This window comes from Telopea speciosissima, chromosome 7 (assembly GCF_018873765.1).
Source record: "Telopea speciosissima isolate NSW1024214 ecotype Mountain lineage chromosome 7, Tspe_v1, whole genome shotgun sequence".
NCBI lineage: Eukaryota > Viridiplantae > Streptophyta > Magnoliopsida > Proteales > Proteaceae > Telopea > Telopea speciosissima.
Genome location: NC_057922.1, coordinates 57,087,299 through 57,159,387, shown reverse-complemented (window position 1 = coordinate 57,159,387; position 72,089 = coordinate 57,087,299). Strand labels below are relative to the sequence as shown.

Genomic DNA, 72,089 nt, shown 5'->3' with positions numbered 1-72,089 from the left:
TGGTTTTATCGGGGGTACCAATACTGGTGTGTTATCCAAGTATTTTTTTAATTTTCTCAAATGCTATCTGGCATTGTTCACCATTCTTTTGACTCATTCTTATTGAATAATTTGAAAATTGGTGCGCACACCACAGTTAACTGAGCAATAAACTGGCTGATTTACTAATTCTTTCCAAGAAACTCCTGATTTCTTTTTCGATTTTAGGTGGTGGCATGTCCATGATTACCTTGATTTTAGTAAGGTCTACCTCAATGCCTCTATGGCTGACTATACACCCTAAGAATTTTCTTGCAGTAGTTCCAAATACACACTTTTAAGGGTTGAGCCTCAGCTTATATGCTTTAATTCTTTCAAGAATTTTCTTAGGGCTTCTATATGTCCCTTTCGTTCATTCGATTTGACAATCATATCGTCGACATAGACCTCGATCTCTTTGTGCATTAGGTCATGTAAAATGGTGGTTGTTGCCTTTTGGTAGGTCATCCCAACATTTTTGAGTCCGAATGGCATTACTTTGTAACAGTAAGTTCTCCATTGATTAATAAAGGATGTCATTTGCGTGTCTTCATGCGCTATTTTGATCTGATTATACCCTGAGGATCCATCAATAAAAGATAGAAGGACGTGTTTGATCTTATTATTTACGAGTATATCAATGTGAGGTAAAAGGAAGCCATCTTTTGGACTAGTTTTGTTTGGGTCCCTAAAGTCTACGCTCATTCGTACTCGCCTATCCTTCTTAAGTACTAATACAATGTTGCTAGCCATTCAGGGTATTTTGTCACTTCTAAGAATCTTACTTCAAGTTGTTTGGAAACTTTCTCCTTGATTTTTAGGATTCATTCCGGTCTCATACGTCTTAATTTTTGTTTTACTGGTTTCATCATAGGGTATAAAGGTAAACGATGAGTGACTATGTTGGTGTCAATACCAGGCATGTCATCGTATGACCATGCGATACTGCTATGAATTCCCTCAAGAATTCAATCAGAGGTTGGGCCTCTTGTTTGTTCAATGATGAACCTATTTTTATTTATCTTGGCAATTCTAGTGATCCTAAATTGATGATTTGAAGCTCTTAGAACAGTTTGAGCTCTTTTTTCTTCATATTTTTGTATTATTTTTAAGAGATCGGGTGGAGAGAATCATTGAGCATTTCATTCTCATTGATGTAAGAAAGAATGACAAAATGAGATGTCTACAACAAGAAACCCCCCACTCAATTTGGACTTAAAATGAGTGAGATATGCTCACCTGAAGTTGGAGGGGCATTTCTATAATTTTGCAAAGGTTTTTGTGACATTTCGTTGTGTCACTAGTTGACAGCGGAGACCAAATTTGTTTGATCGACGGTCTTCAAATAGCGAGAGCATTCAAGGTCAATTAAAAGCATCTTCAAGTGTCGCGTACCGTAGCATGCTACACCATATCACGGAGATTATCTAACCCGTTGAAGTGTACCGATGTATGAACGATTAACTCACCAAAATACAACCGTAAGAATCTCAAGGGTCAACAACACTGACATTGCCCGCCCGATCTGAATCCTTGTGATGTGGCGCAATTAAAGTAGTTGATCTGGAATCTAGAACACCCAAATACCAAGTCACACTACGTGAGTCGTGGTGCATTATGGACTATGCGCTCGTCCAATCATGAATTAAGCGACATCTTCTACACCTTTGCGCCATTGACGACCACGCTCAATTCTGAGCTGTCTATCCCGCATCAAGGCCATTTGATTTCTATCTAACGGTGATAAAGACTCTAGAAGTACGATTTTTTTTTTGCATTTTTCTCCACTGCTTATAGAGACCATTAAACTTTTAGCCTCTCTGGGATGATTCATCAAGCACAAGGCTAACATTCCCATAGTTTAGCCATTTTATGGCTTGAACACTCCTACGCCTTGGTGCGGAAATGGCCATGCCATGCTTGTGGGTAGGGCCTTCTCCTCGTGCAACTGTCGTACCAACATGCCTATGGGATTGGTCTAGTGAGGGCTGGCATGCTAGTCCTTGCTAGGATGGCCTGGTGAGTTGCCTTGCCAACTTGGGTTGGGCTAGCCTAAGATAGTCCAAATTGTTTTTTTATTTTGTATTTGTTTCGCTTTTTTATTTTATAGAACCATCCAACCTCTGCCACTTGCCATGTACTGTGCCACTTTACCTACACATGGCCACACCATTTTTGTACCATTACTCACATCCGTCTTAATTTTTGTAACAATCTCCTCCTTTAGAATTGTTATCAACACACACAATGAGCAACAACATTTCATTTAAGACATTATATTGCTCATACATTTCTCTCTCCTCATCGACAATAATTGCAAAGGGCTGAAGAAAACTACCCTTCACCTTCAGAAGAGACTCTATTCCCTTTGACAAACTATACTGAGAGCTCACATTGGACTCCCCCTTAGTCCAAAATCTCCTCCTTGCACATGAGTACACTACTTGGTTTTGTTGCATATGACATTCTCTTGAAAATCGATCTTCCCCTCATTTGGGAAATCTCTGTGCTTAATAGGTCTCTCCTCCACATATAAGAACACCCTCTTTAGCTTCGTTACCAAAGAACTCTGCAAGTGACTCCTCATGTCTCCACAGACTTCATCTATCCATGACTTCTCTTTTCAGAGCAATCTTTTCTATTTTAAGATATAAACACGGAGTACCCATAAGCATCTTCCCAATCCTATACTTTGTGAGTTCTTGAACCATATAATTCATTATAAGCAATATCGTCATCTTAACCTTATCTTCACTTTGAGGTTTTAAATCCCATAGAATGTCATTTGGCACTACTCACTATAGTTATCATCATCTGACTCCCTTACTTCTTGGTCATCCCATGTAGTGGCTATGAAGGCAATTTTCTTCTTCTTAAATCTTTCATTTTTCTCTTCTTTTTTGCCCTTTTCTTGCAGGACAATCCCCAACCATATGTCCAAAATTTTCACATCTAAAGCATTAGACATTTTTCTTAATTTGAGGACCTTGGTCAAAATCATTATTTTTTATTCTTTCTTGAAATTCTTATTGATTTTTCTGACCAATAAAGATTTTTGTAAATACGCACATGGCTATATTCATCAAGTCCAAGAGCATAACATAAAATGTTCATTGCCTTGGAATTGTTATGTACAACCTTCTATTCTACTGTCCTTCTCAATGGAAACTTTTTCTCTTTGTTAATTGGTTGTTGAAGGGATCACCAAACTACTCTACAATATCTCACACCTTGGGGTCGGTAGCTTTTAAATAAATTTTCATCCTTTGTTTCTAGATCTATACAGTTGGCCATTGAATAGAAGAGGACGAGATATTGAAACTCATTCCAATAGACACAATCTAGTTGCCATTACTCTTTGGATTTTTTAAGTCCCTTTGAAGCCCGTGTAGGCAACCCAAGAGGGGGTGAATAAGGTTAATGCGGAATCTTAGCCCAATTAAAATCTTATGCACTTTCTTTGTGAAAGTTTTATCTAAACTTCAATCAAATGTAAGTAACTAAAACACAATAAAAGAGATTGAAGTGAATAGAGAAAGAGAGAGTACACAGATGTATTTGTAGTGGTTCGACACGGCTTCAATATCATCCTATGTTAACTCCTAAAGCCCACACTGGCTTGAAATTCCACTAAACCAATCTTATTGCAGAGTAGGAGAAACACCAGCATAATGATCTACCCAAGATCAACTACACTGTCCTTGTAGGGTAGGAGAACACCCAACCATACTTTCCTTGCACGTTGGAGAAACACCTCACAATAGTTTCTATGGATTATCAACCCTCTCACTGATCACTCCATGGTTTTGAGTGATCAAAACGACTATAAAATCATTCATAATGGATCAAAGGCCAATACACAAATAACCACTTTTACTCGCAGATTTGCAAATTTTAGTACAAATGTTGATCCCCTTTGCTCAATGACTGACTTGATTTTCAAGTAGTATAGCTCACAGCCTCTTTATTCAATAACTCGTTATACTTGCAAGTAATAGCTCACAACCTCTTTAATCAACAATAGTTCATTAGATTTGCACGTTGAAGCATATAGGCGGTAGAATTTTTCACGTTTTAGCCCGGTAAAGTTTCCACTTATCCGATGTCCTTTTTTAAAACTCAGGTTTATTCCACTATTTATAGACCTAATTCCAACAATAAAAAAATTAGTAGTTATGTGCTAATGGATCTATTTTTTGAACTCTGATCACCCATTGTACATACCGGTCAACTGCCACCATGTAGACTACGAAGAACCCCTCTCAGACACCCTACGGTTGATAAACCGATCGACAGACTAATCATTCGCTTGATTGAGGATGCTCTCAGTAACCAGCAAATCATGTACCGGTAGACCGCTAATGTGCTCACTGGTTGACCACTCAACACAAAACCAGTCGACCGCCAGTGTTGTGAATGGCATTTTCTCACTTTTAAGCCATATCATTTGGATATATTTTTCAATTGATTCTCATACCATGCCAAATGAACCAATGTAAAGTCCATTTAGTTTGCCAAATGGGCTAAGTCAAGGTTCATAAAAACATCAACCATTTAGATGCAATTTGACTTAATTAGTCCACAGTATAAACCATCTATCTGAGGTTTTTCATTTGAAATCCATAGATGATTAGCTGAGTTTGAACACATGGGGGTCATTAAATTCTAGGATCATCTAAATAAATATAAAATGAAAATCATAGCCTAGGATTACATTAAAGCAAACAAAAATAATTCTTCCAATCTTTACTATGGACACTTGAATTCTCATGGACGACTTGACTTAATCTTTGAGCTCCATCAATCCAAGACAAAGTCTCGTAGGCAGCTTGGTATCTTCCAGTTTGATGTTTGGACTCAAGAACACATTTCTTTTCTTTTTTCTTCTTTTTTGGTAAAAGACACGTCTCAATGCTTAGAATCTGTATACTCATTAAACACTAGAGAAAAGCAAGATATCACACACAAATAGAATGTTATCACCAAAACATAAAAACTATTAATCATAAAGATTGTATATATGACAGTCTTTGCCTTGACAGATACGTACCTAATCTCGTGTAGGTGTTTGGATCGACCTTGGCCGTGTTCCTGGCCTCTTCCACCATGTCATATGATGAAATAGGAGAGGATTAGAGAAAGAAGATAGGAAAGAGATAAGAGTTGGGAGATGATTTGGCTTAACTAAGGAAGTCGGGCCTCATCTCAACAGAGAAGTTGGAGTTATCAAATATATTCTTAATGGCTTCTCATTTGTTGTTTGACCTTTAAATAAGAAATTACAATAGGAATTACATAAACTACCTCCGTAACCATCTCACATTATTCTCATATTTCCCACTAGAGTAACTTACCACCTATATAACTTCTCACCATAATAAACTACTTCATAACCATTCTCATTATAATTAGTACAAAATAATTACCCATTACACATCTTCTCATGGAACCACTTTCCTACTTTCCTACTTTCCCTACACGTGACATTTTCCTTTAGAAAAATGGTTTTTTTCTAACAGAAAACTAGTCCCAGCTTTGAACCTAGTTCTATTATTATCTACTGTAAATATCTTCTCTTCATGTGTTCACGTGATCGAGTAAAAGGAACACGGATTGGGCAGAAGGCCTGTTCTGTTCTGCACAGAGAGTCGAGAGAAGAATAGACCTGAGAGATATGGAGGTAGTTCGGGGAAAGGGAGACGCCCAGTTTCCACAGGCCATGCATTGACTAGCCATACATAATACCCTGCATGGGTAAATTAGTAGTACTTTAACCTAGAACCAAATAAAAATGATTGTTCCAACTATTCCCAATATAAAAAGCAAGGGAAAAGGCTGGGTATGCTAACAATATACCATAAGCTAGCACCCTATGTCTCTCTCTCTCTCTCTCTTTCTCCTTTTGAGGGTTAAGAGAGTCATTTCAATGGGGGGAAAGAAAGAGCTAGACACATAAGGTGCTAGTTTACATTATACCGCTAGCATACCCATTCCTCTCCCAAAATGTAAATACAAAGCAAGAGGATTCCATTCATGAAAAACAAAAAAGTGGGCTATTAATGTTTCTCTTAATAACATAGAAGAAGCCAATATAGACAAATAAGAAAGCGAGATGGGTGAAGAAATGGAGATGAGTGAAGGATCCCTGTCTTACAATAACAACTCAACCTTATCCCACCTGAATGGGGTTGGCTACATGGATTATTACCCACCAATCAACTCTATTCGAGGTTATATGACCTAAAATGAAGGATCGTGGGATCAACAAGACCCTCTTATTATTCTTTATTTTGTGTTCTGTGCATCATAGGTGACAAAATTGCCAGTTACTGGGCATGTTTAAAACGATAATGGTTTATTCATTTTCATTGATTCTTTTATAAATTCAACAATACTTGAATGAGCAACTAAAGTTCCTCTATTCATTTACGGAAGCAAATTACTGGTATTTCTCTTTTCAGTAATACTATTATGCATTGATCACCCTTATTTAGGGGTGTAAATGAATAGCCAAAATCCATTTCTGTATCCGTTTAATATTATCCAAATCCGTCTGAAAGCTATTTGAAATGCTGAAATGGATTGGCTATAGTTATCCGAAATGCTATATTTACATGTAAACTGATAAAATATCCGATCTGCATCCGTTTAGCACTATCCGAATCCGTCCGAAAGCTAATCAAATGCGAATACGGATATAGCACTATCCGAGCCAAATCCGATCCGTTTACATCCCTACCCTTATTAGAAGCAATCTAAATTTCATAGGGAGGTTGAAATTATGAACATATTTTGAATCCGCAGAAGGTAAATCCATACAAATAATCAGTTTTTTTTATTTATTTATTTTTTTTGGGGGGGGGGGGGTTGGGGAGATAAAGTACGGCACTGTCTTGCATAATATAAAGGTCTCTACTAAATTACACGTAGATTATGTATCAGAGTACGTACAATTCAACTCAGCTTGCTATTTTATTAGAAGTAGATTTTATGTACCAGACTACCCAGTAACATAAAAAACTTCTATGATTCACCCAAAAAAACAAACTTTTATGCACTTGCCCTCAAAATGATAGTCCAATGATGCATCAAACGTTAGAAAGAAGAGGGGGAAGGGGTTCCCAAACAAATTGAGCAGATCCATCCTCCTAATACCAGCCAGCATTTTTCATACAACTCTGTGGTTCCATCTGGTGCAGGGGCCTCATCATAATCCAGACTACATTGTCTACCAGAATTTCCCACCAGAGAATGGCCTTTCTAATCCTTCAGCAGATGTTTCAGAGATTCTACCTAACCATAACCCATCCAGCAAAAGCCTGAAACAGAGAAGATAATTTAAAACTCTTGATAGAGGGCGACAACTCTTCATCTAAAATCCCATCTCTCCTGAATTTGAACCCCATTCAGTTTGAGCTTCAAAATCCGACTGCCTTTATTTCTTTCCATTGCCACTTGGAAATTTTTTCTAATTAGAGCTGCCATCTTGCAACCACTTCACTTTAATGTTTCTGTTCACTTGCCTTTCCAGACCTCAGCTTAGCCTGACACACTCTTTCTTCAAACTAAAAGCCCCCTTCCAATTTTACATGATCTCTACACAAAATTGGCTGACTCTAGCCCCTAATTTTAAGAGCAAACTGGATGTGGAGATCTCAAGCCAACCATCATGGACAACAGCAAACAAAAATAGTCAGAAACAGGTCTGGCTAGGGCCTGCACTTTTTGCATCATGGAAGAAGTCTTGACAATAAGTACACAAAGGGCTGGTCCAAGTTACTGAGGACAGGATCAGCTTGAAAATTAGACCATGTGGAAGTGAGTCTGTGCCACAAAAATTCTGATCAACAGATTAGGGTTAAGGAAAGAATTAAAATACCTTCAAAGTTTTTGGAATCCCTCAACATACAGCATGGTAAATTCATGGCCAAGCTCCACCAAAACTCATCTTTTCCAACCCATTGGGGGGGCAATATACATAATCATAGTCATGATGGTAAGGCAAACCTAGGCGGTGGCCAGGCGCCTTGTCGCCTAGGTGGGTACATTGTCGACACCGAGCTGGACGCCTATCAAGGAGTTTTAGATGTAAAATATGATATTTCTTAACCATCAAAAAAAAAATTATGATATTTCTTTTCTCAAGCTTTTGGTGGAGAAAGAGATGTGATATCAAATCGTTACAAAAGTGGAAATTTTTTTGAAGTCGATAGTTGTAAGGACAGATAGGTCATTGTGCTTTTCCTTTGTTTTATTTCTGTTTTTCTAGAGTTTCATTGATGTAAGGGCAGTTTTATCCTAAACTTATTTCAATATAAATAATACATTAAGTGACCTGCGATAGAACATTCTGTTCTACCGCAGGTCCTCTTTCTCTTGGGATTTGCACTCTCTTCTTCTTCTCCTCCTCTTTGTCCTTCTTTCTTCTCTTCTCTTCTCTCCAATCTGGTTGTTCAGAATCTGGTATTATAACATGGTATCAGAGCTTATCTAATCAGATTGAAGCACCATCTCACGATCTTCTTCTGGTTCTCTTTACTCAACTTTTGCTTGTTGTGTGCAGCCACCTATAGCTGCTCCTTCTATGATGTAATTCCACTCCTCTGAAGAATTAATGGAGTGATTTCTACTGCTACCTACCTTATTTGATGCATGATTGGAGTTCTCCCTCAACTATTTTTTGAAGGCTGCTGAAATCGATGTCGGATAAAACCGTGACAATAATAGATTTTCTCTGGGATGATTTGGTTTGATGTCCTATGGTTCAGGATTGCTTCTACATGATGCTTAGTGCTTCTGGGGATTATTGTAACCTATTTCGAGTGACCCAATAACCCTGACATCGATTCTGCTTTGTTCCCTACCTTGGCTGCTTCTATCGAGTGTGGTGTTGCTGCCTATTACTTCTTTTCCTACTGCATTATCTGCCTTTTATTATCAGCTGCTGTTATTGGTTGCTGCTGCTCTACTTCTATTACTTCAGAATCGATTACCCTGTGTGGTTGTTCTATCGATTTTTTTTTAATTTTATCTACTATGGCTGATTCGAAGACCCCCCAGGACAATGTCAATGTTCAGATTACATCCATAAAATTGAAGGGGAATTCCAACTACTTATTGTGGGCACAAGCTGTCCGGGTTTACATTATAGCTAAGGACAAGCTTAGCTACATTACTTCCCCTCCTCCAGAACCTGATTCTAAGGACTACAACACTTGGAATAAAGAGAATGCAATTATTTTAATTTGGTTATGGAACAGCATGGAGCCGGATATCTCTGTGAATGTTATGTTTCACACCATAGCAAAGGGAGTCTGGGATGACCTCAAGCAGACATTCTCAAGAGAAGAGTATGATACGGATGTTTGAACTGTATGAGAAATTGTTTCAATTTCAGCAGGGAGACAAGCCTCTCCAAGATTATTACAGTGCCTTTAAGGGCATGGTTGAAGAGTTGAATGTTTTCAAGCCTCTTACTACTGACATTGAAAAGTTGAAGGCTCAAAGGAATGAGTTTTTTGTCTCTAAGTTTCTGGCTGGTTTAAGTCCTAGTCTTAAGGCTGTTACAGAACATCTATTGACAGGTGAATCTGTCCCTACCTTGAATGATACTTTTTCTCGGCTGCAGCGTATTGTTTCTCCTAGCTCCAAGCCTGAAACTAACCCCAAGGAAAATTTGGCTTTCACTACTACAAAGGCCGTGGTAGAGGCCGTAGTTCAGGGGGAGGATGTGGCTTTGGTGGTCGTACTTCTAGTGGGCAGCATATTGATAAAGTAGCCCGATTGTGTTCTTATTGTGGGAAGATAAATCACATTGTTGATACTTGTTGGTCCAAGCATGGGAAACCCAAATGGGCTCAAGCCAATCATTCAGCTTCTGAAGGTGGTACTGATTTTGTTACACCCAATGATACTAAGGCTGGTTCGACTGTGGGAGATTCTTCTACCAACATCCGTGATGAGATGCAACAACTCATGCGTCGCATCAAGAATCTGTAGTCATCCACTTCCACTTCCACTTCTGAGGCATCCACCACTGCTGCCACTCTAGCTCATGCAGGTACACCTGCTGCTCTCTTTTCCACTACTTCCACACCTTAGATCATTGATTCGGGAGGCTTCCGCTCACATGACTGGTAAGTTGTTTGTTTTTAGCTCTATTTCTCCTAGCTCGCTCTCATACCCCTCCTGTTATTGTGGCTAATGGTTCCTCTACTCTTGTTACCGAACATGGTACCGTTTCTCTTAATTCTAATATTTCTCTTTCTTCTGTCTTACATGTTCCCCAACTCCCTTTAAGTCTTCTTTCTATTAGTCAACTTACTAAAAGTTTGAATTGTTCCATAACCTTCTTTCCTTCTTACTGTGTTTTTTAGGATCTTCACACGAGGAAGACGATTGGTGGGGTGTGTGAGAAAAATGGACTGTATTATTTGCATGGTGCTGCCCCATCTGCTTTAGCTGTAGCTACTACTATTGGTGGAGAGTCTCCATTTCGATGGCATTGTAGGCTAGGACATTTGTCTTTGTCTAGGTTAAAAGTTGTTTTTCCCCAGTTTAAGTCTTTAAATAAATTAGAGTGTGAGGGCTACAAGTTAGGTAAGCATCATCGTGCTACTTTTCCCTCTCGTTCTATGTCCCGTAGTGCTTCTTTATTTTCCTTAGTGCATTCCGATTGTGGGGTCCTTGTCGTGCAAGCAATAGACATTGTTTTCGTTATTTTGTCACTTTTGTGGATGATTATTCTAGGACTACTTGGCTGTACCTTTTAAAGAATAGATCAAAATTTTAATCTGTGTTTCAAAATTTTTGCAATGAAATAAAGACCCAATTTAATGCTTCTGTTAAAATTTTTCGGTCTGATAATGCTTTGGAGTTTGTTCAAACTGAGATCTCATCTTTTTGTGTTGCTAACGGGATGATTCATCAAACTAGTTGTTCCTATACTCCTCAACAGAATGGGGAAGCGGAACGGAAAAATAGGCACATACTTGAAGTTGCCAGGACCCTCATGTTGCATATGTAGGTGCCGAAACATTTTTGGTGTGATGCAGTTCTTACTGCATGTTTTTTGATTAACCGTATGCCTTCTAAAGTGTTTGGGTGTGTTTGCTTTGTTCATAATCTCCATCTCCATGGAGATAAATTGGACTCTAGGTCAACCAAATGTGACTTCTTGAGTTACTCTAGAACCCAGAAGGGATACAGGTGTTATGATCCTCTTACTAGAAGGCAGTTTGTGAGTACGGATGTCACCTTTTTTGAAGGTACACCCTATTTTTCTGATCAGCCCACTGTGTCTAGTGATCCATTAGCTGTGTATGATCCTCCTATTCCTGCCATTGTTCCCTTGCCTACCTCTCCACTACAGGTGTATTGGAGCATGAGGCACTTTGGGCAGCTCCATACAGATCAGACTTTCTACATCGCTTCCTGTACCTTCTTCAACCTCTAGTGGAGATCCAGTCTTACCTGTTCCTCCTGACTTACCAGCTGCTCCGGATCCTGATGACTTACTCATTGCTACTCGGAAAGGTAAACGTTCGTGTACTCACAAGTCTTTAGTTACCTATCCTATTGAGCAGTTTGTTTCTTTATCCCATCTTCCGTCTTGTCCTCGTAGTCTTGCGACCTCTTTGTCTTCCTATACTATTCCCCGCACTCATACTGAGGCTCTTAGTAACCGTGCCTGGAAAAAGGCCATGGATGTTGAAATGGATGCTACACTGACTCGAAATACATGGGAGTTGGTAGATTTACCTCCTGATAAAGACCTAGTCAAGTGTCGGTGGTGTACACTATTAAGTATCATTCTGATGGGTCTGTTGAGCAGCTTAAAGCCCGCCTGGTAGCTAAAGGGTACACCCAGACTTACGGTGTTGACTATTTTGAAACCTTTTCTCCTGTGGCTAGGCTGAACTCTGTTCGCCTAATTATTTCTCTAGCTGTGAATTTTAATTGGCCTTTGTACCAATTAGACATCAAGAATGCCTTTCTTTATGGTGATCTACTTGAAGAGATTTATATGGAGCAACCTCCAGGCTATGTTGCTCAAGGGAGAATAATGGTCGTGTATGTAGGCTGCACAAGGCCATTTATGGGCTGAAACAATCTCTACATGCATGGTTCGAGAAGTTTAGTTCTGTTGTGACTCACTTTGGTTTTACACAATGCTTCTCTGACCATTCTGTGTTTGTTCGTCACCACGGAGAGAAATTGGTTGTACTTTTGGTTTATGTTGATGACATTATTGTGTCAGGGAATGATGAGAGTGGAATCAAAGAAGTAGAAATTATTTACAGCAGAACTTTCAAACTAAAGATTTGGGTCAGCTTCACTACATCCTTGGGATTGAGGTTATTCGTAGTAAAAAAGGGAATCAACCTATCCCAAAGGAAAAATGTGTTAGATCTCTTGACCGAAACTGGTATGCTTGCTGCAAAACCAGTAGATATTCCTATGGATCCTAATCACAAGTTTGGCTCTGATGATGGTGAGGGTCTGAAGGATGTTCACACTTACAGAAGCTTGATTGGGAAGTTGTTGTATTTGACTGTCACTAGGCCAGATATTTCTTATGTTGTTGGTGTTCTCAGTCAATTTATGCAGTCTCCTTGTAAATCTCATTAGGATGCAGCCATTCGGGTTCTTCGGTATTTGAAGGGGGGCCCTGGAAAGGGGCTGATTTATCGACCCAATAATCATATGGAGCTTGTTGCCTACTCTGATGTAGATTGGGCAGGTTCATCTAGTGATCGTCGATCTACTATTGGGTATTGCACATTTGTTGGAGGAAATCTGGTTACGTGGCGAAGCAAGAAACAGACCACGATTGTCAGGTCCAGTGCTGAAGCGGAGCATAGAGTCATGGCCCATACCACTGCAGAGTTGATGTAGGTTAGGTCTCTCCTACTTGAGATGGGTTTTTCAGTTCCAACCCCTATGAAGATGTTTTGTGACAACCAGGCAGCCATCTATATTGCTAGTAATCCCGTCTTTCATGAAAGAACTAAGCATATAGAGGTGGATTGTCACTTTGTTCGCAACGCCGTTTTGAAGAAGCTGGTTGAGACACCGTTTGTCTCTTCTTTTGATCAGATTGTGAATGTGTTCACAAAGTCCTTATTTGCTCCTAGTTTTCGATCTTGTTGTAACAAGCTGAGCATGGATGATATATATGCTCCAGGTTGAGGGGGAGTGTTGAAGTCGATAGTTGTAAGGGCAGATAGGTCATTGTGCTTTTCCTTTGTTTTATTTCTATTTTTCTAGTGTTTCATTGATGTAAGGGCAGTTTTCTCCTAAACTTATTTCAATATAAATAATACAGTAAGTGACCTGCAATAGATCATTTTGTCCTACCGCAGGTCCCCTTTCTCTTGGGATTTGCACTCTCTTCATCTTCTCCTCCTCTTTCTCCTTCTTTCTTCTCTGCTCCTCTCTTCAATCTGGTTGTTCAGTAGCTGGTATTATAACATAAATCATTACAACAACAACAACAAGAAGCTCAGCCTTGTCCCAACTTAATGGGGTCAGCTACATGAATCCAAACAAAGAAAGTAGGTAAAACTGAGGATTATACAAAATAAGATAATGACGAGATAGAAAAAGAGGGGAATGGAAATGAGATAAGAAGTGAAAAATTTGGAATGCCAGATGAATGATGAAAAAACCAAAGAAAAATGAGAGATAAAAGTAGGAGGAAAAAGGCACAGCCCAGCAAGTTGGGAGAATCTCAGCTAAATAGGGTCTGCTATATGGATCCTTACCCTCCAATAGGCTCTATCTGAGGTCATACCTGGTACAAGACCTAGACTATACGTGTCCTTCACAACTTCTCCGATGGTCAATTTAGACCTGCCCCTCGCTCTTTTTGAAATCATTACAAAAGTGGAAAATTTTTAAATCATTACTTCACATGATGGTATAACTAATTCCAAAACATACTAATTTGGTTATTAAAATTCATGTTCCCTTGCAATCAAATTCCTTCAAAAGTAATATAAATTTACATCCAAAAATATATTTACCAGATATGGTAGCATTCTAGATAGGTTATTAATAAATATTCAATCACCAAAGGATTAGGAATTAGAACCATGTAGGTAGGAAACAATAGAACAAATTGCAAAAAAAAAAGAAAAAAGGAACAAACTTGATCAAATCAGGTTCAAACCTTGGTCGAGTGGCCTAGTAGACACAAAAAATAACTCAGCAAACATGGATTAGAATAAGAAACTAATATGGACAGAAATAACAAGTTAGTTCAGAAATTAGAAACTTGCAGAAATAGTTACCAAGAGGAGTAGTGTTGTAACAGAACTCAGAAGTAGGTGGACAGAATTGACTACTAAACTAGCACTGGAAATCTGATGAGAAAACTGAGAAGAAACTCAACAGTAGCATCTTAGAAGAACAAAACAGAACTGGAAAATTGATATACACAGGCATAAAAACAGAAATGTGACCTAATCGAATGGAGGAAAGGAAAAGAGGCTGTGACCTTGGAATAACCGCGAAATAACCTGTTGAATCACTACAACAGGGCTGGAACTGAATCACCACAAAGCCATCTTCATTCACTCATAATTTGTTCTTGGCTATGAGACCCTTACATGTTTATATAATGCTGTTGTAAATTAAAGCAAAACAGAAAATAGGGAGTACTAGAAATTAAAAACTAGACCCCAATCTGTACCTAGATGTTACCCAGAATACAACAACTCAGCCTTTTCCTAATTAAATGGGGTCGGCTACACGGATCCTTTCAAAACGAAGTGGGGAAAATAGAGATCCACACAAAGCAAAAGGAAAGTAGAAGGAACGAAAAATAAAAATGAAGAAATGAGATGAGAAAAGTGAAAAATGAAAAAGGAAAGATGAAAGTAAGAGAAAAGAGGATAGCCCAGGAAAATAGGAAAATCTTTGCTACATGGTGTCGACAATGTGGATCCTTGCCCACCAATAGGCTCTATCTGAGGTCATACTTGGCACAAGACCCAAACTATGCATGTCATTCTTCACAACCTCACCTATGGTCATTTTAGGCCTACCTCTAGCTCTTTTAGCTCCTTCAATCGAAATTAGATCACTCCTCCTTACTGGGGCATCCTCAGGCCTCCATTGCACATGCCCAAACCACCTCAGACGACATTCTCGGAGCTTGTTGCTGATCAAGACGACTCCCACATCAGCTCTAATACCTTCGTTCCTCACTTTATCCTTCCTAGTTTTAGCGCACATAAATCTTAACATCCTCACCTCTGCAACATAAAGTTCCGTTATATGGCACTTCTTAACTGCCCAACATTCCGCCCCGTACATCATAGCAAGTCAGACAACGGTCCAACAGAAATTTCCTTTAAGCTTTAAGCCCTTATATTACAATATATAACCCAAAAGTAAAGTGCTCAAAGCCCTTATAATCCGTTGGGGCATTGACATTAAGCCCATTTAAGCTCAAAAGAGCTGGGTGAGCCAGATATGAACCAAAACTTGAGCCCATGTTCAATTAAACCAGAAAGTGGTTCAAACCATGAACCATAGGACTAGAATAGGCCCTGGTCTTCATGCCAGTAATCTGAATCAACTCTCCCCAGCTTGAAGAAATTCGACCTGGAATTTTGTAAAGTCAAGGAATCAACTTCACATGATGTACATATCCAGCTTCAGCTCATATCAAAACTCTAACAGCTCACTGATGTTAGGAATGTAATCTTCAAGTCGTGGAGCTCTCTTCGAAGAACCGAGGTGGTTCACAAACTTGATGTGCTCAACTTTTTGATCAGCATCAAATATGAATGATATTTCTATCAAGTTCCCTACAATTGAATCTTCAACTTCTTCATCTGTGGTCTTTACCTCAATTGTAGTACCAAGCTCTTTGGTTTCTTCATCAGTCCTCGTCGGTTTCAACCAATGGAATCAAGTATATAACATTAATCCTCAGGTTTTTCTCCATCTCATGGAGCATAATCATCACCATCAAGTAGAAGAGGGTCGCAAAACTCCGTTGCGGAATTTAATTCTATTGCAGCGACTATAGGGTTACCTTCTGATGTCCTAGGACAGAATTTAGCAATAATACCCAAACTTGTTGCAATGGAAGCACTTTGTGTTGTTACCACTAGCCATAGTTGCTTTACCCTTTTTATCCGCAGCTGCAGAAGTACCAGAAGGTCAACCAGTGGGGTTATCCATAACAACACCAACTGGGGGTGCTCTATTGTACTCCCTGTCTTGAAAGCTAACTTGCCTAACAGGGGGCTTTAGTCATTCTCCTACTTATAACGCATTTTGGAAAGAGTCCTGCAAATCATAAACATCAAATACATAAATCTCCTTTCTAATCTCGTATCATAACTCCAGTTTAAATCAAGAAAGAACCAGGACATCATTCTCTTTGATTCCCGTCCGTGAAATAAGATATTCAAACTGCTCCATATTCTCTGCTATAAAGTTATCCTATGTATGCAATTCTAACAAATAAGAGAGTTAAATAAACAAATATACTACTTCCCACCTTTAGTGGACCAAAAACCCGGGTTGGACTGGTTATGTCTGGGTTTGGGTCTCCAAAGCCTATCATGTTGGTCCAACCAGTCAAGTGATACTACATCAATTCTCCTTCTCTGAAAGAACTCGACTCTGTCGAGTTTGGAAACGGACCAAGGAGGTTATTTGAGGTAACATGTTGGAGGATAAATGATCCCACTAGTTTCATGAGTTTAATGTCAAGAAGATCCTTAGGGGAAGAAACTTCATGATTTTGTTGTCGTGCTTGAAAGAGTAGGTATTCGCATACCTACAATGTTGTGCCTTCTTATCAAACAACCTTGGTCGACCAAGAAGAATCTAAGACTTTCAAAGGGAGAACGTCACACTGTACTGTATTCATGAATCCACCAATAGAGTAGGTGAGTAAACATTTATCTTTAACCTTGATATTAGTGTTGTTTATCCATGCAACTTTGTAGGTAGTTGGATGTAACTCTGTCTGCAATACCAGCTTACGAACAACATCTTTAGAGATGACATTAGTGCAACAACCTCCATCGATCACCAGACTACATAATTGGTCATTGCACTTTACATGGGTCTGAAACATATTGCTACGGTGCCAATATTCATCCTCAGTGACCTTGTGAGTGGTCAATACAGGATGAAGAACATGACAATATCATTCCACATCACTGTCATTGCCGTTGACTTCACTTGATTCACGCTCTGCTAGGGCTACAATAGGGTCGGGTTGGGCGGGGCTTTATATAACCCTAGCCTAATCCTAAGTCCCCTTAGCTGGGCCTAGGCATGACCCGACCCGACCCTAACTCAGCGTCTAAAAAATCCAACCCTGACCCGCCCTCAGGGCCGGGCTGACCCTGATTGGCCCTGATCATGGGGAGGGGGAAGGAAATGTATGGGCTGGAATGGGCCGGGGAGAAAATTATCAATTTTACGTAAAATAACATTATAATAAAATGTATTATATCACTTATTATCTTCAAATATAGTATATTAAATAACAAAATGGGGGTGACGTTTAAAGTTTATAATATACATATTATATCAATTAATATTTTATAGTATAACTTAATAAGGTCGGGTAGGATCGGGCCAGGCTTAGCCTGAGGCCTCAACCTTGGCCAGACCCGACCCTGACTCAAGGCCAGAAATTTCCAGCCCTGACCCGGCCTCAGGGCCAAATATCTCAGCCTAAACCCTGTTCGAGGTCAGGACGGGCTAGGGTGAGTTCAGGCCGATGTGGTCAAACTTGCACCCCTACACTCTACCACTATATCAACTGTCTCAAAACTGAGGTATTCTTCAACAACAAAAGGTATAAAAGAGAATTTATCAGAACATATGCTACCAAGTGATTGGGACACTGAGCACTTAAATGTCCATATCCTTTGCATGTATAACACTGATAGGCAGCCTTTGGCATCACAAGAGGTCTATCGGAACCACGTCTAGGTGGAGAATATGGTCGGCTAGGGCATGAAGATACCATGTCAAAATCATGACAAGGTGGAGAATATGACCGGTTAGACCATGAAGATGCCATAGATGAACCAGTAACCTGTGGTTGTTGAATGACTTTTCCTTCGGGGAAGACTGTTGCTGACTGTAACTATTACCCCTACGAAAAGTGTCTGGAAAATTCCTTTAATTGTTAGGTCGCTTCAAACTTTCTTCTATTTGATATGCAACCTATACAACATCTTCCATTGTAGGCAGTCGACTGGATGCGAGTGTAGCACTAACCGAAGGGTATAAACCATTACGGAACTGTGCCACCAATACTTCTTCATCCCACTCAAAATCAGATTGAGTAGCTTAATAATAGAATCTAACAACAAATTCCTCAACTGTTAGGTTTTCCTATTCCAACTGTGCAAATCTGAGGTGCATGCGCTGCTTTATAGTCGGTACTCTGTAGGCAAGAATTTCCAGTTCATGGCTTCACCCATCTTAGCCTAAGTAGTGACTAACCCAATGTCTCGGGTTCGATTCTATTATTGTTGCTTGATCCACCAGACACAAGTTATGCCTTTTAGTTTAGCCTTTGCAAATAAGATTTTCATCTCCAAACTATGAATTGAATCAAGGTACTATACTAGATTATTATCCCCATAAAAATCGTGGAGTCCAGCTTTGCTCCTCTTTTAGCTCCATAATCATCATATTGACCAACTCTATAAGGTGGTGTTGGTGGTAGCAATGGTGGTCTATGATGTGGTGGTGGAGTATCATGAGACAGGTCTCGTGGGACGAAGTTGGTTAGAATCCCAAGATAGCATGGGACTCTTTCCTTTATCTAAAGCCACCAGTAAGTCAATAGAAGCTTGCATAGATTCCATCATTGTCTAAATGGAACTAACAGCAGCTGCAAGAGTATCAATTTTTGCATCGGTTTCACCCTTATAGGAATTGAGCTGTTGGAAAATTTCACTATTGGTTACCATGATTAAGATAAACAAGAGAACATGCAAACGATAATGGCAAAACAGTAAATAGGTAGAACTTCCTAATAGGAAACACAATAGAGATGTACCGTATGGATGTAGGGTAAACTTACAAGTAAAGTGTGAAAAAGAATAAACAAGAATAAAAGTAAAATAGAGGGGTAATTCTAAAAAAGACTAGATAGAATAACAAATTAAGTTGGGGGTTTTGGGTTTCTGGTTTGGAGAGAGATTTGGGTTGGGGTAATTGTCAGACCCACCCATAGTTGTCATGACGTCATGGCGATCCAAGCCGGTGGAAGGGTGTCATGTCGATATATCGACATGTCGCCCGCCATGGCAGCATGTCGACCATGTTTAATTTTTTATTTTCTTTATTTTTAATGTCATTTAGTATGCTATAATATATGTCCTATAACATCAAAAATCAACATGAAAGTGTACTACACTACTACTAATATACTATGCCACTATGGTTTAATTCATGAAAGTGTAACTAATATCCATTAGTGTATATGAAAGTATGAAAATTTGAAAATATAGATTAACCTATCAAATAATTGAAAGCAATAGTAAAAATCAAATGATAGGCTAACCTGTTTACTAAAGCTTGATAGCAATAGTCTTTCTTTAGTGTGTGTGATTTGGAGCAAAGCATCTAAGCTATTAAATGGTTAAAAATAAAAAATTTTAATCTAACTTTTATATGTACAAATATCGACCGATATGCCAACATATCGTGGTATGGCGTCCATGGCGACGCCATGGAAGCCATATCGAACGATATATTTACATCCACCATGGCGTAGCTCGATATGCCACCTCTCCCAACGCCAGGACGCCATGGCGACGCCATGACAACTATGGACCCACCAGGGGGTTATAGGTATCGGTATGAATTGGCCGACACCGAAACCGATCTAGCAACGGCCACCAATACCGATACCTGGCCAATACTGGATCGGTGGTAAGCTATGGACGGAGGGTAAAATTGTTAAAATACAGAAAATATCGGTATCTTTGATGGCAAAACCATTCGATATGGACAGTACGAACCGATACTGAATTTCAATGGCATCATTTGTTCCCTCTGCAAATTTTTTGTTTCTTAAAATATTAAGTTAACTACAGGAGAAAACACTTTATAGGATGAAGCTTCTACCTGAGCTTTGTTCCGCTACCTGATTTCCGGCCATCTAGGCTGATTTGAAGCTCTATCCTCTATTCTTCTCCTTCCTCCGCCTTTACTGGTGGGATGTCTACCACTCCTCGTGCTTCTGCCTCTTCTCTAGCTGACTCTCCCTTGTTCAGTCATCCTTCATCTCTAGTTGAAACTCCTCTGTGGAGCTCCATGCTTGGCTCTAACTCCATTCCTTCTATTGAAGGTCTTCCTCTTCACTTTTTTTTTTTTTTTTTTTTGGGTGAATAAAAATTTCATTGCTAAAAGGGAAAAGCCCTCAAATAGGAGGGAATAGAACAAGAACTAGGAGCAGGGGCTCAAACAAGGGAGCCTACTGGGACAAGGGAGATAGAAGATAGACCCTAGGATACAACAATTCGTCTGTTCCTTGGGGTGTCAATACAGGGAGATGGAGCAACCAAACTAAGCTTAGAACTGATTTCAAAAGAAATGGACTCCCAAATCTGGTAAGCTGATCTAGATTTGGTGGTCCATTTCTGAAGATTGCGTTCCATCCAAATGTGGTTGATGGTAGCCGAGAAAGCCATCTTCCCTATCGCATCACAAAGAGTAGAGCCCCCAAAGGTCATGTCAACCCAAATCCATTCGCGATCAAAAGGAAGAATCCTCCTGTTTCTTGGGCAACATTTGGAGAGAATCCCTTTCCAGATGGAGCCAGAGAAGGGGCAATCAAAAAAGAGATGATTTATGTCTTCAGTCCCATTCCAACATAGACCACAATTGGGAGAGATCAACATGTGCTGGTGTCTGAGGAAGGCTTGGGTAGGGAGGCAGTTGGAGAAGACTCGCCAGACTGTGAAGCTGTGTCTAGGAATGTAATGCTTGAACCAAACTAGTTTCCTCCAAGGAACAAGCGGGAAGCGAGTTCTAACGAGATCCCAAGCTGATTTGGTGTTGAACTTCCCCAAAGAGCTAGGCAGCCAAGAGACACAATCCTCCCTTGTGTAGGGTCTTCTAGAAATAGTAGGCAGCAGGTTCCAGATAGGGGATAAAGCTGGAGAAGGGGGATCGGGCAGGTCCCAACCATCAGCATTAAGGATATCAGCCACCAAAGTAAGTCTAGGAAGCCCAGAACCGTATATAAGTCTAGGGCTGAGCTGGTGGGCCAGGACTCCCAAAGGATGCCAGTGATCTAACCAGAACAAAGTGGAGTTTCCATTGCCAATGTGAGATTGAATAGAGTGAAGAACCAAGGAACGGGTATCCATAATTTTGCGCCAGGTCCAAGAAGCATCCGGAGGTAAACAGGCAGTCCAAATAGAGTCCGAACGAAGAGGGCCCGAATATATCCAGTCCACCCAAATACTTTTAGCCTTAGACACAACCTTCCACAACAGTTTGATAATACCAGCTGAGTTCACATCCTTTGTCCTTCTGATACCCAAACCTCCTTCCGCAAAAGGACGACACACGGAGTCCCAACTAAGGGGCCGAAGGAATCTAGTAGCATCGGAGCCTTTCTAAAGGAAAGAAGACATGAGAGATTCCATAGACTTGATGATTGTACTAGGCAGCCCGTAGATACCTGACCAGTAAATGTAGGAGGCTAGGAGCACAGACTTGACAAGCACCAGACGACCTGCATAATAGAGAAGTTTGTCTTTCCAAAGTTGAAGCCATTTCCTGATAAGATCTAGCATAGGAGTGCAGTGGTGAGCTGATAATCTTGCTGGGATCAAAGGAAGGCCGAGATATCTCACAGGAAGCTGACCAATATTGAAGCCACAAAAATTCTTCAAAGTACCTTTTAACTCATCAGGCACACCGGCAAGGAAGAGGAGAGATTTAAGGGGGTTAATTTGGAGCCCCGATAAGGCTTGAAAGTGCTGCAGACAGTACATGATAGACTCAAAAGAGTTTATGGAAGCCTTGGAGAAGATCATGAGATCATCAGCAAACGCCAGGTGTGTAAGCCTAAGAGCTTTGCACTTGGGGATAGGGGAGATAAGCTGCTGATCAGTGCATAATTGGATTTCCCTGGATAGAACTTCCAAAGCTAAAGTGAAGAGGTAAGGAGATAGGGGGCAGCCTTGACGCACACCAACAGTAGAGGCAAAGTAGCCAGCTGGGCTACCATTAACTAGCACAGAGAACCTCGGGGTTGAAATGCAGCAGTGGATCCAATGTATGAAGACTATAGGGAACCTCATCTTGATAAAGACTTTTGCAATAAAATCCCATCTCAGGGAATCAAAAGCTTTATGAATGTCAATTTTCATAAGAGCAGCAGGAGAGTGATTTTTCCTTTCAAAGCCTCGGACAATCTCATTACAAAGGAGAATATTGTCAGAAATACTTCGGCCCGGTATGAAAGCGGACTGATTCTGACTGACAAGGAGATCTACCACAGTCTTGAGCCTGAAAGCTAGTATCTTAGCTATGAATTTGTATATTAGATTGCAAAGGGCTATGGGCCTGAAATCTGTCATCACGTAGGCTCCCTCCTTCTTCGGAATGAGGCAGAGAAAAGTGTGATTCACCTCAGAGATCTGGCTGGGGTTGAAGAAGAAGCTTCTAATCGCTTTGATGAGGTCATCATTTATGATATCCCAAGCTGCGAGGAAGAACCCCATGCTGAAACCATCCGGCCCAGGTGCCCGATTCAGCTTTATGGAATGAATAGCAGCCATGATTTCGTCCTCATTGGGGATCACACGAAAAGACTGAATGAGGTCATCAGGAATAAACTTGTTGAGCACATTTTCAGGGATTTGGTCAGCCTCATCCAAAGGACTTGAAAATAAGTTCATGAAGTAGTTCACTGCCATATCTTTGATGTCTTTCACATTTGTAACTAGAGAGCCATCAGGAGCATCCAACTGAAGAATGGAGTTGTAGTTGGTTCTGGCCTTCAAGGAGCGATGAAAGTAGGCTGAGTTAGAGTCTCCCAAGTCAAGCCACTTTATCCTGGACTTTTGTTTCAGGAAATTTTCTTCTTGATTGAGGAGGTTTGCTAGATCAAGGGCAACAGCTTTTTCCTCGGCAGCCAGCAGGGTATTGAGATTGTCTCTTTGAAGTTGCAGCTGGATGTTAGCAAGCTTGTCCTTACAGTCCTGCACATTGTGGGAGGCATTTCCAAAGGTGCTGTTATTCCAAATTTTGAGGGCTGATTTCACATTCCTGAGCTTCCTAGCCAAAGCTAGGAGGGGGGAGGAAAAAGCTTGGACAGGCTTGTCCCAAGCATCCTTCACAGTGGACAGCAAAGAGGGGTGGGAGGCCCACATGTCAAAATATTTAAAAGGTTTAGGACCAAAGGAGTTATAGGGTTGAATGGATAAGGTTATGGGGCTGTGGTCAGAAATATCAGGAGTTTCAAAGTTGGCAAAGGAGGAAGGGAAAGAGGACAGCCAGGTTTCATTCACTAACACTCGATCCAATTTACAGTCAATTCTAGAAGATCCAGCCCTTTTGTTATTCCAGGAGAAGGGTAGACCTGTCCACCTGAGATCATTAAGGCCCCGGTCTTCAATGCAATCGTTGAAATCAGACATAAGTTGAGTATCCAAAAGGTTTACTCCCTCCATCGTTGAATCTGAAAAAGTGGCCCTTCGCCCTGCTGGTTTTTTGGAATCTGAAGCTACTAAATTTTGGGAGAATTGCTTGGTTGGGCATTTCCTTGGTTCTCGCCTCCCCCCCCTTTCCTATCGTCAAGCTTTCCCTCTCTAAGCAATGGAGAGTTAGAGGGAATTTTGAAAATTTTCCTCTAGACAATGGTTTCTTCATTTTAAAGTTCTCTGAGGACCTAGACAAGAATCGTGTCCTTGAAGGAGGTCCATGGCAAGTTGGGAAGAAACCCATTTTTCTCTGGCAATGGCATCGTCAGCTCTAGCTCAGGAAAGTCGATCCAACCTCGATCCCGTTGTGGATTTCGCTACCGGGCCTTCCTCTCCATTATCGGTGTACAGATGGTTTGAGCTCTGTGGGATCTGTTGTGGGTAAGCCACTTTTCTCAGATGTTAGAACGATAAAGAAAAATCGTCTGGCTTTCGCTCATATATGCGTCGAGGGTCTCAGCAACTGATCCTCTGCTTGCTTTCATCACCGTTAAAGAAGGCCAAGATTACTCCTTCGAGCAGGTCCATTACGATTGGAAACCTACCTACTGCCTTGTGTGCAAGACGTTTGGCCATGAGTCCAGCCTTTGCCGCCCTATAGCTGCTACTGATACTAGTCCCAACTTGGCAAACCCCGCCGTTGATTCCGCCATTCAAGGAACAAATGCTTCTATTCTAGCTGCTCTCAACTCCTCTGCAGCCTCTTCTGATGTTCTCCAGATCGTGGTAGGTCGAGACTCAGGCGCAGGCGCAATCAGGGAAACCACCATCGGAGAGATGTCGGAGTTCTAGCTACCTCAACGAAACACTCCTTGGACCCTCCGTCTTTACCCGTTGGCCGGAACAAGTTCTCAGCCCTGGCTTCTGACAAAGTGACAGACCCTGTTGTTGGTACCAAGGTTCTACCTGCTCCTACTCCAAGACGCTATCGCTCCAAAATGGCTTCTCCCTCTAGTTCCCTTGACACAAGACCTGTTGAGCTTCGATCGTCAGCGAATATCATAGGAGATTGTCTGGCCTCCTCCGAGGTTGCCTGTCGTTTCATCCGTCTAGTATTCCCTCCTGCGAACTGGTTCCCCTCTCCAAAATCTTTCACGCTTTAACTCTTCTCTCTCCGTGGGCCCTACCCCAGTGGACCCCCCTTTTCCCAATCTGGCTCCCTCTCTTCCTTCCACCTATGCCCTTGTGGCCCCCACTCTCTCTTCAACTCTCTCTCCTTCTACCCCTTCACGTGAGCTAATTCTAGACCCTGGATCGATCACTTTAGGATCTCGGGTCTATTCCCCTTACCCGATACCCCTTGCTTATTCGGGTCCTGTTTCTTCTTCTTAACCCAACCGCCAATCCTCGGCTGGCCCTCTGGTTTCAAAACATCCAAAACTCCCTCCAAGGTGCTCCTCCCCCTCTCTCTCTTATCTCTGAAGGCACCGTAGCTCTTCCCAATCTCATGCTTTCACCACCAGGCTCCATGGGTCTTTGCTGCCACCTCCCTCCCTTTGTCTAAATGAATCTTGGTGTCCTTTAGAACACTCGGGGTCTCAATTCCCCTTCAATGCACGCTGCAGTTCGATCCCAGATTCGACTTCTTCGTTCCAATTTTTGTTGCCTCTTAGAGACTCGTATCAAAGAGTCTAATGCCTCTAGAATTTTGAATTCTATTGCCCTTGGTTGGTCTCTTTTGGCTAACTACTCCCATCATCCTAACGGCAGAATTTGGGTCCTTTGGGATCCCTCCAAAATCAATATTTCTCTCCTCAGCTCCTCTGCCCAATTCATGCGTCTCTGTTTTGCTGATTGCCCTGGCCAATTTTGTTTCTACTTCACTGTTATTTATGGATCCAATGTCCCTACCGAGAGGCTCTCTCTATGGACTGACTTGAGCTCTATTGCTGATCAGTGTGGCTCGCTCCCTTGGGGTTTGGGAGGTGACTTTAATATTATCAGATTTGGCCATGAAAAGCAGGTGGTGATCATCTGGATATGGATTCTGTCAACTCCTTTAATGATTGTCTTGAGGATATTGGAGTGAATGATCTTCGTTGGACTGGCCCAGCTTTCTCTTGTAACAACAAAAGGTCAGGTAGTGCTCGCATTGCTTGCAAGCTTGATCGTGTTATTGTTAATGAAGCTGGCTCTCTTCATTCCCAGCCTCTCATGCAGTTTTTGATCCCCCAGGTATCTCTGACCACTGCCCCATATCCTTATACATTCAGCCTCTAACATCGTTTGGCCCCAAACCCTTCAAATATTTTGATATGTGGGCATCTCATCCTTCTTTCCTAACTACAGTCATGGAAGCTTGGAATTTGCTTATGTAAGCCTTCTCTTCCCCCCTTATTGCTTTTGCCAGGAAGCTCCGTAATGTGAAGGCTGCTCTCAAAGTGTGGAATTATAACATCTTTGGGAATATTTCTCAGAATGTATTAGATTGCAAGGAGAAGCTTGCCTCTATTCAGTTGCAGCTCCAGTCTGATAACCTCAATGAGTCTCTTGCCGAAGATTAGAAAGTGGTTTCTTTAGAGCTGTCTTTTTTGCTTTGTCAAGAGGAGAGTTTTCTTAAGCAGAAATCGAGGATCAAGTGGCTGGAATTGGGTGATTCCAACACTACCTTTTTTCATCGTTCTTTAAAATTGAGGTCAAATATTAATTCCATTTTGCAGCTCATGGCCCCTGATGGTTCTCCTGTCACCAAAGTTAAGGATATTAAAGATATAGCTGTGAACTATTTCAAATATCTTTTCAATGGTCCTATGGCTGATTCGGGTCCCATCCCAAACGACTTGCTCAATAAAGTTATCCCCAGTAAGCTCATTTCTTCTCTCCAGTCTAACCCAAATGAAGATGAAATTGTTGCTGCTATTCGGTCTCTCAAGGTGAATGGGGCTCCTGGTCCTGATGGTTTCAGTATGGGCTTCTTCTTAGCTTCCTAGGATATTTTCAAGGAGGATCCTATAAAAGTTATCAGGAGTTTCTTCCTTAATCCCAGTCAGATTAAAGGGATCAACCATACTTTTATTTGTCTCATTCCAAAGAAGGAAGGTATTTCAGTGATGGCGGATTTTAGGCCTATTGCGCTCTGCAATCTTTTATACAAATTCATTACCAAGATCCTTGCCTTCAGACTCAAGGTTATTGTGGACATTCTTGTTAGTGAGAACCAATCTGCTTTCATTCTGGGTAGAAATATTTCGGACAATATTCTCCTTTGCAGTGAGATTGTTTAAGGCTTTGAAAGGAAAAATCACTCCCCTGCTGCTCTCATGAAGATTGATATTCACAAGGCTTTTGATTCTCTGAGATGGGACTTTATAGTCAAGGTGATGACTAAGATGGGTTTCCTTCCTGTCTTCATTCATTGGATTCACCAGTGCATTTCCTCTCCCAGGTTCTCTATTCTAGTCAATGGTAGCCCAGCTGGTTATTTTGCCTCGTCAGTGGGTATTCGGCAAGGGTGTCCGCTCTCTCCCTACATTTTCACTTTGGCTATGGAGATTTTATCTAGGCTCATCCAAATAGGTACTGACCAGCAGCTCATCTCTCCTATTCCCAAGTGCAAAGCTCTCAAGCTCTCTCCCATCTGGTGTTCGCTAATGATCTCATGATATTCTCCAAGGCCTCAATTAGCTCCTTTAAATCTATTATGTTCTGTCTGCAGCTCTTTCAAGATCTTTCGGGGCTTCATATCAACCCAACAAAGCCTCTTCTTTTTCTTGCTAGGGTATATGAAGCGGAAAAAGGGGCTTTGATTCATATTTTTGGGTTCTCTATCGGCCATCTTCCTATCAAGTACCTGGGCTTGCCTCTGATTCCGGCTAGGCTTTCAGCTCATCACTGCACTCCTATGCTAGATCTTATCAGAAAACGGCTTCAACTCTTGAAGCCAAGCTCCTCTCCTATGCAGGGCGACTGACTCTCATCAAATCTGTCTTACAGTCATCTTATATATATTGGTCTGGCATTTATGGTCTCCCTCGTTCTACAATCAAGTCCATGGAGGCCCTCATGTCCTCTTTTCTTTGGACAGGCTCTGACTCTTCCAGATTTCTTCTCCCAATCAGTTAGGCTTCAATCTATCTTCCTTTGAAAGAAGGAGGCCTGGGGATTAGGAGAATCAAAGAGGTGAACTTGGCTGGAATTATTAAGCTAATCTGGAAGATTGCCTCCAAAAACAGAAGTATCTGGGTTGATTGGATTTACTCGGGGTTGCTTCGCTCGGATTCTATTTGGTCTGTTCCTATCTCTTCTGATGCCTCCTGGGTTTGGCGCAATATTATTGCTACTCGCCCTTATGTCATTAGAGCTATTTGTTCTTGTATTGGTGATGGTTCGTCTACTCCTCTATGGCTGGACAATTGGCATCTTATGGGAATCCTTGCTTAGCTTGTTAGCTCTAGAACTATTTATAGCTCTGGGCTTCCAAGGCAAGCTTTGGTGTCTGACATTTTAGATCCTGCAGGTTGGTCTCCTCCAACCTCCCTCACTCCTACGCTCACCAACATTTGGAGTGTTTTGCCTTCTATCGCTAGAAGACCCTTGGGGAGAGAAGATTCCGTTATCTAGGCTCCAAGCTTTTCTAGTTCATTTTCATCTAAGGCTGCTTGGGATTTTATCCGCTCTAGAGGCCCTTTAGCTCCTTGGAGGAACTTGCTTTGGTTCAAGCATCACATCCCTAGGCACTGCTTCACTGCCTGGAGAGCTCTCTCTAACCGCCTTCCAACGCAGTCCTTTCTCCGTCATCTCTAAATTGCTTTCTCCCCTTTGTGTGGTCTTTGCTGGAATGCCATGGAAGATATTGACCATCTCTTTTTTGTTTGCCCTCTCTCTGCTTCCATCTGGAAAATCATCCTCTCAAAATGCTGGCCTAGAAGTAGGAGAATTCTCTCTTTCAACAGAGAATGGATTTGGGTTCATATGACCTTTGCCGGTTCTACTCTTTGCGACTCAGTTGGCAAGTTGGCTTTTTGTGCGGCTATCAATCATATTTGAATGGAGCGTAATATCAAGAAATGGACTTCCAACTCCAGGACTTTGGCCCAGATTTGTGATTCCATTTCTTTTGAAATTAAAGCCAAGCTCTCTTTGGCTGCCCCATCTATTTGTACCGATACCCCAAGGAATAGGATCATTGTTGCTTACTGGGGTATCTCTTCTATCTCTCTTCGAGCCTTTGCCTCCTCTGTTTGAAGCTGGGGTTTTTTGTTGTCTTTTATTCTTTTTTCTTCCCCTTTTTCTAGGGCTATTGTTTTCTTCTTCTCTTTGGTAATGAATTTTGCAATTCACCCAAAAAAATGAACCGATACTGATACTGGCCAATACCAATATCAATCTCGGTCCAATCCCAATACCTAAAAAACTGTGACCCACCTATTAAGTTATAAGTCCGGTTTTATATCTAAATTTCCCAACAGATTAATAAACAGAGCGGGTCTTTTAGAACTAAAAGACCAGTTTCAAACCGGCTAGGATCGGAACCACCATGATCCGTTTAAAACTGGCCTATAATCATATATAATGTATTACTTTTAGTTGGGTTATGAGGAGGAACCGGGGAAGGGAAGACCGCATCACGAGTTAGGGTTTGTCACAACAAAAAGGAGAAACTGGGATGTTGATTCGGTGTTAGTCATTTGGATTTCGGGATTTCCTTTTAAGTATCTTGGTTCATATTTTTATTGTATGCTTGTTGATGGATATTGGTTATTTGTATGCTTAAAAATGAATATTTAATTATTTGTATACTAGGAATGGATATTTGGTCATTGTATACTTAAGTAAAATTTTTTGAAATGCTTGAACCGATTATGAACCATAACCATCCCACCCTTGATAAATGATTGTAGATCTCAAGTTTGAAACCAAAAATTAAATGGGTCGTTTTGGTCTTAAACCCTCAGGACTGGAACCATTTAGGAACCGAACCAATTAACACCCTTACCTTACCATGGAAAATCTAGCTGGTCATGCAATCGTGCTTGGAAAGTCTAAGAGAGGTACTTGTTCTTCAACTCTTCTTGCATCTCGTTTGAAGTGGCAAGTGTTGTACATGTACTTGTAACCTCCATCTTGAGTATTCCACCACTCCTTTGCTGGTTAGATCAACTTGGCTTGAGCTAGCTTCAACTTCCTCAGCTCAGTCAAGTCATTCCAATCAAATTAATCATCCAACGAGGTTAACCAATCGGCAAAACAATTGTGGGTCGAAATTTCCACTGTATTCTTTCAAATCTAGCTTCACCTTGAGTGTCTTCAAAACACTGATTAAGTACACCACTACTATTTTCAAAATAAGCTCGTAGGTGGTCCATAAAAAAAGGCTACGGGGTTGTGACCTTTGTGGTCCTCTACCCTGGGTTTTAAGTATCGGTAGATATCGTATTGACCGATACGTATCGGTATCGGTGGGTATTGATACAATACTTACCAATACGCTACTTATTTTCCCAAAAAAAATGTATCAGCCAATACGGTCCAATACAGGTAAGATACGCCTCCTTTAAATCTGCAAACAGAAACCGTGACATACAAAACTGAGAGCAATTGAAGGCCTTGCAAACTTATTTTTCTCTTGGATATTAGATGGAGGAAATCATCTAACATAAAACATGACTCTAATCTTCATCATTTCAACAAGTTTTAGGGACTCAGTGTTCGATCACAGATTGAAACAGATTTGGACGAAAAAAATGGTAAAGTTGCAGATTTTTTTTTTTTAAATTCTTTTAATGCATCACTAGATTATGTAAAAATGACTCAATCCTTGCATCAAACTGTATATATTTACATATTTCATAAAAAGAAGTATTATGCTTCAAAACTGTATTTTATATGTATCATAAGCACATCTATACATTTCTCGACTATTTCCATGCATATCTTTAGCGTATTTTTTGTGATGTCTCTTAAAATTACCCCTCTGATACGGTATCTGATACCGATCCTAAATCCTTGCCTCTAACTCTAAGAGATACAGAAGAGCCCTCAAAGAGAACATTGCTCAGAATAATCCAGATTTTTTTTGGGGGGGGGGTGAATCAACACTGGATTCCGGTTTCCTTCAATTGGATTTGTTGAAGGAACGAGGAGATTGGGCTATAGTAGTGGTCTGTGGTTACTAGGCCGTACTTCAATAAACTTTAATCTAATTTCTTCAGGAAACTGTTTTCTGATTGTCTCCCTGGAGGACCCCTTGTTGGCCTTTCATGGTGTTTAATCTCTATATGCCCCCCCGCAATCCAATATCCCGACTGAATTTTGGAATTTGTGATCTGATTTTCTCAAAACCATTACAATCCCCTTCTATTGGTGATTTCAACAAAATTTTAGAGGCTACAGAGAAATTCGGAGGAAAACCCCTAGGGCCAAAGCATCCTGCTGCTCAATGATTGATGAATGTTTTTTCCTCGTTTCATATGGAGGAAATTGAACCCTCGGGCTCCTGGTACACTTAACGCAACAAACAGAAACCCCCCAACACAATAATGGAACACTTTGACCGTTGCGTAGCCTCTCCAATTTGGCTTTCTGTTTGGCCCAATGCATCTTTGTGTACTCTTCAATCATTTGGTTCTGACCATAATCCTCTTCTCTTGAACACCAATCCACCAAAGGTCTCTTACCGAAAGCTATTTCATTTCCAGTCAGCGTGGCTCCACCATCCCAATTTTAAGAATTTTTTTCCTCTTAAGTCGGATCAATGTACAACTGCAAACCTTTAGGTCAAAATAATCAATATGACAGCTTTCCTCAAGCAGTGGAACAAAGATGTTTTTGGTCATTTGGAATCGTTGAAACAAAATCTTTTCCACAGACTTTAGTTTCTTTCTTGAAAACCTTGATCCTTCTATTACAGTTTCCTCTCAAATTCAAGAAATTGAAACCCATATCAACATTCTCCTCCAAGATGAGAAAATTTTCTGGATGTAAAGGCCCAGGCATCTGTCTTTGTGAGGGAGATGAGAATACTAAATTCTACCACTACTTAGCAAACTCCAATATTAGGAAGCGGAGAATTTCTTCTCTCTTGGACTCTTAGGGAGTTTAGGTATACAACCATCCTCAGATTGATCATTTATTTGCAATATATTATCAAAGTATCTTCACCACATCCAATCCTCTCGATCCATCATTTTGTTAAAGTCTCTTTCACTCCATCATCTCACCTAGCGATAATGAGGGTCTAATCACTATACCCTCTGTCGAAGAAAAAATAAAGCTGTGGTTTTTAGTATTGGTGCATTCAAAGCACCAGGTTTGGATGGACTTCCAATTGTCTTCTACCAGCAATGTTGAGATGTTATCAAAGGTCATATAACCCAGTCTTTTTCAGTACAACTTCCCTACCCTCCGGAATAAATCATATGCTTCTAACTTTTATCCCAACAAAAGAGTCTGCCCATTCAGTAACAGATTCCAGACCCGTTAGTCTAGACTTAAACTTTTGTTTCAATCAATTCCTTTCCCCGTTTCAATCAGCATTTGTAAAGGTCATCAAATTACTGACAACATCAATATTGCCCAAGAAATATTCCATGTCCTCAAACACAAGAGGAGAGGTGAGACTGGGTATCTAGCTCTTAAGCTGGATATGTCGAAGGCTTATGACAGATTACAATGGGATTTTTTCAGAGCCATTTTTGAATTCTTGGGTTCTGATACTCATTGGTGTGATGTTTTGTGAACTCTTCACCTGCTCCTTTTCGATTAAGGTTGTGGGGAGTTGTTTCGAATCAATCGAACCAACTCAATTCTCAAGGAATCTAGCAAGGATGCCCATTATGTCTGTACCTCTTTAACATGGTAATGGAATGTCTTTAACATTCGCTTCGGGTCTATCATGAGTTGAATCCATTTTGTGGCATCAAAATTGCTTGATCAACTTTGGAACTTACCTCCTTTTAGCAAATGACACCACCTTTTCTGTAGGAACACAGTTGAGGATGTCAATACCATCCTAACTATCCTCCATCTTTCTGAGGATTTATCTGGTAAACAAAACAATTAGTCTAAGAGTGGTATCTTTTTTAGCTCCAATACCTCTGAGTCGATTAAGAGATCGATTAAATCACCACTTGGGGGGTTCGGAAATGGAGCAACATACCAAGTATTTTGGTACTCCAACTTTCTCTTTAAGCTCGAAAACACATTGCCTCAACCATCTGATAGTTAGGGTTAAGAATCGATTGTCTGATTGGAAGTACAATCTCCTATGCCAAGTAGGATGAAGTGTTCTTATTAACTAGGTTCTGAACTCCATCCCTACCTTTCATGTATTGTTTCCTAGTTCCCAAATCTTTTTGCACCCAATTAGAATCAATTAATGCGAGGTTTGGAGAGAATATACTGACTGTCATAAGAACCTATGGTCATAAGAACCTATGCCCATAAAATGTATTGGTGGCCTGGGGTTTCGAACCTTCCTTACACATAACAAAGAGCTTCTTTTAAAACTAGGGTGGCGTCTTATCACAAAACCAAACCAGTTGTGGGCCAAGACTTCAAAAGCTAAGTAATTCCCATCTCGGAATCTTCTAGCACATGACCATACCCTACCCAGAGGGTCGTGGACATGGAACAGTATTAGAACTATTCTCCCTGAACTACAAAACATTCTTTGTTTGCAAGTAGGTGGTGGGACCTGGGACGAATATTAATATTTGGAATGACCATTGGCTCTTGAACCTCGATTCATTCGGTGTACCATCATCCATTACACCACATATGACCTATAATATAGTCAATGAACTGATGAATAACGGATCTTTGAATAATGCCTTAATAGCTACTATTTTCCTTTAGCGGTAGCCAAATTTATTCTCCAAATCCCACTTTCTCAAACTCCCTCCTCTGACCAGGTTTCCACTCCCATCACTAGATCTGGTTTGCTCTTGACGAAGGCAGTTGCTTCCTTTATGAGCCTCTGAAATGATAATGAACTTCATCAGCCACACAAAATTGTATGGAAATCAATTTGGAAATTACCTACCCACCACCTGGTGCAAACCAGAGATGGTTAGCACGCCAAGATCAAAACTGGTAGGGGATAGGGTCTGAACTGAAATGGGTTTAATTAGGCTAAGGTTGATTAGGATGGTTGACTGCTGGTTTTGATGGAGGTAAAGAAAAGGCACGGCTAGAGGGTTATAGAAAGAGGGTTATGTATAGGGTTTAAAGGCAGCAAAGGGGTGTGAATGGAAGAAGGGTGTAGGAACAGAATATAAGATATCTTGATAACTTACTAGAAGATGATCTGCTGTAATGGATGATGGATACTTGAGGATAAGGATGATAAATAAAAGTTAAGTTAGACAACTAGAGTCCCCCTAGTGTCCCAGCCGTAGGAGTCCCACCTAGACCACAAAGGGAGATCCACCCAAGGCCACTTGCTATCAAGTAAAGAACTCACAAGGAGATTGATTTGTTGGTTGTAATTCATCCTTCCATGAGCAACCATGGTCTCTTTATATAGTATGAGGAGAGAGGCATAAATGCCTATAAGTTACAACCACCAATGACTTACAAACATACCTTTAGTAACCTACTATTAATGACTATGACTTTAGGAACCTACCACCAATGACTTTAGGAAACAACCAAGACTTTAGTAACCTACCACCAAAGACTTTAAGTTACAACCAAGACTTTAGTAACCTACCACCAAAGACTTTAAGTTACAACCAAGACTTTAGTCACCTACTACCAATGACTTTAGGGAAACTAAAAGACAAGAATAAAGAGGGCCAGCCAAGGTGGTCTGATCTGGTCCTAGGCCCAAGAGGATTAGCCATGGGCTTGGCCTGCTACTATTGGCCAGACTTGGGCCTACGCGCATGAATTCTTAGTTGGGCTGGACCTTTGGCTGCTGATGGGCTGTGTGGGCTTGGACTGGGGCTTTAGCCTAGCATACTTCTTAACAAAGTAGTGATCAAGCCTTCTTGATGGTGGGCTGTTGGTTGGATCAACTGGATGCTCTGCATCAACTCCCCTCATGTTGAAATCATTCATCCCCGATGAATGTTGGATAGTCATGTACTCTTCATAGAGATCCGGATCAAGGCGTTTGAAATCATCGGCATGGATCCAAGTAAGATTAGATCTCAGGTGTCCTTTCCAATTGACAAGAAACTTGTGATACCCCCCATTACGCGTTGCAACATAATGGTCATCAAGCACGTCTTCAATGGTATCCTTCGGGGCAGCCTTGAATTGGGGAACACAAAGGGAGTGCTCAGTATCGCCATCATCGGAATGATGACCGGTGTAAAGAGTGAGATCAGACACATTGAATACATTGGTAATGTTCATGTCGGGTGGCAACTCTAAAAGATAAGCATTAGGACCAATTTGCTTGAGCACTTTGTAGGGACCCATCTTTCGCGGGTGCAACTTGTGGTTGGTTTCAGACATAATCCTCTCAGCATGAATACGAAACATAACCATGTCACCGGGTGAAAAAGTGACTAAACGCCGATGCCGATTAGCATTTGCAGCATAAGAATCATTGCTAAGGGCAATACGTCGATGCACATCTACATGTACCTCAGTGATGTGCCTAATAAACTCATCCGCCTCAATGCTGACCCAGGCATTAGGAGGGAGCGGGACCAAGTCTATTGGACGTCGGGGTTGGACTCTAAGCACTATCTCAAAAGGGGTGCGACCCGTGGTGCGGTTAACCTAGCTATTATAGGCAAACTCGGCTATGTCAAGAATAGATGGCCAAGTCTTCTCATAATCCCTTACCAAACAACGTAGGAGATTACCTAAGCTCCGGTTGACGATTTCTGTTTGCCCATCGGTCTGAGGATGGAATGCCGTAGAGAACTTCAACTGGGTATTGGTTTTCAGCCATAGAGTTTTCCAGAAGTAGCTCATGAACTTGACATCACGATCCGAAACAATAGACTCAGGGAGTCCATGAAGGCGAACAACTTCTTTGAAGAAGAGTATAACAATGTGCCGTGCATCAGATGTCTTACGGCATGGGATAAAATGGGCCATTTTGGAGAAATGATCAACCACCACAAATATAGAATCATGCTTGTCTCGAGTAGGAGGAAGACCAAGCACAAAATCCATACTTATGTGAACCCATGGCGAATGTGGAAAGGGCAGCGGGGAGTATAAACCAATGTTTTGCTTAGTTCCTTTCGCCAGTTGACACGTACGGCATTGTTTGGTCTCATGCTCAACATCCTTGAGAAGGTGAGGCCAATAGTAACGATCAGCAACTTGTAGGAGAGTCTTATCATGCCCAAAGTGTCCACCTAACCCTCCTCCATGTAGTTCCCGAATAAGGTGCTGCCTTAGGGAAGATGCAGGAATATATAAACGAGTGCCCATAAACAAATAGCCATCGTGTAGTGAGTATTTGAAATCTGTCCCACCTTGCTGCAAGGTGTTATGGACCTCGGAAAAATCCTTATCTGTGGGATACTCGGTCTTTACATGATCAATGTTCATGGCATGGGCTGAAAAAGTATTGAGCACCAATATTTTCCGGCTGAGGGCATCGGCCACCACGTTCTCCTTGCCTGCCTTGTATTTTAAAGCAAAGACAAACTCTTGCAAATAGACTACCCATTTGGCATGTTTTTGGCTAACCAACTTTTGTGAATGCAAATGCTTGAGCGGTAAATAAGATAAATTCTTTTCCAATCAAATAATGGCGCCAATGCTTCAAGACTTGGACCACAGCATACAACTCCATGTCATAAGTGGAGTACCGCCGTTTTGCATCATTGAGCTTCTCACTATAGAATGCACTTGGGTGTCCAACTTGCATAAGAACGCCACCAATACCAACATGGGAAGCATCAGTAGACACCTTAAAAATGATGTCAAAGTTGGGAAGTTGTAGGATAGGCGCCTCTATCATACACTTCTTAATTTGAGCGAGGGCTTTAGTAGCAGCAAGTGTCCATTAAAATTTTCTTTTTCCTTTGAGACACTCTGTTATAGGAGCCGTGATGATGCTAAATCCTTTGATGAAGCGTCGATAAAAAGAGGCCAAGCCATGGAAACTCCGAACTTCGATGATGGTCTTTGGAATTGGCCAATCGACGATGCTTTGAATCTTCTCTGGATCAGCTTCAACGCCTTTGGAAGAGACAATGAATCCAAGGAAAAGAACCTTGGGCAGCATGAAAGAACATTTCTTCAAGTTGATATATAGCTTCGCCGAACGGAGAACTCGCATCACATGGCGTACATGCTCCAAGTGATCTGTCGTGTCCTTGCTATAAATCAAGATGTTGTCAAAATACACAACCAGAAATTACCAATAAATGGGCACAATACCTGAGTCATCACCCTCATGAAAGTATTAGGGGCATTGGTAAGTCCAAAAGGCATGACTTTCCATTCATAGAGTCCCTCTTTAGTTCTGAAAGCCGTTTTCCATTCATCTCCGGGCCGAATGCGGATTTGGTGATACCCGCTCGGCCGCTCCTTAGATCTATCTTTGAAAAGATATTGGAGTTGGAAAGCATGTCCAACATGTCATCGAGCCGAGGGATTGGAAATCTGTACTTCACGGTGATCTTGTTGATAGCGCGGCTATCGATACACATTCGCCACGAACCATCTTTCTTTGGGGTGAGAACGGCTGGTACAACACAAGGACTCATGCTTTCTTGGAGAAAACCTTTCTTCAATAATTCTTCAACTTGCCTCCTTAACTCCGCATGCTCCGTTAGACTCAAACGGTACACGGCAGATTTGGGAAGATAGACGCTGGCACAAGGTCGATAGCATGCTGAATGTCCCTCATTGGGGCCAACTCATCTGGAAGTTCCTCTGGGATAAGATGATAAGATCTACAAAATCATTCAAAAGAGCCTAGATAGGCTTGGGATAAGTAACTTTGGGGATGGGGATATTTGCCTTTGTGACCAAGGCCACAACAAGCCTGTTTCAGCACTTGTTTTTACAAACTCCCAGCATGGTACAGCTCGAAGTTTAACGCCACCGGAGGTACCTTTTTCCAGCTTCTTGTTGAACTTTTGAGCTGGTGTATTGCTGGCTGGTTGGTTCTGTGGCTTTGAATTTTGCAGATTCATTGGATTGAAGATGATCTTCTTTCCATTGAAAATGAAAGAACAAAGGTTCTTTTTACCGCCAAATGCTACATCATTGTCGTAAATCCATGGTCTACCAAGTAGAATATCGATCATACTCATAGAAATGACATCACACCATATTTCTTCTTCATAGGAACCCAACTTAAGGGGAACCGAACATCTTTGATTAACCACTATAAAGTTCCCGTTGAGGAGGGATACCATGTGAGGATGTTTCTCGGCTTGGAGGTTGACCTTTGCAATAAAACTTTGTGAGACAACATTAACACAGCTACCGTTGTCCACAATAACTTGTGCTACTTTGGGTCCACAGGCCATTCTATTATAGAATATGCATTGCCTACGCCAGTCCTCACCTTGTGTTTCAGCCACTAGGATTCGATGTACAACATATACATCATGAGATTCCAGCTCCTCTTCTTGGTTTTCAAAAACCTGTTCATCCTCCTCATCAAGGGGTAAACCATCATTGATTTCAACATCATCATCATCAGGCTCAAGTTCAGCTACAACAAAATTAGCACGTCGTACTTTCTGTGGACAGTACTTAGCAAAATGGCCAGTTTTGTTGCAATGATAACAAGTTTGGCTTTTGTCACTCTCTTGCATAGGGGACTTTCCCTTATCAACAGTTTTAGGGACAGCACTTGAGTGAAAAGGGGGCCTATTGTTGGTTGATTGGTTGAAAGTAATCCTCTTAACATCTCTAGTGGAAGTGTTAAAAGACTCGGACGATAATTTTAACAGATCCTCAGCATCCAAGGCTTTTTGATAACAATCCCTAATATCATAGATACTAGTAGTTCCCATTGCTCTACGAACCTCAAGTTTCAAGCCAAGCTTGAATTTAGACATGAGTTGAGCATCACTTGCCTCAATACCAGTTCGAGAAAGTAAGGAAGCGAATTGTTCCGTGTATTCAGCCACAGACAAGGTTCCTTTACGGAGGGTATTAAACTGATCATGAAGTCGATCAATGAAAGAAGGGGGAAGATAGTTATCTTTTAAATCTTCTTTCATTTCCTCCCAAGATGTGATGGGAGTACCCTTGGCAGCCATTCTATTTTCATGCATTTTCCACCATTCCCGAGCAGGACCAATTAATTAGGTCTTGACGAGTTTGATTTTTCTCAACTCCGGCATCTCATACCAATCGAAGTAATCATCAATAGCATTTAACCAATCAAGAAATACCTGGGAATCGAGCTTTCCATTGTACTCTTTCAGCTCCATTTTGACCTTGTGAGTATCGTCTTCCCTTCGGGGATGTTGGCCCGCATTTTGCTCAAAATAGGTTCGCATGTAATTCTCAAAGGTTGGTGGCTGATGTGGTGGTGGTAGTGGTGGTGGTGCATGTATGTTGGTCCTTAAAGGAACCCTGCTGGCTACAAACGATCCGACCGGTGGATGATGCTCACTTCCAGCCTCCATGTTATTGATTGGAGGGTGAGAAGTAGAGGGTTGTCGCTACTCTATTGCTAATATACGAGCTGACATCTCTTGCATGGAGTTAAACATCTGCCTCATAGTAGCAGAAATTTCTTCAAGAGAGTGGGGGTTATCCTCTTCACCAGACACAGCTCTAATACCAATTTGGTGCAACCCTGAAATGGTTAGCACGACAAGATCAAAACTGGAAGGGGATAGGGTCTGAACTGAAATGGGTTTAAGTAGGCTAAGGTTGATTAGAATGGTTGACTGCTGGTTTTGATGGAGGTAAAGAAAAGGCACGGCTAGAGGGTTATAGAAAGAGGGTTATGTATAGGTTTAAAGGCAGCAAAGGGGTGTGAATGGAAGAAGGGTGTAGGAACAGAATATAAGATATCTTGATAACTTACTTGAAGATGATCTGCTGTAATGGATGATGGATACTTGAGGATAAGGATGATAAATAAAAGATAAGTTAGACAACTAGAGTCCCACTAGTGTCACAGCCGTAGGAGTCCCACCTAGACCACAAAGGGAGATCCACCCAAGGCCACTTGCTATCAAGTAAAGAACTCACAAGGAGATTGATTTGTTGGTTGTAATTCATCCTTCCATGAGCAACCATGGTCTCTTTATATAGTATGAGGAGAGAGGCATAAATGCCTATAAGTTACAACCACCAATGACTTACAAACATGACTTTAGTAACTTACTATTAATGACTATGACTTTAGGAACCTACCACCAATAACTTTAGGAAACAACCAAGACTTTAGTAACCTACCACCAAAGACTTTAGTAACCTACCACCAACGACTTTAAGTTACAACCAAGACTTTAGTAACCTATTACTAATGACTTTAAGTTACAAACATGACTTTAGTCATCTACTACCAATGACTTTAGGGAAACTAAAAGACAAAAATAAAGAGGGCCAGCCAAGGTGGTCTGATCTGGTCCTAGGCCCAAGAGGATTAGCCATAGGCTAGGCTTGCTACTGTTGGCCAGACTTAGGCCTATGCACATGAATTCTTAGTTGGGCTAGGCCTTTGGCTGCTGCTGGGTTGTGGGCTTGGACTGGGCCTTTAGCCTAGCATACTTCTTGACAAAGTAGTGATCAGGCCTTCTTAATGGTGGGTTGTTGGTTGGATCTGTTGGATGCTCTGCATCACCACCTGTGAGGACTACGGGTTTCGGGGGTGAAACCTGATCTCAAAGTCTAAATGACAAGGAGTCGCCACCTAGATTAGGGTCTAGTACCCATGCTGAAAATAAAACAAAATGACTCCAATCGGAACTAGTGCAATCCAAAGGTTGGGGTCCATGTCAGGCTGCAGTCCGAGGAAGGTATTAGGCACCCTGGTCCACCCAGTAAAAACCGGACTTCTACCTTAGGTTGATGTTATTTGGGTTGAACCTAAATTAATATAATTAAGAATGCTAGGAAGTCACACACAATCACAAAAGAAGATGGATGGATGGCATACCTTGATCCAACTTTACCCTGCGTGGTTAGTATATTGGAATTTAAAGCATACATGGTTGAGAGGAATATAAATCCTATAGTAAACATGCTGGAAATTACAGAACTGCCATTCAAAATAACAAAGCATGGAGATATAGGCATTTAGAGCATGGTAGACATAAACAGAAGCATTCAAAACATGATTGACAGCATGTAGGACATCAAGAATAATAAAAAATAAATGAGGGTAAATTTGTGCATGGGAAACTATGAAAATACTCCTAGTGCTAAACTAGCCTAAAAAGGGTGAAAAACATGAAAAGAGGAAAGGGGGAGGGATCTAAACCTCTAAGATGAAGAAAAGCGATGAAATCATCTAAAAGAGATTAAAATAAAGATGAAAATTTCGTTTAAGAAAAAACAGTGAATACAGCCTACTCTAAGAAGAAAAAATAAATGAAAAATACCGAAGTAGCAACATAAAATCCGGTAAAATCAGAGAAGATAGCTGAAGGGTTTAGGAAGACATGGTGGAAAGGGTTCTTTGCAAAACCCATTTGACAAAGCAATATAACTGTGCACAGCACCAATGCCCCATGGAGGGCAGCAGCGAATCGTGCGCAGTAGAAAAACGAGAAGAAATCACAAAAAAAATATACAAAAATATGAAATCAATACTGGAAGAAAGAGGACTCACTTGTCTACAATTTTCGTGAAGGAAGATCATTTGAGTGGCCTACATTGTGAAAAGGGTTCTTTGCAAAACCCATTCGACAAAGCAATATAACTGTGCACAGCACCGCTGCCCCCATAGAGGGCAGCAGTGAGTTGTGCTCAGTAGAAAAACGATAAGAAATCACAGAAAAATCACAAAAATATGAAATGAAGACTGGAAGAAAGAGGACTCATCTGCCTACAATTTTCACAAAGGAAGATAATTCGAGTGGCCTAGACTCAGCTTAGGGGCTTCAAGTCAAAACTGACATAGCAGCACAGCAACTTATGCCCCAAAATACTCCAATACACTTGCAAATAATGAAACTTCGTATTGGAATTTGTCGGAAACATATCGAAATCGTATCAGGATCCCCCAAAATGCGTAAGGGGTGATGTAGATCACAAGTCCATATGTACCCGCAAGAACAAGCCCCAAAACCAGCCCAGCAAGGTTACTGGTTCTGCAGTTTCAATAGAACAGAATAGGAGTTTTAGGTCAAATTCTAGGGTTCGGGTTAGGGTAATGGGGATGAGTATTATATGGTACAGCTAGGCAGGTTTAGGGGAGTCTAATGAACTAGGTTTTATTGGTTTTGGATGAATAGAAGTAGTTTAGATGTAATTGGGCAGCAACTAGGGTTAGGGTTTTGGGAAATAGGGAAGTGATGGAATCTAGGGTTTATAGGTGGAGTTAGGGCAAGGGCTTTAGGTTGAGTGTGGGTAGGGTGGAGGGGAATATATGCTGAAAGTTACAACTAAATCAGATGGTTAAATCTGGAGTTATGGAGGTTACCTAGTAAAAATAGGAGAGAGGAGTAAAACTGTAATTTCAGACAATCGGCTGGGTAGATGGGTACTGAAATTTGAATTGAGTCTCTGTTAGGGTTTGAGGAAGATTCGATCAAATTTTTAGCAGATTCTAATGGTTAGATTTGGCTGGGCAAAATTCTCACAAAAATCACCTTGTATGTGACCTTCTAGAAGGAAGAAGAATAGTTGTAGAATTTCTTACTTGTTGCGGGTCTTCAATGGAAGTAGCAGCTCTGTGATAGAAGGATAGAACCACCTTCCAGCTGTAGAGGATCCTCCCAACCATCATAGCGTAAGGAGTCGATCAGATTCCACCAATCCCTTTCCACCTTGATAGAACCACAAAGATGCACACTCGCAAGGAGCAAAGGAGCAGCTATGGGAGCAAACAAAAGCTTTTTCATTAATCAAATTGGTATTCAATACTTGGCCCCCTTACAACCTTATATAAAAGACTCAAGATTAGACTCCGACACTAAAAAGGAAAGGCCTAACCCAATCCTTAATCTATTAGCTAACTTAAACTGACTAGAAAACTGAAATAGACTCAAAATAGAGTCCTAATGCAGCCCAATTTAAATACTTAAAAGAAAACTACTAAAATCATTTAAATTGAATCATTGGTTGAACCGGTTCAATTTAAAACACCAAATAAAAAGCTAAGTATATGAGCTAATCCCGTATACAACCTATTTACCCATATTTTAATCCAAAAAAAGTGGCCTATTACATTAGAAACCCATGGGATCATAGGCCCAACATATATGTAACCCAACCCTAGACTTATTCCCAATGAAACAAGCCCTATTTGGTGATGAATCTGCATCACAACCCCAACCCAGAGTGAAGCATGAAAAAAATAAAAGACCAAAAACACTGTCTACGTGAACAGTGTCACAGCCCATATTTTTCTTGGTTGGAGATGTTTTTTAGATGATTTTGTGGGCCCATCAAGCGGAGAAAGATTCTATCCTAATGCTGCCATAGTTTAAGTTCTACTTTCAGCTTTAGAAAGTATATTATGTAGTTTCTAATTTCAGGTTGTTTTTATATTTGTTCCTTGCTTGTTTAGAGGCTGGATCTATAAAGCCTTAGTAGTTTCTATTTTTCATTAGTTGCTATCTTACCATCTTCTATTTTGGTTTTAGGAAGTTTCTATTTTCTACCTTCTATTTTGTAAGCTTGCCTAAGCTATTAATAGGCCCCCTATTGTAAGGAATGATAAGATTTTGGAGAAAAGAATTTCCAGGCCTTGTTGCCATTGGTTAGGGGAGAAATTCCATGTTTCAACAACTGGGATAGCTGTGGGTGAGAGACCCAGAGTGAAACGCGTATTCCCCTACCCCCCCCCCCTTCTTCTTACCCCTTTTTATTTTCTTCTTCATATGTAACAGAAAAATAGCAATAAAAAAACAAAAGAGTTGCAGTTTAATTTGTTCTTTTCATTGAATCAATCCTGCTGCAATCGATCTCAAGCTGGTTTCCCTGGTTCCAGGTCGACTTTTACATTATTTGGTATTAGAGCTAAGGAGAGGCGGCTAAAGATTGACGGTTGTTGCATTCTACTTGAAGATTCATCATGCAAGTTAGATTCGACAACTCTACCAAACTCGAGGGTGAGTTTTTTTTCAAGATGGGGAGAGTTGACGTAGATCACAAGTCCATATGTAACCGCAAAACAAGCCCCAAAACCAGTCCAGCAAGAGCGTGGGATGCGACTGCTGTGAGAAGCAGTCTGGTCTAAGGATGTGGGAAGTTTTTGTTGATTCGATGGAGCATCACCTAAGGCAGCCCCAGCCCAGAGTGAAGCATGAAGAAAACAAATGTCACGGCCCATATTTTCCTTGAGTGGAGATATTTTTTAGATGATTTTGTGGGCCCATCAAGTTGAGAAAGATTCTATCCTAATGCTACCATAGTTTAGGTTCTATTTTCAGTTTATATTATGTAGTTTCTAATTTCAGGTTGTTTCTATATTTGTTTCCTTGCTTGTTTAGAAGGCTGGATCTATAAAGCCTTAGTAGTTTCTATTTTCATCTAGTTTCTATTTTTCATTATTTGCTATTTTACTACCTTCTATTTTGGTTTTAGGAAGGTCCTATTTTCTACCTTCAATTTTGTAAGCTTGCCTAAGCTATTAATAGGCCCCCTATTGTAAGGAATGATCAATTTTGGAGAAAAAGAATTTTCAAGCCTTGTTGCCATTGGTTATGGGAGAAATTTCATGTTTCAACAACTGGGATAGCTATGGGTGAGAGACTCAGAGTGAGAAGCCCATTCCCCTATCCCCCCCTTCTCTTCTATATCCCTTTCTTCTTCTTCTTATCCTTTTTATTTTCTTCTTCATATGTAACAGAATTCAGCAATAAAAAAAAAAGAGTTGCAGTTTAATTTGTTCTTTTCATTGTATCAATCCTGCTGCAATCGATCTCCCGCTAGTTTCCCTGGTTCGAGGTCGACTTTTTATTAGTGCTGTTTCGGAACAGTATGTACCTGGTCCATATGCAGCACCAGGGCGTAATTTAGCTGGTTCTAAGCCTATTCCAGCTAAGGTCTCAGTCTATGGGGTCAGTCTGGGTCTACGACTCTACGTAAGTGTGTCAAAACCGTTGACCACTATTTTGAAAATCATTTTGTGATGCAAAATGATCACCAAATAGGGCTTATTTCTTTAGAAATAGGCCTAGGGTTGGATTATATACATGTTGGGCCTTTGTTCCCAAGGGTTTTTTTATGTATTAGGCCACTTTAATGAGCCTAAACTAGGGGTATATAGGTTGCATACGGGATTAGCCCAATACTTAGTTTATTTTCTTGTTTTTAGAATGAACCGGTTTAGTTTATTTTCTTGTTTTTAGATTGAACCGGTTTAGAATTGGTTGCATCCAATTGGTTCAATTGGTCTAATTTAAGTGAAGTGTTCCTATTGGTTAATAGGTCCTTATATCCTATTGGCTAATATGGAATCTTCTTTTAAATTAATAATTTTAAGTTAGATATCATTTAACTTAAGTTAGTAGGGTTAAATAGGTCTTTTACTGTTTTAAATTAGTTAAGTTAGATTAAATCTCTTCCTTCCACGATTTTTGAAGGAAAAGACTTTAAATTGTACTAGGACTTGGCATAAAGCCATCTTATTAATATAGTAAATCATGGAAGGCTTCCCCACATTGAAATTTGAATTAAAAGACTGTTTTCTGTTGCTGGCCGACTGCTGCTGCTGTTCTGCTCCTTTGAGTATGCATCCTTGTGGATTTCAAGGTGGAAAGGGTGGGTGGATTCCTGCGACTCCTTATGCCGTGACGGCTGGGAGGATCTCTCTCTGAAGGTGGCTTCATCCTTCATCATTCAAGCTGCTGCCGGTGGATTCCAGTGTTGAGTTTGAACTTTAAATTCTGTTTTTTCTATTCACTCTCCTTCCCAATCAATTCCCCCTTTATTTTCTATTTTAATTTCATAAACCCTAGTGTTCTAAATTCTGTCCAGCCATATCCTATCACCCAAATCCCTTCAAACTTCAGATACAGCATCACTACATTAACCCCTCCACTCGATCCTGACTGCTGCCCTCATCCCTAGTTCAAAAACCCTAAAATTCCAGAATCCGTACTTCTAACCACCAAAACCCTTCCATATTTGGATCGAACCTTTCCCTTACTGTTTAGAAAACTCGACCTTAGTCCCAGCCCTTAGATCCCACTCAAAACCCTAGTTTTGGTAATTTTTCTCAATTTCTAAAACCCGAAACCCTAACCCTAATTCTGCAGGAATTTTAAACTGATCCAAATCCCAATATTTTTATATCAAAATAACCCCCTAGACCTGCTGATCATTACCATATATTACTTTCATCCATAACCCTAGCCTAAACCCTAGGTTAGCCCTAAAGAGCCCCAAATCTGCCCCAAACAGCAGACTCGATCAGAATCTGATTTCACCTGGCTCCTAATAGGATTATCTCCTATTCTAGGACTACATTATTTTGGGTTCATTTTAACCACCTATACCATCATGGGAGTTGAGAACACTGCCTGGGGGCAAGGGGGACACTTCGAACTATAACAAGGAACCACTTCCATACTTTGGGTAGATTCCAAGCTCATCATCGTCTAGGGCCACTTGGGGCGACAAAATGGTGTGTCTACACAACCTAAAATTCTGTCTGTTCTTGTAGAAGGTTTTTATAGGTGGTCTTAATACCAAAAATAAAATCCAAACTTTTCTACATATTGATGAACGTTGTTTGCCTATGTAACATGGAAAATGAAACTCCATGACACCTTTTCCTATCTTATCCTTTCTCTAAAAGGATTTGGGCAGCAGGTTCTCTTGGGCTTCACTCTTCCTCTACTCTTCCAACCATTTATTTAGTAGCCTTTAATGCTTGTTTCATGCCTACTAAATCTTATGTTAACGGATGACCCAGTGACCCGTGACCCGAACCCAGATACATTAGAGTGTTTGGGTTCAATATGCACATGTTGCACATATGATTATGTTAGGATTTATTTCCAGATTTGTAATGATATATGATTATAAATAAAGCGGTGGCCTCTGTCTATTCAATAAGACAGAATCATTCTTTTCTCTCGTCTTTCTCAACTTGGTATCAAAGCTTAATCCTCTTAGCGATTTTTCAGAATTTGCCACTACCAACCACCGCCGTCACCGCAACCCCCATGGCCCTTTTTGCCCTCCTTTATGGCTTCTTTTTTGCGCCGATCACGTCGGCCTCGCACTACCACTGCCTGCCGGCCCTACCTACTTGCGCCAGGCCTTCCAACCCCTATCGGTGCCTCTCCAGCCCCTGCCGATGCTTCTCCAGCCCTTGTTGGTGCCTCTTCAACCCCTGCCGGTGCCTCCGCCTGGATCAGCCCAGGCCTGCCAACATCTCTACGGCCCTTTTTAGACCACCGCCTTGCCTCATCTACTTCTGCCACCTGTTCTAGGCCCTCTGTCGATCTCTTTAGGATCTGCCGACCCATTCTGCCAACCTGCGCAAGTGTCGCCAGCCTTTTGCTGCCTTGTGCCAACTTCCTTACTTCCCTAGCAATTTTTTATGATATGTATGCTTGCTATCATCTTATTTGTGACTTTTTTTGAGGTATTTCCCGTCCAACTTGTTGTGCTTATTTTTCTTGGCGCTATGATGGAAGAATCTGTTACTTCCCTTGGTACTTGGAGTGGTCCCTTGAATCACCTTGGCACTCCACACCATTTTCTTCAGCCAAGACCCATCAAGTTGAATTGACTTAATTATCTCGCGCGGTCACGTGCTTGTCTCCTTACCATTCGTGGTAATCATTTGTCAAGGTACATAACTGGTGACACCCCTATGCCTACAGAGACTTCTGCCGAGGAAAATTAGTTAGCAAATGATGCCTTGATTATGTCCTTCTTGTTGAATTCTATGGAACCAGCCATCAGTCAGAGCTTTGTTCTGTTGAATTCTGCGAAAAGAATTATGGGAAGCTGTTAAACACACTTATGGGCAGATCAATAATTATGCTCATATCTATGAGCTTCGTTGCCAAGTTTATGACACCATATAGAAAGAACTTTCAGTGCCTGCATATTATTTTGCCCTCACTACTTTATGGTAGCAACTAGACTTCTATCACCCCGTTGCCATGACAAGGCCTACTAATGCAGCCACGTTTTCTAAAGAACGTGAAATGGAACAGGTGTATGATTTCCTTAATGGTCTCAACACAGAATATGATCCGATTCGGCTTCAAACCTTGAGCAGAGGCAACTTTGCATAACTACTTGAGGCTTACAATATGATTCAGCATGAGGATCATTGTCTTTCTGTTATGATGCCTCTTGCCGTTTCCACTCGGTATGCCCTTGTCACTACTCCACAACCCTCTTTTTCTGTGGATACTGTTGGTACAGTTAGCAAGTCTGGTGCTACTCGTGAACCTGTGAAATGCGACTATTATGGTTGTCCTCGTCACACTCAGGAGACCTGTTGGAAACTCCATGGTCGTCCTAAAGGAGGTTGGAAAGGAGGAAAATCTGGTTCGACTCGTCCCCAGGCTTACTTGACCGAGACTACTGAGGCTTCTACTAGCTCCTCTATGTCTGCCGAACAGTTGGTGACCCAACTCCAGCGTATGATGACTCAGCTTGGTCATGCATCTTCTACCACGGCACCCCTTACCCCATCTGCCTCTCATTTACCTCCAAGAAGATGAAGAGGTGGTTGAGAATATTCTATAGCAAATCAATGATATTCAATATGTTGTTCTTGAAGAGGTGGAGCTTGTGTCTCAATTATTAGATGAGAAGGTTGCTAACACTAAAGACTCTATGGTTAGGACATTCACAGTAGGTGCTGATTCAGAGGTAGAGCACATAGAGTTTGTTATGCCACCATGGTTCTTCGAAGAGAAAGCTCCACGCCTTGAAGACTATATTCCTAATGTTCCTGCCCCACCAGAGTTTTGTTTGGGAATGGTTAAAGCTGCTACTCATATGTTGTTCCCCCCTCATCACTGCAAAATTCGAGGACGAATTTTTTCAAGCTGAGGACAGTTGATGCAGATTCATCATTGAAATGGGCTTATTTCTTTAGAAATAAGTCTAATGTTGGAATATATATATGTTGGGCATTTGATCCCAAGGGTTTTCTATGTAATAGGCCACTTTAATGGGCCTAAACTAGGGGTACATTGGTTGCATACGAGATTAGTCCAATACTTAGTTTATTTTTATGTTTTTTAATTGAACCGGTTCAAATTGGTTGTATCCAATTGGTTCAATTTAAGTGATTTAATTGTCTTTTATTTTATGTTGTTAGGGACAATTAGGTCTTTTTACTATTTTTAGTTATTAGTTTTTAATTGTAGTCATTCCCTTCCACAATTTAAGTGAGGGAAGTGTTTAGATTGTATTAGGATTTGACTATTAGCCTTTTATTATAAATATTAAATCGTGCGAGGCTACCCCGCAGTTTTTATGAATTAAAAAAATCGTGTTTGCTGCCATTGTTGCTTCTGCTGCTACTCCTTGTGAGTGTCAGCCTTGTGGTTCTATCAAGGAAGAAAGGGTAGGTGGATCTCCTACGACTCCTTATGCTGTGACAGCTGGGAGGTTCCCTAAGATTGAAGGTGGTTCTATCCTTCTCTGCTGTCCAAGCTTGCTGCCAGTGGGTTCTACTATAAGTTTGAGACCCAATTCTGTTTCTAATCCTCCAACCTAAACCTACTTCATCCCCATTGATCCCCATAACCCCTGGTCATCTAAGCTTCATCCAACCTTCATCAATTATCAGAATTCAACCAAATTCAGACCACAGCTCCCTCATACCATTAAAACCCTAGCTCCCATTAACCTCCATTAAAGCCCCACAAACCCTAAAATTTCCATAGCCTAATCTAACCATCAAAACCAGCCCAAACTTGGTTCGAAGTTCGAACATCCCTCCCACTGTCCCCTACACTCAATCCAAAGCCCTGCCCCAAATTCCCATCTAAAACCCTAGTTTTGGCTGTTTTCCTATTTCCAAAACCCGAAACCCTTACCCTAAATTTTCTGAAATTTAAAATCTCATTCAAATCTAACCAAACCTAGCTCATTAAATTTCCTAAAGCCAGCCTAGTTTTATCATATAAATTATATTCTCATTACCCTACCCTAAACCCTAGAAATTGACCTAAAATCCTAATTCTGCCCATTCAAACCAGCAGCCCCTTTTAGATCCTGCTGTTTGGCCTCTAGTAGGATCCTTCACCTATCTAGAGCTACATTACGAAGGGTTGGGGTTAAACCAGAAATAAATAACGTATTATATCTCACAGCAGATTAATCTGATGGGGACAGAACTCTGGTATAAATTACCAATTGATACGGTGAATAAAATCTCAAAATCTGTCTTACATCCAATGGATGGAAAGGGCGTTATATTACTATCACAGGACCCAGCAAATGGATCAGGCTGAAACCACCATCGAAGGAGAATGCTGTAACGGGTATTATTCTGTCAAAATTTGGACTGAAGTTGATGGTTAGAAGAGGAAGGGGGAAAAAAGAAAGAAAGGGTTGTTGGTCTCTCACAAACTAGGAGATGGCCTCTCACCAATCTCCACCTTGGAATCTCACCAAGGTATGTTGTCTCTCACACTCACACACATGCACATAGCACTCAAAGTTTGTTGTTAAAATCGTGGGAGGCTAGGAACTGCCTCCTCCTTTATTTATAAATTGCCTTGTTACAAAAATAGAAACTCTCCTTGGCTAACGGATAGAATTACAAAATAGAAACTAAATAAAATTTGCAAGGAAATATAAACTCAAAATATAGAAACCTAATATTCGTAATGACTAAGAAACAAAAAATAACTATTTAAACCTGTATAGGACTTAAATCCATAATATTTGGGCTTATAGAAATTGCCCATTAAATAAGTAAACCCAAAAATATAAAGCAAATGGCCCATACAACCCACAGGACACTCAAAATTACACCTATTAGTCCATTCTTGGACCAGTTTGGTGGCTTGATTTGTTGCTTCCCTTCTTCTTGTCCTCTAGAACTACATCACATATATCCTCCAACTACATAGTTCTATAGAAAAAAAATCGAAAATACAACAATTTTATGCTGATGTAATTTGACGTACTGGATATCTGCATTTTTGTACAGCTATTCCTCTTCTTGTCTTGGTCAACATACACTGAAGGAGCCAGCCAGAAAGACCAACAGCAATTTAATAAACCATTAATCCCATACCTCTTTTTGTTTTATAACCTTCAGTGCAATTGGATAAAATAGAAGCATGTAAACACTGAGCATCCAAAAAGCACAATTTGTGCATTGGTGAAATACAATGCAGGAAAAAAAATGCAAAACTAATATCCCATTCCTACTGTCAATGAGGGTCTTACCCTTAGAGCACCCACAGGATTAAGGAAGACTCAAAATCTAAAATTAGCTATCGCAGAAAACTAGAGACATGTACAGGTTCAGTTCTCTTCCTCATGCATGTGGACATTGCTATGTTAAATTGGATAAACAAATAAACAACTACCACAAAAGGAGAAGTCCATGCATCCATTCAATATAGGATCATGGAAGAAGAAAAAAGGTTTTCATTGAAAAGAATTGAAGACAAGGGCCACTGTATGAAGGGAACAAACATTGACATACCTCAAAAATTTGTTAAGGTAGAACCAAGGGGGACTCCCAACTGTCCGTCCCACTAATATTATCCATAGCACAACAACAAGATGGCCTTTGACTTTGACTACCCCACAACCCACCCCTTGCTGTTGCTGCAGAACTCTTGAACAAGTATACAAATCCCGATCAAGCAACCAGTCAGCAACCAGTCAATGAACTAATTTACAACAGAGCAAGTTCTCGTGGGTTTTCCATGGATTCCTTCAGAATTTGCTCTGCTCTCCTCTTCTTGTCATCTTTCTCATCGTCCCTCCCAAACCATGGAACTGTTTTCACCACACTCTGACTGTGAAGGTTCAAATAACGAGGTGCACCTAAAGACTTCCCATTCCCGAGCTTGAAATGCACAGTGGGTCTCCTGTTAGGGAGGTCCTTTCTCTCACCATCTCCAGAATCATAAAAACCACTCTTTGCAGCTTCAATAGCAGGAGCAAACGTATCCAACACCGAAACTCTTTTTTCCAGAACCTCTTCATTAGAAAGCTGGGGGGGAGGAACAACGGAAGACACATCTTTCTCGCTAAACTGCAGAGGTGGAGCAAGAAATGGGTTACTTCCTGCTGCTCGTTTCAGCTTCCCAGCATCTGCAGGGTCCACTGTGGCAGGCGCTGCCGAACCATTGCATGCCAAACGCTGCTGCAAACTCAGCAAAGACCGTTCAGCCTTCCTTCGCTGCCTCACCTGTTCAATTTTATCTGTACGAGGATCTGCTGCCCTCTCATTCCATACAGGAGTGTGAACATACGTGTGGGAATCGGGAAATGCAGGCAACCAAGGGGGAATGTTTTTGCCAGGCGGCATCTCTCCGATCTGCAGAAAACTTGGAGTGAGCTTCCTGTCTCTGATGACCGGGAAATATGGAACAGGGCGGGAAAAAGGAAGCTCTTCTTCCAAGCTCAAGTACTGCGTAATAACTTGAACTACGCCTGAACCTGCAGTGCAACGGTGGACATTTGATGCACCGGAAAAACCCTGCGAAGTTCCTAAATCTTCAAGCCCCTGAACGATATCGAAGACGTTACACTGTGTTCTACCTGCTAAATTAGCGTAAAACTTAGCAGTCTTGCCTAAGTCACGGAGGTAACGGATTGCGATTTCGGAGAGGACTTCAACCGCGGACTGCTGGAAGCCCTGAAAACCCGCGCTCTCACATATCTGCGCGACAGCAATCTTGGCAATAGCCCGGCCAAAATCGTCGCCTCCCCTCGATTTCCTCTTGGCGTCGTCTTTGTTCTCTTTTCCACTCTCCCCACCTCCATCGCTCATATTCAAAACTTCATATCATTTCACCGGAAGCAGGGTTCCAACACCATTTTTTTTCTCAGGAGATCACACAGAAGCAAATTAACCCACAGAATTTCGGTTCCAGCTAGGAGTTGCGACAGCAACACTTCGCTCATCAAATATTAGACATCTAAACTGTAGAATATTCGAGTTCGAGAGAACCCCGGACCGGTATTGCATTTCAATTACAACAAAGGAAAATGAAATACAAAGTTGCGAAAGACTTTGATTTTGTTGGACTCTTACCAGTGCTTTATAGGGCTAATACATCCAATCCGCCAAGAAGCGATCAGAGCTGCATCTCAGGCGAGTGAATAGTCGACAACAAATCGCAGAATCAGCCTCGCACGTGTAAACCCTAATAACAGAAATCCTGTGAACTTTCCCGTTAAAAAGGACCAAAAATGATGATCGCCCATGCGGTCGCCAATTGGAGATTCTCTGGTGGACTTGAATTCACCATTTACAGCACCCTCGGCTGGCGTGAACGCGAACGCTTCTTCCAGCCCTATCAGCTCTGGCATCTCCGCCCAGCCTCCTGCTACTCCTTAGCAGAACCTTCTCTTGTTACAGATGAAGCCGAAGCTCTGCATATTGCTAATTTGCAGATCCATGCGGAAAGCCTGTACAAACAGTCCTTGATCGCCTTACACAAAGAAGCTCTCGGACTCATGAACTAACGAGGTAAGGGTTTTGAATTTTCGAAGTCTCTAAACCTTCGAAAAACCCTTACGAGGGTAGAAGCAAGTTTCTAAAACTCGGGTTTCAACAAGGTTTCGATCTGCCAGAAATCGAGTTCATCTCGATTTCGACCATATTTTGATCGAAACCTAGGATTTTTTTCCATTGGTGGAAGAAACTAAAGTTTCGACCCCAAAACAAGGTTTTTTAAGTCTATCTTTTGCAAGTTGCCTATTTTTCACATTTTAAACACAATCCATGAATTACATTCACCAAAAAAATCACTGAAAATAGTACTTGTGGTTATTGACCCAAGTTTACTAACGTACGCGCTGATACAATACAGACACTAAAATGGTATTATAAATTTATAATTAGTTCACATAATTATAAGGGAAAAGTTTTCATACACGGTTGTGTAAACCGTGTATGTGAGAAGATCTCTCACAAAAAGTTGGAAAAGTCATAAATCTCCACCCATTAATTAATGTCTTGAAACTCCCACCCTCTCACATACACGGTTTACACGATCGTGTATGAAACCTTTCCCCTAATTATAAAGTACTTGAACCATGAATAATATATTGAATCCAATTAAAACATTAAGATGCCCCTCTTCAATTCCCTGCGAAGTTTATTGGTGGGTCTAATCTACAAGCAGCGTACCATTGAAGATTGCGAAGCCGTTCTTTCGAATGCACAACTTACCTATCCCATGACATGTTATGGGACCAATTGATCTGATAGTCCATTACAGACTGTAAAAAGAAAAGCACAGGGTTGGAATTTAATGTCAAACTCTTTATTGATCTCCCCAGCCCACCTGAGAAGCTTTTTGTTATATAAGGAGATGCCTCCATAAAAACTGTTCTTCTCCTTGAAATGATCCTCTTTTCAAGATCTATGAACCCAAAAAAAAAAAAAAACAAAATCAACAAAACAACACAACATATAATTTGAACAATTACTGTGGAATAGAATAGAATAAAACGAAAGGAATACCAAGAACAACTTCATTTCTCCCAAATATTTCTTCATCAAATCCTTTTCTCCATTTTGAACAAAAAATCTTTGGAAGGATGGACGACTTTGACCCATAAGGGAATTTTAACTAAAATAAATAAATAAATAAGGAGAAAAAAATGCAAAAATAAAGAATAGGAGAAGAATATAGGAATAGAAGATAAGGCTGTCATTGGTTTGAATGGAAAAAAGAAGGTAGGAGTAGAAGATAAGGCTGTGTAGTATGGTTCTGCACCTAAAAGTAAAGATGCTTGGTCTGTGAATTATTGGCATCATGTTCAGTTCAGCTAAAACCAAGGAAAAAGCATGTTGTTTGGTCATGGTTTAGACCGTTTTGACCTGCTTTCGAGTTTCAGTCCAACTCGTCTCGGAACCTGTCAAAACCGAGACAACTCAACGGTTTTGACAGGTTTAAGTCGAGTTCTTGATCACTGGGTAGAAGAGAGAGAGTGTGTGTGTTAGAGTGTGAAAGAGAAGGCGTAGATCCGATCCTATCCAGCTGATACCGAGATCACGATCCATGGGCCCCACCTCCAAAAAAAAAAAAATACTTCAATCTAAAAAATATGGGTAATTTACACATACCACTCCTGAGGTTTAACGAAAGTATAATTTTACCCCTCAGTTTTGGATAATTTTGTGTACCCCACTGAGGTTTACAAACGTTAACAAATACACCCATTCCGTCGGCTCATGACTAACAACATTAAAAATATGATGTGAACTGACAAAATTGGCCTTGCAAAGAAAGAAAAAAAAAAACAAAAACCTACGACTCATTTTGGGGAAGATGAGTTGCAGGCATCTCTCTCTCTCTCTCTCTCCTGTCAGAACGAGAACTTCTAGCCAGAGATTTCAATGGCCTTCACCTCTGGCTTCTTCACTTCTTCCTTGGGCATAGTAACAGTGAGCACTCCATTATCCATGGCAGCCTTCACCTGATCAATCTTGGCATTCTCATGCAACCTAAACCTGCGTAGGAACTTGCCACTACTATGCTCAACCCCTTGCCACTGGTCACTCTTCTCTTCCTGCTCTTTGCTCCACTCTCCACTGATCTGGAGAACTCTGCCTTCTTCCACTTCAACCTTCACTTCTTCCTTTTTGAGCCTAGGAAGATTAGCTTTGAAGATATGGGCTTCTGGGGTCTCCTTCCAATCGATTCGGGCATTGGCAAACGCAACTGTTTCATTGGCAAACATCATTGCGCCCACCAAAAGGTCCAAGAACTGTAGGGTCTCTGATAAAAAAATAAGGATCCCCAAATGGATATGGCCCTAATCTTGTTGTCCTTATGGTACCCATCCTCCTCTTCCTCATCTTCTTCTTCTCAGAAAGTGAAGCAAACTTCTTCTTCTAGCTCCCTCCAATTGCCTCTGCCACAGAAAATCCAAACTCTTTTGCAAATTTCTGCTTCCACAGATCATCGTTTGATGATAGGTATCGCAGTTCAGAACGAATACAACCAATCTTTGTTGTATCTACACCTGGAAGAAAATCCAGAATTTGAAACTTAAGTTCAGTTGGGAGCAGCATGAAGAATGGTGGAGAAACTAATCCAGTTTTCTCATAGAGATTGACAAGGAGAGGCCATGTCGGTCTGTCCTTTACCATTTTCCAAATTTCAAACAAAGAAGCTTGGGATGAGGAATAGATAGAGAAGTTGAGAAGGGAAAGTTGTTGAATGGATCATAGATGGTTCGCCAGCCATCAAAGAAGCTTGGGATGATCGACATTGCCACTGATTTAGGTTTTGTTTAGGGATTGACACAAATTGCAAAGAACTCTTCACATATTGCTTGATGATTGGCGTAGAACTTCTTGAACATTGTGGAGGAAGGACACAGAGTCCTATATGTATAGAATAGGGGAGGGAGGATTCTAGTACTTTCTTGTGTTTTCCTTCACCTAGCTTTAAAATTTTCTTGTGATTCTATTGGAAAAAGAAGACCAGTTCCTTCTTTTTCTCCATTAGAGATTTACATTTAGAGAAGAGAACACGGTAGTTTACTTGACAAGAGAGAGAGAGAGAGAGAAAGGAGGAGAGAAAGGGATGAAGGCAACTCATCTTCCCCAATTGATTTGGGGAAGATGAGTTGTAGGTTTTTTTTTTTTTTTTTGTAAGGGCAATTCTGTCAGTTCACATCATATTTTTAACGTTGTTAGTCATGAACTGAAGGAGTGGGTGTATTTATTAACTTTTGTAAACCTTAGGGGGTATGCAGAATTATCCAAAACTGGGGGGTAAAATTATATTTTCGTTAAACATCAGGGGTGGTATGTGTAAATTACCCTAAAAATATTTTCATAAGGGGAAAGTTTTCAAGGCATTAATTAATAAGTGGTGGTTTATGACTTTTCCAACTCTTTGTGAGAGAGGCTACGACCGTGCATACTTATACGGCCAACTCTTTGTGAGAGAGGATACGACCGTGCATGCTTACACGGCCATGTATGAAAACTTCCTCCATCCTAAAATCATTACTGAACAAACTTTATAGGCTACCGGCCGAGCCAGCAGATGGATGAGGGAGCCAAGAAACCCATCGGCCACAGCACCACAGCTCCACAGCTCCACAGCTCATATCCCTTGGGTGGGCCATGGACCATGGTCGCTTCTGCCAGTATCCTAATTCGTACCGTTTCATCCGGGAAAAATGAAAGGAAAATTGGGTCTCCAACCCCGAGTCCCGTTCTACTAGTTGAACCGAAACTGAAAGAGAATCTCATTCCGAACCAGAACAGCCTCAGTACCGTTTCCACCTTCACTGTGCGGAGAAATAGAGAGATCCTTCGCATGATCAAATTCAACCAAAAGCAGATTAATTCACACAAGAATGGAGGAGACGGGTAAAGCAAACGAGAGATGGAAGGCATCACTCTTGAATTTGTCGGAGATGGGGGCCAATCTAGATTCTCTCCACAAGCTGATCATTAAGAAAGCTATCTTCGTGGACGAAGAAACGTTCGCTAAAGCCTCCCTGAGCTCCGAGCAGGCACGAATTATCAAGGTATTCTAAGATTTCCCCTTTTGACGTTCATATCCTTAGTTATTTATTTGTCCCAAATTTCTTGGCTGAGTTTTTATCTTGATTGAGTTTCAATTGGTTATATTTATTTAATTTTTTGTTCTTGGTTGTTTATTAGCTGGTTGTTTTCAATGGAGAAGTTCACGAAGATCTTACAACGCGCGTGCTTATTTGATGGTGTGAATTAAATTTAAGTGATGGATGCTAAAAGGAAATTAAGTTATATTTGTAGGGTTTTGTGTATAAGCATATTTTGACATCTGGGTTGGTTAGTTTTAATTTTCTGCTCTCCAGTCTCCCCATTTTCTGTGAAATTAAGTTTTAATTACTGGGTTTTGTTTATATGCATAATTCTGACACATGGATTGGTTAGCTTTAATGTTATTCTTTCGGAAGTTGTTGATCGTTTCCACTGAATTGGAATTATAGGTAAGGTTGCATAACAAATGCAAACTAAGCCTTAACCCAACTACATGAGGTGTGCTATATGTATCCACTTTTCACAATTCCTCTTTATGTATGTGCCAAATATTCTGTTAATCATAAGGCATCATCTTTATTTCTCTACTTCAACCATGTCCTTTCTGGCCTTTTATTGTCCTTTTTAGAACCTTCAACTTCCACCTGATTGCTGCTTCCCCATCATTCATGTATTTGCCAAGTTATTCGTATAGAATCTGGAGGAAGTTAAATGTTTGACATTTTTTGTAATCTTCAGATATTCAAATGGCATCTGCTCAGATGCGTTTTCATACTTTCTCTAGTTCAGGGGGTTTCGAGTGAGGGCAGACAAATGTTGTCTCATGGAAATTGAAATCACTTTGTTTAACACTATCTATCAAGTAATGGTAACCAGGATTTCAATATTTAATATTGACCCTTCTTTTTATAAAAATATGTAACCATTAATTAATGGTTTATATTTAATTAAGAGCATGTTTATCTTTTTCAACTCTGTGGCTGATGCACTTTGGTTTTCAAAAGTTGTATTGCCATACATACCTAAATGAGTCCAGTTGACAATTGGTACAAACCTATACTAACTTGTGGTAGTTTCTAAGGGAGTAATGATTTCATGTGTTTGTGGAGATACACATTTTTTAAGACACCAAATCGGTTTCTTAAGGCAAAACCAAATTCTGCTGTCCATTCCAATATAGATTCATTGTAGACAGGGCTTCTGTCTTAAGAGCTTTAAAGCTGGACCTGATTATAAAAATGCCATAGTAGCCTTCAAGGCACAGGATAGCTTAACCCTGCCAATCTTAGCTTGTTCATCTTCTTATCAAATTTGATGCTGGATACAGAAGTAACCAATTCCCTGAGGGTTTTTTGTCGCACATCCTTGAATGTAATTAGTGCTTTGGAGTGAGTTCTGTTGATGATAGGGTTAGGTTTCAAACAGAGTAGTGGTTTTTGTATGGTCAAGGTTCTCTCTCTTTCTCCCTGGGCTTTGGCCAGGCCTAGACCTTCATGAGCCACGTTTTCCTTTTTCTTTTTTCTTTTAATTTGCTTTTTAATTTCGAATGATAACTAGATATTTTTAGTACTTTTATTTTCCTACATGTGAGGCTTCACTTTGGGGTTTAATGATTTAATTTCTGTGGTCTCGAACTAGCTTATGAGTCCTCTTAACAGTTACACCCCCACCCCAAAAATAAAGAAAAAAAAGTTTGTATATATATATATATATTGACTGCTTTTGAAAGTTTAGGAAGAGATTTGAACAAAACTGTAGTCTTTTCTGGTTATCGGGTAGGGTTTTAAAGTGTAGCCTCTAAGGAAGGTTTTGATAGCAAAGAGAGAGTTTTAAAGTGAAAATTTAGTAACCCCAAGGGGAAGTAACTGAGTTGAAAATGACCAACATCTCACAATTAAGAGGTCATGTGCTTACCTAAAAATGAAAATTTAGTATCTAATTCTGAAATTAGAATTTCAAGTAGGTGCAGAGCTTGGAAATAAAGGTTGTGGTTTGTTTGGCTATATGGATAAAACTAGTAGAAAGGGGTAAAATATGAGGTCCGCTAAGTTCAAATGGTCATTTATTTGGGGTTTGATGGGAAATCCGGATCTCCCCCACTAGCAGCAGTGGAACTGGGTCTTTTTGGCTGGCTGAGGGCTAGGGTTTTAGATTATGGTTGCTAGGGTTGAGTTATTTGGCCCAAAATGAAATAATTGGAAGAGCACATTTGCATATAAAAGATACCCAAGACATTAATAATTAATTAAATATAGCACAGCAGCTAATATCTCCTGCATTTTCATAGAAAAGATGCCATATGAATTCCATGCTGGCCACTTGTAAACTTCTCTACTCACCTGGCTCCCTCTCTAGTGGTCGCAACATCATTGTAATGGTGCTAAACAAATTCTTTTTTTGGAGGAGCTGTACATGGTTCTTAATTATCAAGCTTCCAACTCAATATAACGGTTGCAGAATTGAAACAAATCAAGCTGGATTGCATAATAGTTTTTTGTTGGCTGTTGCAATTGCATATACTAGCTATCTTAGTTAGGTAGTACTGCAGGTAACTCAATGACTGCAATTGCATAAACTGAAGAACTCCTTTTTTTCTAATTAATCACTGTAGCACTTATATTGTATGCAGTACCCATACAATGCTCTTATTTGTATAGGATAATCCTTTCATGTGCAGACACTTGAACAAAGGGTAGAGACATTAGAACGGGAGCTTGATGCTGCGATTACATCTGCAGCTCGTGCTCGTGCAGAGAAGCGACAGGCTGAAGCAGCCCAACGAGCTGCTGAGTTACATGTACAAGAGGTTACAAGGGAGCTTGAGAACACCACAAGTATGTGATTCTCAACTATATTTGATTTCTATCTTATGGAAGTTATGGATCTCGTCTAGCATTAAAACACCTATAATTCTCATTAACCCACAAAATGACATAAAAGAGTAAGGGCAAATTATCACCGAGTGGTTTTTAGTATTTGATTCACATATTTTGCAACTTCAAAGTTCAAGTATAATACCATCTCATGCCAGAGAAAAGTGATTTTCTTTCCCCCATGTGGTTTCACTTGTTCCTAGGAATGATCATAATCAGACCAGTGTAGTACACATGTTTATGTTATACCTGTCCTCTTGGTGTACTTATTTTGTTTTCTTTTCTATTTTTACTTCCGTCGTTAAGTGCATCATTAATAACAATTTGTCCTTGTTTGCATCACAAGGAACGTGCTGGTAGGAAATCCATACTGCAACAAGCAGTTTTTTTAAAATGCTTCAGGTGTGAAGTGAGGTTTTCCATTTGGCTAAAATGTGAGGAATAAGACAATCAGCACTTTTTTTTAATATGTAATCAAAATAGATGACATATTTATGAGCAGGAAAGAAACAAAGGGTGCCAGTAATGTAAAGCTAGGCTAGGGTTAACCCAGCCCCAATTAACCCACAATAAATCACAGCAGTCCACCAGCAGTAATCCTAACAGCAGAGTACTAACCAGGTCCGAAAATAGGACTTAGGGTTCAGGTCAAACACAACTTTCAGCCATTTAAAAGGAACTGTGAGCCGGGCCGAATGCAAGGGTGAGAATGCTCAGCAAACCCTCAAACATGGACTGATTTGGATGGCAAGAAACAGTAGAAACGGTAGGTCACCAAATTAGAAAGTAAAGGATTAGGTATAGAAACCAAACCAGCCAAGTGATGATCACCCAACTTGGATCGAGTGTAGCTGATGCTAAAGGGATACTTGACTCCAAATTTGGTTATGTTCTGACGGCCTGATATGGTGATATCAGTGAAACACCAAAATAGAAGGTTAAGAGAAGCCTTCCAAAACAGTGCTGTTCTAGAACTCCAACAGTAGCCGAGTGTAGGCCTAGTTGATTGAAGCTTGACCTGCAAGTTTGGGTCAATATTGATGGGTAGAAGTGGAGATGGGAATGGAAGAATGAAAATAGAAGGTTTTATGGTGCAGGCGACTCCAGCCACTGGAATGGAATGGGAATGGGGTCTAGTGGAGTGGATGATGGGTGGTTGTGATGCAGCACCAAGTGCCCACCCAAAGGAAGAAGAAGCCCTGAAATTAGGGCTTAGTTTGGGAGCCGTAGTTTAGGTTTGCATTTTAGTATTTTCCATAATTAAGTTTTTATTTCAGCTTATTTGTAAACTTAAATTGGACCGGTTCAAACCATGGTTCAATTTAAGTGATTTTATCAAGTCTTTTATTTTAAGTTGTTAGGGACAATTAGGTATTTTTATTAAGTTTTTTAAGTTGTTTTATTAGGTCCCCACCCCTCCACGATTTAGTGAGGGAGTGTTTTGCTTAGATTAGGATTTGGCTATTGGCCTTTTATTATAAGTATTGAATATCGTGGGAGGCTCTCCCACAGTTGATGAATTAAAAAAAAAAAGACAGAATTGTGCTGCCGCCATTGTTTCTGTTGCTGCTCCTTGAGAGCTTGCATCCTTGTGGTTCTATCAAGGTGGAAAGGGTAGGTGGATCTCCTACAACTCCTTGCATCGAGACGATTGGGAGGATCTCCATTGAAGGTGGTTCTATCCTTCTCCATTGTTCAAGCTTGCTGCCAGTGGAATCTGCTATAAGATTGAGTTCAATTTCTGTTTCTAACCCTCCTATCCCTCCCCCAATCGACCCCCTTTTATTTTATTTGAATCCCCTCAAAACCCTAGATCTTCTTAACTTCAGCCAGCCTTCATCCTTCATCAGATTCAATTCAAAATTCAGACTACAGCTCCCTCTCCACATCCCTTACACTCGACTTTAAGCTCTGCCCCCATTCATCTCTTATACCCTAATTTGCCCCCAACTTCTTAAACCCAAAACCCTAGAGTTTTCAGAACTAACACTTCCAGCCCTCACCTAGGCCTCATACCTTGGCCAAGTATTGTTCCCAACCAGTACAGAACTCGATCCAAACCCCCCCTTTTAGATCCCACATTAAACCCTAGTTTTAGCTACTTTCCCTGTTTCCCAAAACCGTAACCCTAATTTTCTGGAATTTAGAAACTCATTCAAACCTAACTTAACCTATACCATTAGCTTCCCCTAGACCTGCCTATCATTACTAAATAAGATCTAACCTCAATACCCTACACATAACCCTAGTTTTGACCTAAAACTACAATTCTGCCCTATTGCAACTGCAGAACCAGCAGCCCCTTGGTTCCTTTATCATTAGATCATGGATATTTGGCCTCTAGTAGGTCCTTTGCCTATCTGGGCTACATTAAGTTGTGCTCCAAAACTCAGCAACTTTGGATGGAGGGATAAGGAGTTATGCAGCCTTGAAGGTAACAGCAGAAAACCCAGGCAGAACTTGAATCCACAGGATGGTACAACCTCTGATTTGTCAATTCTGCAACAGCAGCAAAGCAACAATACTCAGAAGTGGAGAGGGGGATCACAACAGCCTTCGAATGATGTTCTCCAGTAGAAGCAGTTCAACAGAGATCGAGCAGGGTAATAAAGAAGAGAAGATAGAAGAGAAGGTAGGGGAATGGCTCTCTCAGCCTGGGTCTCTCACCCACAGCTATCTCAGTTGTTGAAACAAGGAGGATCTCCCATAATTCGACGGCTAAATTGGCCAGAAAATTCTATTCTCAAATTTGTTGCTTCATTACAATGTGAGGCCTATTAATAGCTTAGGCAAGCTTACAATAAAATAGAAACTTTTCAAAATAGGAACTTAAGAAAATAGAAACTACTAAATCCTAACTAAAGTAGAAGGTAACTAAATTAGAACTACTAGGCTTTATAAATCAGCCACATGCATGGAACAAATTAGAAACTACTAAATTTTTTAACTACTGAAGTGCACCAATCCTAGTTGACTGGTCAAAGGGGGTTCTTATCAAAATCGTGGGACATCTTTTGTCCCTGCTTGGCTGGCTCGAGCTGGTCCAGTTCTGGCCCAAATATTCGATGGGTCTTTTGCTTCTTCTGGCCAGAATCTACATCATCCAGTGCTGCTACAATTGCTTCAGTGGGAATTGCTGTCGGTATTGGAAACATCCTTAGTTCCTCAATTCATTCGGTGGCGCGAAATCCATCATTGGCGAAATAATCATGGTTATGCCATTTTGGGCCTTTTGCGAAGCTAGGGCTGGCAACAAGTATCCGTTTAAATGTCTTACCATACCTTAGTTTGAATGTCATGGTCAAGGCTTTTTTACCCTGTGTGTGTTTCACTTCCCCTTGGTCAGTGAGATACCTCTTGATGAAAGGGTTATATAGGGTAGACTATTAGAACTTGAAACCTTAAAAGCCTGGAGAGAAGTTTGTACAATTAGATGGTTGGGATGAAATAGTTCATCAGGGAACATAGCAGAATATTTAATTTTAGTTCTCTCTAATCATGAGTCCTATAATCATGCCTCACTTAGATATAGAGTATTAAAAAACCCATCACATGGAAAGGGAAGATAGTTACGTTAAGCACTATGTTATACCATACAATAGCCACCCAATAACGACATGACACGTGGCAATGATAAGGATGTTTCACCAGGTTAACCATACTCGCACGAAACCCGCCCTGAGGATCCAGAGATCGACTACTAGAAGCCCGAAGAAGATGGCGCATATACTAGGTCAACTAGCCTACCTAAGGCAACTCGCCCTGGCACATCACCACCCACTAAGCGTGGTTGCTCAATGAAAGCCTTGGCACATCATTGCCTACTAAGGCTCTCTCAGCTGCATGCTGATTTGGAGAGTGTAGGGGGATTGAAGGCCCTAAAAAGACCGGTGACCCCTCGAAATACCTTGCTTAATGAATTGTTTATCTTGGAATGTTAGGGGTATGAATGCTCTTGTTAAAATTCAAGGGATTAAGATGGTGTTGAAGGACTCTAATATTAGGTTGGCCATTTTGACTGAAACAAAAGTTAAGACCAAAAATTGCCCTGATATATTTGATTCTTTCATGAATGGTTGGCAGTACATTCATAATGGAGAGGTAGGGTCTACCATTCGTATATGGATGGGTTGTGATAAGAAATGCTTTAAAGTAGAAGTCCAGAAATCAGATCAGTTTATTCATGTGAAGGTGACTGTGTTAGGTACATCCCTATTTTTCTATTGTACCGCTGTGTATGCTTCTAATACTATGGAAGGTCGGAGGGATCTTTGGAGGCAGGTGACAGCTTTAGCTAATGGAATCTCTGATCCTTGGACTGTGGTTGGTGATTTTAACATGGTGAGAAATCAAAATGAAAAATTTGGAGGGGATCCTATTTGGCAGGAGGGTGTTGATGATTTTAACTCTTTTATTTTTGATACAGAGTTAGTTGAGCTAAAATGGAAAGGGGAACAATTCACTTGGAGTAATCGACAAAGTGGGCCTTCTCGGATTTGCTGTAAGTTGAATAGAGTGATGGTCAATGTTGCTTGGATGAATCTGTTAAGAGCTTCGGAAGCCACTTTTCTGCCCCCTGGTTTATCGGACCATACCCCAATTTTGATATCCATTATTGTAGGTGTTAATTTCGGTCCAAAGCCATTCCGGTTCTTTGAAGCTTGGGTTGAGAAAGATGGATATGATGATACTGTTTCGAAGGGGTGGAGTCTGCCTTTTGGAGTCTATCCCAATCCCATTCTTAGATTGACTGCTTGGTTGAGAAATATTAAGCAGGAACTTAAAAAGTGGAACAAAGAAAGTATTGGGGATGTCTTTCAAGCTGTTAAGGTTGCTGACCGAGAGCTAAAGCATATTCAAAATGAGCTTGCTACTAAGCCCGCTGATTCGGTTTTGGCTTCTTTGGAATCTGATGCTAAAAAGAAGTATTGGGATGCTTTGCATATTGAAGAAAAATTCCTCAAAGAAAAATCCCGAGTGAAGAGCATCCAATTGGGTGATGGGAATAACAGTTTTTTCCACAAGTCCATGACTTGTAGACAAAATAGAAACCATATATTGGAGATAAGGAGTGATGCAGGTGAGACTATTAAAGAGCCAAATTTGATTAAGGAAGAAGCGGTTTCTTTCTACAAGAATTTATTTGGGGCTAATGAAGAAGATAGGGGGTTCTTCCCTAGTACTATTCCCTTGAGTTGCGGCTTGAACTCAAAACAGCAAGTGGACTTAATTGGGAAGGTGTCAAACAAGGAAATTAGGGAGGTGGTCTTTGCTATGAAGAATTCCAAGGCTCTAGGGCCGGATGGTTTCGGAGCCGCTTTCTTTAAACACTCCTCGGATTTGGTTGGTGAAGATCTGACTTTGGCAGTTAAATGGTTCTTCACTCATTCTTTTTTGCCAAAATCCATCAATGCCATGTTTATCAGCTTGATTCCAAAAACGGGAGATGTGACTTCTTTTGCAGGGTATAGACCAATAGCACTTTGCAATTTGATCTATAAAATCATTACGAAAATTCTTTCTAATAGGTTGCAAAGAGTTATTGGAAGGGTTGTTAGTGACTCTCAATCTGCTTTCATCAAGGGGCGGTCTATTGTGGACAACATTTTAATGTGCCATGATGTGGTTAGAGGGATTGAGTTGAAAGGAGCAAATCCAACTGCTGTGCTGAAAATTGACTTGCATAAGGCGTATGATTCTCCAAGTCAGAAGTTCTTTTTGCTATCATGGAAAGGATGGGTTTCCCTAGCAGATTTATCGGTTGGGTGAAGGCTTATGTCGATACCCGTGCTTTTCTATCCTGCTTAATGGAAGTCCTATAGGCTACTTTCAAGGAAAGAGAGGGATAAGACAAGGGGACCCCCTTCCCCGTATCTGTTTACTATTGCTATGGACGGTTTTTCAGTCTTGATGAGGAAGTTGGAGGTGGAAGACCGGATCAGTTTGCTGCCAAGGTGTAAATGCTCTCATCTCTCTCATCTTATTTTCGCGGATGATCTAATGATCTTTGTTAGGGCCACTTCAGATTCTATTTCGGCTAGTTTGGGGGCTCTGGATAAGTTTTATACCTGCTCTGGGTTGAAACTTAACAGGGCTAAGTCCTCTATTATTTTAAGGGGCCTTACCCAAACCGCCATACTGCAACTTTGGGAATTGACGAATTTTGTGGATACCAAGCTACCTATCTGGTACCTTGGGGTCCCTCTTATCTCTAGTAAGCTGTCTATGATAGATTGCTATCCCATTCTCGATTCAGTGCGGCATAAGCTCGAAGGATGGAAAGCTCGGTTCCTTTCTTTTGCTGGTCGACTGCAACTTCTCAGTTCTGTTCTCCAGGGATGCTATATATATTGGTCTGGGATCTTTGCTCTTCCAGAAGGTATTATTACGAAGCTGGAGTCCTATTTCTCAAACTTCCTTTGGACGAGGTCAACGCTGAAACGTAAGGTACATTACATTTCTTGGTATAAGGTTTGTAAACCTAAGGATGAAGGGGGCTTGGGAATTAGAAGAATTAAAGAAATGAACCTAGCTGGCATTCTTAAACAAATCTGGTGGATTGCTTCAAAAAAAGATAGTTTGTGGGTGAGATGGGTAAATGCTAGATATTTAAAAAAGGACTCTATATGGACAGTCAAAACTCCCCAAAACTGCTCTTGGGTTTGGAAAAAAGTGCTGAAATATAGGGATTTGGCTGAACCATATATTCATCATGTTGTTGGTAATGGTCTTTCAACTAGACTTTGGCTGGATAATTGGCACCCTCAAGGGGTGTTAATTAAGAGATTTGGGGACCATATTCGGTATGATGCTAGTTCTAATCACCTTGCACTAGTTTCTGATATCATTAGGGAGGGTACATGGCACCCAAGATCCCATGGATCTTTTGACTTGATGAGTGTTTGGAGAGACCTTCCCAATATTCCTCTATTACAGCAGGGTAGAGAAGACTTAATTGTTTGGAAGGGTACCTCGACCGACTTTTTTACTACCAAATCAGCTTGGGTTATCATTAGAAGAAGTTTGGGAAAGGTTGATTGGAGCAAATACATATGGTTTGCTGGTAATATCCCTAGACAATCTCTTACTACTTGGAGATGTCTAATGGAAGCTCTCCCCACCAAAGATCAATTGATCAAAAGGAGCATTCAAGTAGGGGCGAATTGTGTGTTTTGCTGGGCAGGAGTTGAGAATCGTAATCACCTGTTCTTTGAGTGTTCTTTCTCGGTGAGCATAGGGAGAAGAGTTACTTCTTTATGTTTCGAAAGCGGTGGGGTTCTTTATAGAATAAATGATGTGATCTCTTGCCTTAAATTTGCTGCATTTGCTAATAACAAGCTTGATGTTCTTATCAAGTTAACTTTTTGTGCTACGGTGCATTATATTTGGTGGGAGCGAAATATGAGGTTATTCCAAAACAAGGCTAGGACTGTAGAGCATATTTTGGAGGCTATAAAGTTCGATGTGGTTACTAAGTGCTCAGCAATCCTGCTCTCAGTTGTGTGCAACTTAAGGAATCAATTCCTAGTGAATAATTGGGGAATTCGGATGGTGTGGAATGCCGAGTCCAAAGGCCTGTTCTTGGCCCAATCCCCCTTCTCATATGGTGGCTCTCCATTGTGATAGTTCTTTGTCTGCTGATAGGGCTTCTTAAGGGGGGTTTCATCAGATATGCAAATGGAGATCCGCTCCTAGCTTATGCAGGAAAGGGGGAGGATGCTTCAGTTCTTGGGATGGAGCTCCTAGCAATTTGGAGAGGGGTCTCTTTGTGTCTTGAAAAGGAGTTGTATCACATTTCTATCAGATCTGATTCTCAACTGGCAGTGGATATTGTGAAGGACAAAATCATGGGTCCGTGGAGTATGCAAGTCTTGAAAAGTAGGATTCTTTCTCTTTTTGAGATATTGAATCGCAGGGAAATTCGGCATGTGTGGAGTTCAACCTGCCGATTTTATGGCTTCCCTTAAGGTTGATGGTGTGGAATCTATCCTTTATCCTTCGGATTTCCCAGTAGAATTGTTGAATTTAATTAAAGGGGATTCGGAGCAGAAAATTTACTTTAGATGTAATTGAGTTTTGTCTTTGTTTTGATTGTATTTCCGGGAGCCTGTCTCTGGTGGGTTTGGGGGCCTTCCTCCTCCTCTTAGGCCTGCCTAAGGGCGGAGGGTAGTGGCTGCCTTTTCTTTCTCTCTTTGTTCTATACAATCATATTTACCTATCAAAAACATAAACAAAAAAAAAAACTTTGGACGTCGCCTTTATTTTTGTAAATCGAGACCATAATATGTTTCCATTCATCTTGCATTCTCCTAGTGCACACAATCTTATTAAACAACTTGGTTAGCCAAGATAAGCCACAAATTCTTAAGCTCTTCCACACTGCTGTGGAACCCCATCTGGGTCCCAATAAACACTTTATTAATCAATTTCATGGACACGATTCCAATAATTATTTGGTTAATACAACTTTCTAACCATGCATGAAAAAGGAAATAGTCCCTGTAATTCATCCACATCGGTCTGCTAAAAGGATAGGTATGTCTGTTTTCTGTTTATTTCATGGGCAAAACACACTTGTATCTTCCAAAAGAAAACATGCTTATTCTTAGTTTCACCCTTTATCACTGTAGAGGTATTCAAGCTGCACATGGAGGAGTTGCGTGCAAAGCAAGAACAGATATCCAGGAAAGATGATGAGATTAGAGTTTTGGAAGCTATAATTAAGACACTGGGTGGAAAAAAAGATTCATCAGCCACAAATGTGTGAGTTCAATATTGTAAATGTGATTTTTCATGTAATATTGGAGTTGTTGTTTTCTGGTGTTTTAAAACATTCTTCATTGGTATACCCCATTCAAAGAAGTCTAATAAGGAAATGGATGTGCTTGCTGACTCTCTCTTCGGAATTATTTATGTTTCTATTTATCTGACACATTTCTATTTGTTGCAAGTGTTTGATATGATTTATGACCTTTATTTCTATTTAGTATAAAATTAAAATAAATCAAAAGTCATAAATAGTTGAAGAGCTCTTTATAATAAATATATGATCATGAATCAATTATTTTGATTTATGCGTTCCCTTTAATGAGCACTTGTTCTAACTGCTCAACATCAAGGGTAAAGAGGTTTTTTGATCTTTTATAAAATTAAATTTAATCAAACTCTCTTCCTTATTAGACTAAGGGGATAAAGCTATTGTGCTCTTCACCGATGATATAAAAGGAGAGGATGGAAGAGTGTTAGTAAGGGTTGAGGACAATGTGAGGAGATGGGATGAATATAATTATGAACTTCTAAATGGATATAGTTCGAATATGACCAAATCGGTTAACTGCATTATTCATCAAGACACCACACTTCAAAGATATGTAAAAAAGATTGGTGTGGCGGAAGTTAAAGAGGCCTTAAGAAAGATGAAAGCAGACAAAACACCAGGCCCGGATGAGATCCCAATAGAAGTGTGGAAGGCCCAAGGAGGTTGTGGGTTATATTGGTTAACCAAGTTATTTAACAAAATTATGATCACAAGGAAAATGCTTGATGATTGGAGGAGAAGCATTGTAGTTTTGTTTTACAAAAATAGAATAACTGTAGAAGCATAAAACTACTAAGTCTTACTATGAAACTGTGGGAGAAGGTTATTGAAGCTCGTCTGGGAAGAGAGACTCATATCTCGAAGAATCTATTTGGTTTTATGCTAGGAAGATCCACGACATAAGCTATCTACCTACTGAGGAGGCTCATGGAAAGATATAGAGCTAGCAAGAAGGATCTCCATATGGTCTTTATTGATCTGGAAAAAGTCTCTGACAGAGTCCCTAGAGATTTAATCCAACATGTTCTTACGAAAAGAGGGGTGTCAAGTAAATATATAGAAGTAACTAAAGATATGTATGAGGATGTGGAGACCAGTGTGAGATCTATGGGAGACCAAGGCAAGGAATTCCCAATTACAGTTGGGTTAGGGTTAGCCCTAAGCCCTTATTTGTTTGCGCTTATCTTGGATGAGTTAACCAAGAACATCCAAGACGAGGTACCATGGTGTATGCTCTTCACCGATGATATTGTTTTGGTGGATGAGACAAAAGTAGGGATTAACGTTAAGTCAGAGTTGTGACGATCGACCTTGGAAACACGAGGGTTTAAGATTAATAGATGAAAGACAGTATATAACAAATTAGTGGTTGAATAAAGCTCTCCTACAGTCCATAGAATTCTATCTACCAAAAAAAGGAAAAAGAAATTATGATCCATTTAGAAAGCCATTCAGGGAAGTCTGTCTTAATTACTTTATTATAAATTCGAAAAAAGTACACCAAAATGGTATGATAAAATCAAGTACAATAGCAGGTTTATGGTCTGGGTTTCTTCGTATATATTTCAAATGATTCTAGGCTTTCAAGGGTAGATGAATGGACAGGGTTTATCAATAGTTTTGGAAGTTTGAGGATTTGCTATTTCATTAACAGAAAGCGAAAAGAAATGACATTTATCAGGAAACAATTGTCTAATGTAAATTCCATAACATGATTGTAGATCTCTTGGATCAATGTAGATTTAGTTGAGCCCGCTTAGATCAATGGAGATTTAATTTAGCCCACTCGTACCACCTTCCCATCTGATGGTTCAACATATTTCTTCCAGAACCTATGGTTCTGCCATAGCAAGACTATCTCCTCTATGGGGACTTGCTTTGTTTCTGGCAAGAGGAAGTAAACGAAGCAGCTCATGATCATAATCAAAGCTGCGAACAGCAAGAAGATTCCATATCGGAGGTGGCAGAGAGACACTAAGAAACACTGGGCAACCAGAGCTGTAAAAAAGAGGTTATTGCAGACAACTATGCTCTGACCAGCTGATCTTGTCTCCAGAGGGAAGAGCTCACTTGGTACTAACCATCCTAGAGGGCCCCATGACCAACCATAAGCAAGGACAAAAGCACATATCATGACAACTAGGATGGCAGCATATGACTTAGGTAGTTCCACTCCATGTCCAAACTTGAGGCCAAGAATAATGGCCACCACCAACTGTAGAAAATAAGAATTACTGTTAGTGTTAATTTGCAGGAGAAGAGAGAGTTATAAGCAAAGTTCTAAATTTTGATTTTGATGTCAGTTTCCACCAAACCCGAAACTCGCCCTCCCAGGGTTGAAACCCAGGATTGAAACTTGGTTTTCAACCCTGGGTTTTATTTTGGTCAGGCACGAAATTGAGACAACTCGGAGATTTCAGTCAGTTTCGACGGAGATTTAGTTCCAAAATTAACTATAAACAGATTAAGTGAAAGAAGCTGAGAAAAGGGAGGGATTACCATGGAGATGATCATTTGGCAACCAGCTTCCAAGAAGAGGAACCTCCTACCTTTCCTATCAACAACATACATTGAAATGAAAGTAGCAACGACAAGCATACTGCTTGTTATAATGGATGAGTAAAGAGAAGTGTTTGAGCCAAAACCCAAGCTCTGAAAGATGACTGGAGCATAGAATAGTATGGAATTCATGCCGGTGAGTTGCTGGAATGCAGGGATGCCCAAAGCTCCTATCACGAACTGTGGACGATTCTTTCGTGCCAAAAGGTTCCTGAAGGGATGCTTAATGGCACGCGCTGCATCACTTGCTACTTGTAGATCATGGAACTCTGCATCTACATTGGTGGTGCCTCTAATTCTTTCCAAGTTCATTCTTGCTTCATCTAATCTTCCTTGTTCAACAAGGCTGTTGGGAGTCTCAGGAAGGTAAAGGCCACCAATAAACATTAGAGAAGCAGGGACCATGGCTAGACCAAGAG

At 40.7% G+C, this 72,089-nt stretch overlaps 3 protein-coding genes and 1 long non-coding RNA gene across 4 annotated transcripts in view; 1 reads left to right on the top strand and 3 right to left on the bottom strand.

Moving 5' to 3' along the window:
* Positions 1-32,680: 32,680 nt before the first annotated feature.
* Positions 32,681-55,400, bottom strand: LOC122669571. The gene is made up of 3 exons (XR_006334045.1): positions 55,246-55,400; positions 48,540-48,547; positions 32,681-32,692 (listed from the first exon to the last, which is right to left on the bottom strand). It is a non-coding gene; the product is annotated as an uncharacterized LOC122669571 (long non-coding RNA).
* LOC122669570 (transcription initiation factor TFIID subunit 8-like) lies at positions 51,286-53,112 on the bottom strand. Its single transcript, XM_043866362.1, has one exon. The coding sequence runs from the start codon at positions 52,687-52,689 to the stop codon at positions 51,586-51,588; it is 1,104 nt and encodes a 367-aa protein (XP_043722297.1). The 5' UTR covers positions 52,690-53,112; the 3' UTR covers positions 51,286-51,585.
* A 1,730-nt stretch (positions 55,401-57,130) lies between the features above and the next one.
* LOC122666934 lies at positions 57,131-69,324 on the top strand. Its single transcript, XM_043863048.1, has 3 exons — positions 57,131-57,422; positions 60,098-60,254; positions 68,924-69,324. The coding sequence occupies exons 1-3, from the start codon at positions 57,249-57,251 to the stop codon at positions 69,058-69,060; spliced, it is 468 nt and encodes a 155-aa protein (XP_043718983.1). The 5' UTR covers positions 57,131-57,248; the 3' UTR covers positions 69,061-69,324.
* A 1,548-nt stretch (positions 69,325-70,872) lies between these two features.
* Positions 70,873-72,089, bottom strand: part of LOC122666710 (sugar transport protein 14-like) — a 4,193-nt gene continuing 2,976 nt past the window's right edge. The window contains exons 2-3 of the mRNA XM_043862762.1: positions 71,611-72,089; positions 70,873-71,326 (exon numbers count right to left, since the gene is read on the bottom strand). The exon at positions 71,611-72,089 is cut by the window's right edge and continues 474 nt beyond it. Of these exons, the coding sequence (XP_043718697.1) occupies positions 70,889-71,326; positions 71,611-72,089 (917 nt within the window). The 3' untranslated portion in view covers positions 70,873-70,888. The remainder of the gene's footprint in view (positions 71,327-71,610) is intronic.

Coding starts and splice junctions, on each gene's coding strand:
- LOC122669570 (XM_043866362.1), bottom strand. CDS start 52,689: ATGAGCGATGGAGGTGGGGAGAGTGGAAAAGAGAACAAAGACGACGCC.
- LOC122666934 (XM_043863048.1), top strand. CDS start 57,249: ATGGAGGAGACGGGTAAAGCAAACGAGAGATGGAAGGCATCACTCTTG. Junction 57,423..60,097: donor AGCAGGCACGAATTATCAAG/GTATTCTAAGAT, acceptor TTTCATGTGCAG/ACACTTGAACAAAGGGTAGA. Junction 60,255..68,923: donor GGAGCTTGAGAACACCACAA/GTATGTGATTCT, acceptor TTATCACTGTAG/AGGTATTCAAGCTGCACATG.